Genomic DNA, 72089 nt, shown 5'->3' on the forward strand with positions numbered 1-72089 from the left:
TTTGCAATTTATTTAGAATTTTTTTCCAGGCTTGAATGAGCAGTCTTCTTCTACTCACTTGACTCTTTTATGTGTGTCTTGGCATGAAAAACGCCACTGGCGATTTTTGTGATGGTACGTGAATCTGGGTCGAAGGTCACCATTTTTTTTTATTTTAAGGGTGGTGCTAGAGAGCCACTTTTTTTTAAAGTCAAGTTTGTTACACCTAAACATTTTTATTTTTTTTGCCAGATTGGACGTGCTTGCAAAAAATAGTGATTTACCATCCACGTTAAGGCACTCAAAAATCTGACGGACTTGGGAAAATAGCCAGCATTTGGAATTCTGGAAGGAATTGAATGTGGATGCCCTATGTGCGTGAGTTGCCCAATCGCCGACTAGTGTGAGTGGAACTGAAATGTTTGGATGTCCAGAGTGAGTGGAGTGTGTGGATGTTGGAACACTTCAAATGGGAGGAGAAATTTGGGATGTGCAGTAGGTTGTATATTTCCTATTCATTGTCAATGGGGAGAAAATTATTGGAAATTCCAGGAAACCCGGGAATTTTGGGAAAGAGACGATATGTTTTGAAAGGTTGAAATCGGGTAAAAAAATGGCGCACAATTTTGCGAATTTTGGGCATTGTATAACTTTTAGTATGTCCATTAATTTCAATGGGAATTAATAGAAATTTGGGAATGTCGGTAATACAGGAATTGTCCGGGATGTACGAAAAAAAAAAAGATTGTTTTGTTGTCCCAATTAAGAACAATGTTTTGAAGGTGGAATGGTCAAAATCGGTTGAAAAATGTGCACTGTGAAATCTTTCAATGAAAAGGTGAAAAATAGGGCTTTTGGAAATTCTGGAAATTCCTGGATTTTTTTTTAACTTGTCCAAGGTGAGTGGACTGTGTGGACGGTGCAACGCTTGAATCCGGTGAGAAATGTGGCAATTATGCAAGTTTGAAAAATGGCCCATTAATCTTCAATGGACAAAATGACCCGGAAAACCGTGAATTCTGGGTAATGTGGGATATTTTTGTATTTTGGGGGGGGTGGGTGGGTAGGAGCTCTTGATTCCTGATCGAGCCAAACGTTTTGTCACTTGAATGGTTCCGATCGGACGAAAACAGATGTTTTATTATTGTGTGAATGCTCAGTCACACAATAATAAACATAGCCATTTTAATATGTCCTTTGTAGAGGCCCTAATAAACTTTAGAGTAGTCTGTGTACAGCTGGTACAGCAGTATAGATTTACTATACACCGCAAAAGTTTTATAAAGCATTTGAGCGCACTGCCTTAAATCTCTCAGACCTGGAATTCTCTAAAACTGCACAAGTAACTATTGGAATCGACGCCTCCTTGATGACATCACTGGTGGACGTTAGACACCTTGCACTCCGCCACCTTCTTTGCATACGCCTCCGCCTTCCTTTAGCAAAACACTGGTCATCTGGTGGGCGTGTTTGGTGTCTTCATGGTGTTGCTCATGCTCGGCAAAGCCCACAGTGCACGTCAGAGTTCATCTTTGCCACTGATGAACCGCAGCTCTCCGGCGCAGGCAGTGCTCATGCAGTGCTCATGCAGTGCTCATGCAGTGCTCATGCAGTGCTCATGCAGTGCTCATGCAGTGCTCATGCAGCCCTAAAGACAGCCGACGTAGCGGCAGGCAGAAAAGCGAGCATGAACATTGCTGACCATGCCCACTTCCTAAACGGGCCAGGTCGTAAAGCTTATGTAATGGCTGATAAAGGATCCTTCCCTTTTTACTTTCTCACCATGAAGAATAGTACTCATGCTCGTTTTACTACATGTGGTCGTATGAAGCAGGGGGGTACAAACCTTTTTGAAAAGTCATAACATGCGGGTGCCATTTTGATTTTCTTCAGAATGTCTAAAGGAGGTGGACTTTGTGCTTTTCCTCCTCGCTTCCTTCTTGTTTGTTCTTCTTGTCAGACTGTTTCCCAGGCAGATGCTTTAGGACAGGGATGTCAAAATCATGACCCGCGGGCCAATTCTGAATGATTTTTGGCCCTCGGGATGATATTTGATGAGTATTAGAATCGGCCCGCAGGCCATAGCCACTTGCTGGTGTTTTGCACGCACCAATACTCCATCAGTGTTGGCGCTAGGAATTTTCAAAATGGGGTCCTCCCATCAAGTCATAAAAATGGGGCCCCACAGTAAATATTTGATAAATGATAAATATAATGGTAAATGTATGCAATATCCTGTTATAATTCAAATTCTACATTGTGTTTTGGAAAAAGGTTTTCAGAAACGTTACTTCATTCATTAAAAAAATAATACAAAAGTAAACAATTTTTTATGCATATGTAAATGATTTCAGTTATAAACATTCATTCACTTTCCTTTTTCCTTAATAGATCTAAATTTTACCGCTGCCGCTACTTTTTCTATATTTTTATTGGGATATTTTCAGAATGTGTTTGTCCTATTTTTGGCCAAAGTGAGACAAAAAAAACACAATCTAAAGTTGACTTTATTTTTTTGTTTTAATGCCATGATTTAAATAGTGCATAGAATTTCAAACATGCTAAAATAAGTTTGACGCCTCTGCTTTAGGAGCATGTTCATTGTTTGTTGTGTTGATTACATTCATTACTATTAGGGCTGCATGAGAGCTGCCGGCACCGGAGTGCCGCGGTTCATTGGTGGCAAAGATGAGCTCTGGCGTGCACTGTGGGGCTTCACAATGCCCATGATTTGAGAAACTTTTTTCATGGCTTTAATCCAAATAGCAGGAAATAAGCAGTGCAATAGATGGTGAACAGTGAGTAGCTGCAGTGTTAATAGATGTAATTAAAGTATTTGACACAGTTAATCACAACATTTTAATCAACAAATAATAAGAGTATAGCATCTGAAGCTAGGCGGGAGTTGGGGGGGGGGGGAATCTAGTTTTTGTTTTATTAATGTTTCTGTAGACAAACATGACACAAAACTTCCTAATCGTTAGAACTGACACTGTTTAATATGTCTGTCTTTATGCCTCACTGATGACACTGTTTGGCCAGCGCGGTTTGTCCTATTAATTTTGGCGGCCCTTGAACTCACCATAGTTGGTGTTCATGTACAATTTTCTTTGTCGCTGCCACAAAAAGACTTGTTTTATGCCACTTCTTTGTTTCATTTTGTCTACCAAACCTTTTATGCTGTGCGTGAATGCACAAAGGTGAGCTTTGTTGATTTGCGTGGAGTGCTAATAATCCATGCTAACATGCTATTTAGGCTAGCTGTGTGTACATATTGCATCATAAGGCCTTGTTTGTAGGGATATTTGATATCATTTAATTTCCTTTACTTATATCCTATGTGTATTTAATTTATATTTGGGGACGGCGTGGCAAAGTTGGAAGAGTGGCCGTGATAGCAATCTGAGGGTTGCTGGTTCAATCCCCACTTTCTACCACCCTAGTCACGTTTGTTGTGTCTTTGAGCAAGACACTTCACCCTTGCTTCTGATGGGTCCTGGTTAGCGTCTTGCTTGGCAGCTCCCACAATCAGTGTGTGAATGTGGAAATAGTGTCAAAGCGCTTTGAGTTCCTTAAAAAAAAGGTAGAAAAGCGCTATACAAGTACTACCATTTATTTATTTTATTTATATTTGCATGTTTCATGACACATTATCTGTATGTAATATTGGCTGCAATTTTGTGCCATGTTGTTCCAGATCACAGCAACCGTTACCATGTCGTTCCAGACCCCAGGAAATGTTACCCAGCTTGCAAAGATTGTAATAAATCCATTAGAAGAAGACAACCTGTCTTTTCCTTTAACTTGGACACACACATATATACCTTTGGCAGTTTCAAGCCAGTAATTTCCAAGAGTTATCTCACCCTCTGAAACACTAACTTAATGTGTTGCCTTCATTATAACACTTACATAAGGCTTTTACCTTTTGCGGCTCCAGACAGCTTTATTTTTTGTATTTTTGGTCCAATATGGCCCTTTCAACATGCTGGGTTGCCGACCCATGAGCTAGGCAAACACACGTGTTCAATGCTAAATATATCCTGTGGTGTACCCCAGGAATCAATACTGGGACCAAAATTGTTCGATCTTTGTATAAATGACATTTGTAAAGTTATCTAAAGTTGTTATTATTGTATTACTACTGGGAACACACAGAAGCTAATACAAATAATAACAGAAGAAATAAACAGAAATCGTTGGTGTTATGTTTGGAGGAAACCAGGCACACCTCATCACCAGGCCATTACCATCCCTACAGGGTAGTGGCAGCATCATGCTCTGGAGATGGATGATGCTGTCACCAGCATGCTTCGCTGTAGGGATGATTTATTTATTTTTTTAGTGACAGGAGTTGGTAGACCAATCAGGATAGAGGGAAAGACAAATGCAGCAATGCACAGAGACATTCTGGATGAAAAGTTGAGTGCTCTTCAGCTCAGACTAGGGGGAGGGTTCATCTTTGCAGGACAACGACCATTTGCACACAGCCAAGATATCAAAGGAATGTCTTCAGGACAACTCTGTAAATGTCCTTGAATGATCCCAGCCATAGCCTAGACCTGAATCCGATTGAACATCTGTCAGACTTTCCCCTGACGGTTTGTCTATGTTTTAGTTTTTTCCTCTGCATTTGTCTTTGTTTCCTCTGTTTTTAGTATCTCATGTCTTTAGTTCCTGTCATGTGCTCTTATTTTGTCAGCTTCCTGTCTTGTTCCCTGAGTGCTGTGTTGCTCCTCAGCTGCGGCTGATTGGCACCTGGCCACACCTGTTGCCAATCAGCCCGCTCCTATTTGTACCTGCTTTGTCTTGTGTCAGTTGCTGGATCATTGTATTGTCGTTGCCACATGTCACGCTTGTCATGCTGCCTGTCGTGTTGATGTGATCATTTCAGCTATTACCTGTCATGCTACATTTTTCCTGGTCGTCCTAGCGGTATGTTGTTCTTGTTAGCCATTAGCTATTTCCAGTTTTTCTGTTTGCTATCCACTAGCTTCCATGCTAAAGCTCCTGTTCGTTTTTCTGGTTCCCAGTGCTAGCTCCCTTAGTTTGTTACTCCGCCCACATGCGTGTTTTTTGTTTGTTCTTGTTTAATTTGAATTAAATCATGTTTTCATATCCAATGCCTGCCTCCATCTCTGCATCTTGGGGTTCGACATCAAATAACTCTGACAACATCCCTGTCGGGATCTGAAAATGGTTGTGCACTGACGCTTCCCATCCAACCTGATGGAGCTGGAGAGGTGCTGCAAAGAGAAATGGGCCAAAGTGCCCAAAGACAGGTGTGCCTAGCTTGTGGCATCGTATTCGGAAAAGGAGCATCAACAAAGTATTTGTGAATACCTACGTAAACGTCATTTCTTACTTACATTTTAATTACATTTCAAAAAGCTCTGAAAAAAAACTTCTCACTTTGTTATTACGGGGTATTGTGTGTAAAATTTCGAGGAGAAAAATGAATTTATTACAAGGCTGTAACACGATAACTTGTGAAAAACATGACGCGCTGTGAATACTTTTACATGTACATGTACATTGGCACTGTACATGTATGTGACAATGTACTGTATATTCAGTGACGTGCGGTGAGGTTCATGGCTGGTGAGGCACTGACTTCATCACAGTCAGATTTACAAACATATGAACCCTATAGAGCAGGGGTGGGCATTACGTCGATCGCGATCGACTGGTCGATCTCGGAGGGTGTGTCAGTCGATCTCAAGCCAGGCATTAAAAAATATACATAAAAATGAGCAATCATCAATCATACCAAGACTTCACTTTCGTCAGTTGTTTGACATTCTCGCCACCCGAGGATCTTGTGAGATGACGCTGGCTGCTGCGAGCTCATATTTAAGAAAAAAATCACTAACAGGGCGGACACAGAGAAACACATTTTATTTCTAGAGACTCCGTACCTACTGTCAAAACTCTAAAGACCGACTGCATAGTTCCTGTCTTCACCATAAAAGACCTGTTTCATCCTGCCTGTGCTAACAAAATAAGAGTCTCAGAAAGCTAGCGTGCACAAGCGAGCAAGCTACGGAGTTTGATGCCAATGTATTTCTCCCCCGCCCTCAGCGACCGCTTTCTCACTTGCTTGCCCACCCGCACACTCACTGACGTCACTCACCTGACATTTAAGGGCCACACACATATGCTACTCTCATAACAAAGTGTTTAAAAACGAGTATGCAAGTTGGACAAATGAGATGCCAAATCCAACCACTTTCATGTGGTATTGGACAGAAAGGAGGACTTTTTTTTTCCTCCATTTGAAAATGCGGACGTTATCAGCACCACTGTCTAATTCCAATCAATGCAAGTCATCAGAATCAAATACACCAACTTATATTCTTGTCTTCATGAAAGAAAGGAGTCTGTGTGTGTTAAACATGCTTGTATTATCATTAAACACCATTAACTTGTTAACAAAAATGTCTCTTTCATAAATAAATTAATATAAATTATAAATAGAAATGAGGTAGATCTCCTCGACTTGGTCAATTGAAAAGTAACTCACCTGCAGAAAAGGTGTGAGCGCCCCTGCTATAGAGTATCTTATTCACCATTTGATTGGCAGCAGTTAACGGGTTATGTTTAAAAGCTCCTACCAGCATTCTTCCCTGCTTGGCACTCAGCATCAAGGGTTGGAATTGGGGGTTAAATCACCAAAAATTATTCCCGGCCGCTGCTGCTCACTTCTCCCCTCACCTCCCAGGGGGTGAAGAAGGGGATGGGTCAAATGTAGAAGACAAATTTCACCACACTTAGTGTGTGTGTGACAGTCATTGCTACTTTAACTTAACGTACCTGGTACTTTAGCTAGTATAGTAGAAGTTCTCTATATTTGGGCTAATCAGAAGTCTAGATTACGACTCGGAGAGAGTAGGACAGACACAATTAAATACTTGAAATGATAATGGTGTTATTTAAACATGTACAGTGCAACAACTAGTGGACAGACATTAATAGGAATGGCAATTCAAAACAAAAGAAAAAAACAGAAAGGAATCCCAAAAAACAATGTTGGTTTAGTTCAGGTAATTCAAAAAAAGTAATATCAAAAGTTCTTCAAATTTATAGGAGCCATATGAGACTGATCACAGTCCAGATGTGCTTTCGCAGTTCATACAGCCATACGGGTTGGGGTTGTGGATATGGCAGTTTATGGTGAAAGTTCAGTTTATGGGCAGGTTGTGTATGAGGTAGTGCAAAAGGCCGCAGAGCAATGAAGTGCGAGGCAAGGGGTTCGGCTATAAGCCGCCTACTGGCCCGACCAGAGCAGGTGGAGTTCAGGGGTTGAGGAGGTGGATATCCTTGGGCTCCGGCTCGAAGCCTATCTACAGCTCGCCATCCAACACTTAGGGACCTGGCCTACGTAAACACAGGACCCGGAGTTCAATCAATGTGCGCACATAAATATCCACATTAAGCCATCTATTGCTCGAACTTCAATAAATAAATTACACTTATTATTATCATTATTAGCGATAATACTGCTAACATTAACAATATTAAATAATCACATGTACTGTATGTACAAAATAACAAACACGACAGTAAACAATGTTGTCACTGTGACAGGTGTAACACAGTGTTGTCACTATGACAGGTGTTATCGTGCACCAGCGGCAGGGTACATTCATTGTCTTTACTGTAGCATAAAAAATGCAGATTGCCTTAAAACGCCACAATACTCAGTCACCATATTTAAGTACCAAAAATAAAGACTCGACATAAATATAAATTCAATCAGATCAGAAACATTGGAGTAAACAGGTTTAAAAGCCGATGGTAACCGCCCATAGAAAATACATGGGTACGGCTAGTAGCTACTATTAGCAAACAAATTCACTTACGAACTCTGCTTAATATCTCAACATCGACAAACTCTTTCGTCGCAACTCGGCCCTGATGGTCCGCACCTATAAGTTTACAATTAGTTGTAAAATGTTGGACGGTTGTTTTTACAATATGCAGGAAAACGACAACTTTAAAATATACCAGCTTCAGATGTCCCCAAGCCTAGCCGAGTAGTCCCAAGAATGATCTCTGGGATCACTAGCGTCCTCTACCACCAGGAGGCGAGCCACACACAGTGCGTCTTCGCAGCCGTTTTATGATTGCCCAGCACAAGAAATACGTTACACACATGCAGTTGTTGACAAAATACACTGTACAACATATAACTCAGCTAACTAAGCTATGGAAATGTATAATATAATTCATATAGCAATACGGTCTCACTGCACATTATGGTCTCACTGCACAGCAGCTAGCAGTTAAACAAGTCATTGCGCAATCCATTGCGAGGCTCAACTGGCTGGTGACTCACCGCAAGTCTCTTCTCAGTATTTGAACGGCAAATGTGAAAATTCAGCGATTATGAATAAAAATAATCTAAAACTGGTGAAGTTAAATGGAAAATAACTTTATAGTATAATCACTGAATACATATAACAATTTAATTTTTTTTTTTTCTTTTTACATTTTTTTTCTTTCCATGATGGCACGTGAGGCCCCGCCTCACCTGCGTTCCCTGACTGCACGTCACTGTGTATATACAAAACATATGAATGTTTTGTGCTTGAAAATCATATAACAAAAATGTTTCCCTCAGTAGAAATGTTCTTGAAAAGGTAAAAAAAAACAACTTTAAAAGTACGAATAATGTGCCTTGTTACCCATGTAGTAGATCACACACTGCACCCTTCCAAATCACATACTGTGTCATATACAGTGTGGCCCCGTTCGTCAGTTTATTTACCTGACACATGAAATGTGACCACCATAGCTGTCAGAAGGCAGTAGAGTGCTTAATATCTTCAAATGTGTTTTGTGGCAATTCCAACTTTGACCACAACGTCAGTTGATATGTAGAGTGCCGCTTTCCGTCATTTTTAGCAAACTGCATTGTGAAAAGACAAACACCCCGCGCCCCATGTGTCCTGGGTCCATTTTGCCACACAGTCATTACAAAGCTGAAGGTGTGAGAAAGAGTTTTTATTTGCGTGGACCCAGCGTATTGACAAGTGGGATTGTACTAACTAGTGGATATGTTGGACAGTGAGGAAATGTCCCAAAGTCCTTGTGAAGGTCTTACGAGCAAAGGACAAAGATGGTCTGTGCAGATGCAAATATTCTCACTGGCAGTACATCTACAGCTTTCCATTACCAGAGGTCAAAAGTCTTTCTAGTGTTTTCATTGCTGACGAGATACACCTTACACCAGGGATAGAAACAATGATATCTTAGATAATTACAAGGGCTGTGAATCTTCACAGCACCACATGATTCGATTCTTGGGAGTAACGATTCAATTTAGAATCGATTCTCCATTCAAAACTAATATGTTTATATATACATATATATATATATATATATATATATATATATATATATATATATATATATATATATATATATATATATATACAGTTACAATAAAAAGTGTACATACACTTGTAAAAAACATCATGTCATGCCTGTCTTATTTGTTTGTGATTGAGTGATTGGAGCACATACTTGTTGGTCACAATTTTTTTTTTTTTTTTTTTTTTTTTCATGAAAAAACATTCATGAAGTTTGTTTCTTTTATGAATTTATTATGGGTCTACTAAAAATGTAAGCACATCTGCTGGGTCAAAAGTATACATAAAGCAATGTAAATATTTGCTTGCATGCAATGAGGTGACGACTTGTCCAGGGTGTACGCCACCTTCCGCCCGAATGCAGCTGAGATAGACTCCATCACCCCCGCGACCCCAAAAGGGACAAGCGATAGAACATGGATGGGTGGATGAATGTCCCTTGGCAAGTTTCACTGCAATAAGGTGCTTTTGGTAGCCATCCACAAGCTTCTGCTTAAATATTTGACCACTCCTCTTGACAAAATTTGTGCATGGGTTATTTGCATTTCAGTTTTATTTTCAAACTAAATAGTATATGGTTTAAGAAGGCACAGACAAAGGTAAAAGAAGGGAAAGTGTGATACATGTTACACAGACATTGAGTGGGGTTGTTGGGTATTGCAGTGAGAAGGAGGGGAGACTGTAATGCAGTACCGGATGTTATTTCATGGCAAGTGTGTACAGTATGTGCTGGAAGGGCCAAATAAGCATTGGGTGCAGGAGTAGCAAGGAACTAAAAGTGGAATTTATTAAACTTTACCAACCACAACCAAGGACTCAGACTTTTTTTTTAATCTTCAACAAAGAAGAATGCAAGAGTAGCACAAGAGAAACATTGCCAGCGGTGCCCAAATCATCTTCTTATACTTTGAGTTGTAACTGTTTTTACAGACAAACTGCATTTCGAATAGGGGCTCAAATACACAACGTCATCCTGTAAACCATAAAACACAATTGTCTCATGCAGTAAAAGATGATGTTCGTGTATTACGGAGGCCACAAAGCACACATTGACATTTGGCTTGTTGTGTTTTCCCATAGTTTGCATGAAGAGCACTGTAAATCTCACAGCACATTACGGTCTCACTGCACAGCAGCTAGCAGTTAAACAAGTCATTGCGCAATCCATTGCGAGGCTCAACTGGCTGGTGACTCACCGCAAGTCTCTTCTCAGTATTTGAACGGCAAATGTGAAAATTCAGTGATTATGAATAAAAATAATCTAAAATTGGTGAAGTTAAATGGAAAATAACTTTATAGTATAATCACTGAATATATATAACAATTTAATTTTTTTTTTTCTTTTTACATTTTTTTTCTTTCCATGATGGCACGTGAGGCCCCGCCTCACCTGCGTTCCCTGACTGCACGTCACTGTGTATATACAAAACATATGAATGTTTTGTGCTTGAAAATCATATAACAAAAATGTTTCTCTCAGTAGAAATGTTCTTGAAAAGGTAAAAAAAAACAACTTTAAAAGTTGGAATAATGTGCCTTGTTACCCATGTAGTAGATCAAGTGTGTACAGTATGTGCTGGAAGGGCCAAATAAGCATTGGGTGCAGGAGTAGCAAGGAACTAAAAGTGGAATTTATTAAACTTTACCAACCACAACCAAGGACTCAGACTTTTTTTTTAATCTTCAACAAAAAAGAATGCAAGAGTAGCACAAGAGAAACATTGCCAGCGGTGCCCAAATCATCTTCTTATACGTTGAGTTGTAACTGTTTTTACAGACAAACTGCATTTCGAATAGGGGCTCAAATACACGACGTCATCCTGTAAACCATAAAACACAATTGTCTCATGCAGTAAAAGATGATGTTCGTGTATTACGGAGGCCACAAAGCACACATTGACATTTGGCTTGTTGTGTTTTCCCATAGTTTGCATGAAGAGCACTGTAAATCTTCACACTCAAATAATTTGTGTCAGGTTGTATTTTAAATTTTGTCAAGGAGACTTATAAAAAGTCAGGTAAAGTTGGCATGGAGCTCAAATATTGTTACACCACTAACAAACACATATATACATATATATATATGTATATATGAATATATATATATATGTATATATGAATATATATATATATATATATATATATATATATATATATATATATATATATATATATATATATACATCTATCTATCTATCAATCAATCAATCAATCAATCAATCAATCAATCAATCAATCAATCAATCTATCTATCTATCTATCTATCTATCTATCTATCTATCTATCTATCTATCTATCTATCTATCTATCTATCTATCTATCTATCTATCTATCTATCTATTTATGTGAATATCATTGTGACTTTAACTTTTATATTCACACACACACTAGGTGTGACGAAATTATTCTCTGCATTTGACCCATTATCCTTGTTAATCCCCTGGGAGGTGTGAGTAGTGAGCAGCAGTGGTGGCCGCGCTGGGAATTAATTTTTGGTGATTTAACCCCCAAATCTAACCCATAATGCTGGGTTAGATTTGCAGGGAGGTAACGGCTCCCATTTTTATAGTCTTTGGTATGAGTTGGCCGGGGTTTGAACTCACGACCTACACATCTCAGGGCGGACACTCTAACGCAGAGTGTACTGACTCACAAATTGATGTCCTTGGACATTCCAGGCCAATAATATCTTTGTGAGACGGCCTCTCTGCTACTTGCATGGAACGCAACAAAGATATCATTGGCCTCTTCCTTGTCACAGAGCACCTTGACCTTCACACACTGATGAATGTTTAGCATTGGCCAAATCCCAGGAGCATGTGAATGCATGACAGGTGCCAGAAATAACAATAATCTCCCCAACTTCACTCAATGATGCCTTGAAATATAAAGTTAATGTAATTGAATTGAAATAACTGTACTATTTGAATTGAACCTAAATGAAATTAAAAGAATGTTTGGCACTAAAACGAATCCATGTTAAAAATGTTTTCACTAATTTCAAAAATATATGCATTGCAAAATAATAAATGTAGCATATATTGTGCATTAACTTGCCCACCACACTCGACGCAACATCTGTCTACTCAAATTTGTGTCATCGCTAATAAGCGAATATTCCAACAATGAACAGTCAATATCAAAATGTTAATTGAAAAAACCTAAATAATAGATATAAATCGTTTGAGGTGCGTAATATGAGGTCTGTCATACCCTTGCCTCTCTACTTGGTTGTTATCTACCGCCCCCCCAGGGCCCTATTCGGACTTTATCAGTGAATTCTAAGAGTTCGTTGCTGATCTAGAGACGCACACCGACAATAAAATTATAATGGGGGACTTTAATATCCATTTGAATACTCTATCAGACCCTCTGTGCATGGCGCTCGAGACTATAATTGATTGCTGTGGTCTTACACAAATAATAAATTAACCCACACATGGCAACAGTAATATGATAGTGCTTGTCAGGGGGGTCACCACCTCCAAAGTTATTATACACCCGTATACTAAAGTATTGTCCGATCATTACCTTACAAAATTTGAAGTTCTGACTCATTGACAACAGGCTAAAATAATAACTGCTTTAGCAGCCGCTACATTAATGCTGCCACAACGATGACTCTTGCTGGCCTACTGCCTTCGGTAATGGCACCATTCCGAAATTATGTGGGCTCTATTGATAACCTCTCTTCCAACTTTGTTTTTTTTGTTTTTCATCCTGTCCAGCTTCTCAGGCAAATCATATAGTTGATGTAGATGCCCATATCGGCGGTTCAGATTTACTTTACAAAAGGGAAGTGTAGGATACTTCTCTTGTTGCATAATTTGTATTTGAATTTATTATATGTATTTATATTATCATTTGGTGCAGCTGGGCCGGAGCAGGAGGGGATGGAAAGAGAAAAAAAGGAAGACAGAGGGGGAAATTGTGGGGACAAAGGGGGATTAGATAGAGAGTCAAAAACAACAATAGCAAACACAACAATAACAATGACAACAACAACAACAACAACAATAGAGCAACATCAGCACATAGGATATGTACAAATATGATGGTAAAAGTGATTGCAAAGAAGCCTTTTAGCGAAATAAATAATAATACAGAAATGACACTGACCATTTTTACATTAAAAATACCAATATAAATAGCACTATTGATATTGAATAATAACAGTAATGTTCCTCTATTATCAACAATACAGTTGTTCATGTCATGATCCGCTACCCGGATCATAGACTTTTGGGGATTTTGAGTTTGTTTTTGCACTTCCTGGTTTGTTCTGTCGCCATGGTTGCCTATTAGTTTCACCTGTCCCTTGTTTCAGCCTCACAACTGTTTGTAATTACTGTCTCTTATTTAAGCCTGCCTTTTCCGTTGTTTTGACCTCGCATCCTAGCTTTTGTTTACATGCAACTAGTGGCGACGCTGCTTCTGTATTCTGGTAAAACCTGTTTAGTACTCGCTAGCTTCCACGCTATGCTCCGGTTGTTTCTCTAGCTCACATGCTAGTAGCTCTTTGTTTTGCCTGTTGTGCCTAGTGCAAGTGTTTCTGTTTGTTGCCCTAGCTTCAATGCTAGCGCTTTTGGTTTGCCCTTTCTACCTAGTACCAGTGTTTTTGTTCATAATCTGTTTTTAGTTTAAACATATCATTATTTCTTACCTTTACGCTATGTCCGAGCCCGATCTGCATCTGGAAAGAACGCACCCGAACCACCATGCCCAGCAAACGTCACAGTTTATACATATACAAGATAACTAGAGATAAAAAAGGAATACTGAAAAATGGAGCGGAAGAAAGTGAAGCAACCGATATTAACCTTGTAGATTGTTATAGTAAAAATAGGTTAAGCTTTATCAGTGTGCCTTGTGTTACCCAGTTTACCCTAGGGCAGTGGTTCACAAACTTTTTTTGTCATCCCCCACTTTAGACAAGGGGGAGTTTTCAAGCCCCACCTGCCCCCATGACCCAACAGAACGCTAATGCCAAGCTTAACATTTTCAAATTTATTGAACATCAAGTAACATCAAGTTGTATACATTCAAACTCAATAACATAAAATAACATCAAGTTCATTAATAAATAAAATAACTGTGCAGCTGTGGTATAACTCGCATCAAGTTCAATAATAAATCAAATAACTTGCATCAAGTTCAATAATAAATCAAATAACTTGCAATAAGTTCAATAATAAATCAAATAAAATTGCCACTTTGCAATCTTTGCAAAAAAAAAGGAGGAGTTATGTATTTGGCAAGACAGGGCAAGTGAACATGAGTTTTACAGTACTCCAGCATTAGAGGCTGCAATGAGCCTGTTTTGCACTGCACGGCTATTCAAATCGGGGTTGCAGGCTTGACACTGCCACGCTTAAGTCATGCTCAATGTTCAGCTGAGACCTGTACTTCGTTTTGAGTGAAGCAACAGCTGAAAAGCCTATCACAAACGGATGCCAGATTTTTGTTTCTCTGCAGGCGCTGGCTTTGGCTCGACGACCTTTGAGGTTACGAGTCACAAAATTATCCATTTTGTGTAATTGTGGTCCACACATTAGCCTGCTACCCCTCCGCGCGAAAGTTTGTTCCGCTTAGCCCCGCCTCCATTAGTTACTGTTGCTATGTCTGTCAAACTTTCGCTCCGACCAAGAAATTTAAAGCCTACAGGAAAAACAAGTAATATACATTTATTTATATAGCGGATTCCACAGACAGAATCACAAAGTGATTTACAGTGTATATAGAAAATGAAAGCATAATAAAAAAAATTCTAAGAATATAATTTAAAAAAGAAAAAATTTAAGTGAAATTTCCTCCCGTTCCTCGCGCCCCACCTGTCATGTCTCTATTCCCCACCAGTGGGGCCCGCCCCACACTTTGAGAAACGCTGCCCTAGGGCAACAATGTTAATATATGTTTGATAAAACTTTATTATGTGCATGAGTGTATGTATGTATATGTACTTGTATATGTACAGTATGTGTATATATATGTATGTCTGTACAGTGAATGTATATGTACAGTATGTGTATATGTATGTTTGTACGGTGAATGTATATGTACAGTATGTGTATATGTATTTCTGTACAGTGAATTTATATGTACAGTATGTGTATATGTATGTTTGTACCGTAAATGTGTGTGTGAATGTATGAACTTTGAGTATGTAGATATGTACTGTTTTTATGTATGCATGTGGTAGCGTAGGTACCTATGTATGTATGTATAGTAGTATGAATAACGGTGTGTATGTGAGTATATGTGTATTTGTATGTACAATATATTTGGCTCCCAGTGTGTGTGGATCATTATTCATGCGTTCGTTACGTCTCGTCTCGATTACTGTAACGTATTGTTTCCATGTCTCCTAATGTCTAGCATTAAAAGATTACAGTTGGTACAAAATGCGGCTGATAGACTTTTGACAAGAACAAGAAAGTTTGATCATATAACGCGTATACTGTATATATATATATATATATATATATATATATATATATATATATACATATATATATATATATATATATATATATATATATATATATATATATATATATATACATATATACCTACTGGCTCACCTGCACTGGCTTCCTGTGTACTTAAGTTGTGACTTTAAGGTTTTACTTACGTTTTACTTGGGGTGTTGGAGGGGGGGTTGGGGTCACCCACATCTGCGTTCCTCTCGAAGGTTTCTCATTGTCAACCCACTGGGTTGAGTTTTGCCTTGCCCTTATCTGGGATCTGAACCGAGGATGTCGTTGTGGCTTGTGCAGCCCGTTGAGACACTTGTGATTCAGGGCTGTTTAAATACATTTTGATTGATTGATTGATTGAAATACATTTTTGACAGCAGCAAAGCAGCCATTTGTGTAGATATTTGCTCTAAAAGAGTATTTTAAAAAGTAAACAGTACAGTAAGTACTTGATGTTGATATATGTAATGCTCATAAGAGTATTCTAGTAGAATATGCAGAGATGATAAGTGTCAATATCAAAATATTACTTGAAATACATTTTTGGCAGCCGCAAAGCAGCCAACGGGGAAGATATTTGCTCTAAAAGGTTATTCTAACAAGTAAACAGTACAGTAGGTACTTGATTTTGATATATGTAATGCCCATAAGGGTATTCTAGTAAAATATGCAGAGATGAGATGTGTCAGTATTAAAATATTACTAAAATACATTTTTGGCAGCAGCAAAGTGGTCGTTTTGGTAGATATTTGCTCCAAAAAGGGTATTTCAACAAGTAAACAGTACAGTAGGTACCAGTGACGTGCGGTGAGGTTTATAGCTGGTAAGGCACTGAGGTAATCAGAATCAGATTTACAAATATACAGTATGCGCTCTGCGCAGATTATTTGCCATTTGATTGGCAGCAGTTTACGGGATATGTTTAATTTCTGCATTCTTTACACATACAAACTGTCGCCCACAAAATGTGCATTTCATTAAAAACTAAACAAAAATAATGCTATCACTGTCTCACCTTTACTTATAAATGAAGTCTATCTGGATAAAAAAATCTGTCACTTTCTGGTAAAAGTCCTCCTTCACTTCCTTCAGTTTTAAAAGTCTTGTAAGAGTTCAACATAGTTTCCGCGATTAGCAGAGCTCCTACTCTCATCATTTCCACGAAATGCCAGCTGCTGTTTGGCGAGGAAGCAGGTCGCGTTGATGACATCTTTTAAAATCTCTCGATTCTCTTTTACCTTAACATTGTGGACAGTGATCTTGAGTCGCCACTGTTCATTCAAAGCCAAGTCTATCCTCGTCATCCCAAACCTTTTTAGCGCAATCTAGCTTTGAATATGAGCGGCCGACCGCTCATGTTGGCTGAGGCTTCTTTGCAAATTCTTTAGGTCACAAAATCCCATTTGAGTCCACACAGTTCCACAGGTTTAAAAAAGAAGGCAAGGAAAGCAGAAAAGACGGTTTCTTGCAGAACATCCACAAAGCCAGTCTTTTCACGTTTACCACTTTGTTTGGAAAGAGCGAGTAACTTTCCGTCCTACTGATTGAAACAAACCATTCAGCTTCGGCGTTGATCTTCCTTTAGTAATCATCTCCTGCTTCGCTTGAAAGTCCACTTTAGAAAACTGTTTAAGTACGGAACTGTAGTCATCCATATTGAAAGTCGGGGTGCACGAGACGGAATAAATAAGTCACTGCGGCACTTACTCGCTGAGGCCACCTTATGTCTGGGATCATGAGCGCCCCTATAGTGAGGCACCTGAACTGTTTGCCTCACCTCAGACTTTTTTCTCTGCCGTTCTGATGGCTCAACTAACACGCAAAACATGTTACTCGCTGCGGCACTTGACTCGCTTACGCCACCGTATGTCTCTGATCATGAGCGCCCCTATTGTGAGACACGAGAACTGTTTGCCTCACCTCAGACTTTTTTCCCTGCTATTTTGAATGCTCAGCAACACACCAGACAACAACACGCTCTGACGGCACGGCAGACAGAGAAGTTAACGAGGGATTGCGAAAATTCAGCGATATTGAAGAAGAAATAATCCAAATTGGTGAAGCTAAATGAAAATTAAAAACTAACAATTACAATTATTTTATCATTACATATTTTATTTCTTTGCATGATCACAGGTGAGGCACTGCCTCCCCTGCTTCCCCTGACCGTACGTCACAGGTAGGTACTTGATGTTGATATATGTAAGGCCCGTAAGGGTATTCTAGTAAAATATGCGTGTGTAAATATGCGATGTGTAAATATCAAAATATTACGTTGAATCACTTTTTGTCAGGCAATGTTTCATGTAATGGCAATTTTACTTAAATGAATACATCCAAACACTTTATAAGTATTTATTATGTGCTTCTCTGCGGGAGCACTTAGAGGCTACGCTGACAGCGCGTTTGGACACGCCACTGCTCGCGGTGAGAACAACACGCCCACGCAGCTACCAGCCTGGAGACGATTGGCAATCTACACACCTGGAATTGATGAAGGCGAGCTGCTTAAAGAACCAGTGGACCCAGGGATGCTTGCGGGAACTTAGTTCTCAAATAGTGTACCGTAAGCGACAAGCTGCTTGCTCTATCCTTGTTTCCTCTCTGTGGCTATATTTGTCCCTTGTCTTCTCCCGTGTTTCAGCAGTGTTTTCCATCCGTTGCCCTGGATCTCGACTGCCTCCCTTGTTCCTCGACTCCTCGTTCGCCCCTGGACTGTGATGCCTCTCTCTCGCCCCGGATCACCTGCCTGCCCGATGGACTGCCTCGTTCCTTCGCTCTCGTCAACACTTGGTAACACACATTTCAGCTAACTACACACAGTCTTACACCACACACTCTTATTTTGGTCACACACTCCATTCTATAGTTTAGTAGAATTGTTAGTTATTATTATATATACATTGACTATATATATAACAAATTATTGTACTTTACTGCCCTCTGGTGTCTGAGCCGTCACATCCCCTCTGCAAAACTTAACAATTATGTGCCGAAAGAAATAACAATTGTATGTATCTTCCAAACAAGGAAGAGGTTTTATCACATCAACATCAGACTAATAGACCTTGTAATCTCATCAATACCACAGAAGGTGGTATTGAATGATAAAGTCTTAAATAATGTCAAACACGTAGCGTTACAATAACCAGGAAGATAAAGAGTTTGCAGATTACACCTAGTAATCCGCTGTGGACAGGCCAAGCCAAACATGCAGGTTCAGCAGAAATCAATTTTTGGCAGGCATTCACATTTTGCCACAACACCTGTTGCACGGAGCATGTGCAATCCTGTACAAGTATGACGTGGATTCTGGACTACAATAATATTTGTTGTTTATTACAGGAGTAATTACAAAATTACTCCCGTAATAAATTAAAGAAAATGTATATTTATATTTACATTTTCGAATGTTTCGTTTCATATTCAGGTGCAGTGGCTGTAAAAAAAAATCAGAACACAAGTGGAAAAAAAACACATAATTAAATAAAGAAAACACATTGAAAATATTAAGTTAACTCAGTTATTGTCACTGTCCAACATTATTTGAGTGAGATACAGTCATAATAAATACAAAAATAAAGGTATGAATTTTGACCAAGAAGCACTGTGGTAATGCCAGCCAAAGATCCTCTATACAGCAGAGAGGTCCTCTGTTTTATAATAAATATGGTGTAAATATCCTCTACATGACAGGTGTCAAACCCAAGGTGCAGGCTGTCCACATCATTCTGAATGGCACACAAAATAATCTTCATCACTAAAGTACTTGATGTTTTCTTGCTAAAAGTGTTTGCTCCTTCCATTTTGACAGACACAATACATGTACTGCATACTGTATATATTTTTTACATGTAAATATTATCTAATAATACAACACATATTATCTAATAAAACACATTCCAAAGTGTTATTGATAAAATAAAAATAAATGTATAAGAATATCTCCTTGACTTTTAATTTTAAAGCAAGTTATCCATCAAATTGTACGCCGTAAAAATGACAATATATCCATCCATTTTCTACCGTTTATTCCCTTTTGGGGTCGCGGGGGGCACTAGCGCCTATCTCAGCTACAATCGGGCGGAAGGCGGGGTACACCCTGGACAAGTCGCCACCTCATCGCAGGGCCAACACAGATAGACAGACAACATTCACACTCACATTCACACACTAGGGGCAATTTAGTGTTGCCAATCAACCTATCCCCAGGTGCATGTCTTCGGAAGTGGGAGGAAGCTGGAGTACCCGGAGGGAACCCACGCATTCACGGGGAGAACATGCAAACTCTACACAGAAAGATCCCGAGCCTGGGATTGAACCCAAGACTGCAGGACCTTCGTATTGTGAGGCAGACACACTAACCCCTCTACCACCGTGAAGCAAAAAAAACAATGACAATAGATTTTAGGGCAAAAAAAAAAGGCCACTGAGTTGCCACAATTTTAACGTAAAAAAAACTGTCACCGTTTTTCCATTTTCAGTAATACACCGTAAAAACAACTGCAAATTTCCGATAACAAAAAAAAAAATGTGCCAGAATTTTACTATTAAAAAACAGTGGTATTGTGTTACAGTAATTAATATGATTAAAAAAAAAAAACACCATCATTTTTACATTTAGAATTTTGCCAAATGAGCTGCTAGTTTGTTTTTGTTTACCGTATAATGTACTTTTTTTTTTAAAAAGTCTATATAAAAATAAAATAATGAAATATATAGGCAATCATGTATTTTCTTGAGCTCAGCCATTGTACTTTATATATATATATACATATATATATATATATATATATATATATATATATATATATATATATATATATATATATATATATATATATATATATATATATATATATATATATATATATATATATATATATATAGCGTTTTTTCGGACTATAAGTCGCAGATTTTTCATGGTTTGGCCGGGGGTGCGACATATACTCCGTAACGACTCATGTGTGAATTTATTAACACATTACCGTAAAATATCAAATAATATTATTTATCTCATTCGCGGAAGAGACGAAGAAAATGTCAGCAATCGTCACACACACGTCATCAATCGTCACACACGTCAACCATAAAAAAAAAAAGAAAAAGGTCACTAGGCTTTGCTGCACATCTTAAAAAAAGTGGGACATTTTGAAGTTGCTGTTTTTCATGACATCGTTAAGAGGAAACGTCTTCCTCACAGACATGATAACCCTGCTGACCTTCCAAGCACAAAAAGCAGGCTTCACTACACGTGCTAAAATAACGCCAAGGCCAGGTAACAGTACAGTTAAGAATCGTTACAATAAAGAATCCAGATTAATTCTAAAATCTACTTTTGTCACACCCTTAGTATATGATATTTGCACGATATTGGTGTTGAATCGGTTTTGCCGATACAAGCCTGAATTTGACCCGGTATCAGATCGTTAAATATCCATTGGTATCGCACGTGATGACTATGTTTATTGGTACTTTGCAGATACCTGGGTCCAACACCCTCCCTCCATGCTGCGTTGGGATGAAGCTGCAGCCTGGTTACCATCCATCTAGCTCATCCTCCTCCTCCTCCTCCTCCTTCTTCTCCTCCTCCTCCTCCTCCTCGTCCGGATCCTCCTCCTCCTCGTCTTAAACCTCCGGCTCTTTTCGCCTCTGCAGCCTCCAAGCACTCATGCCTTTGGACACGTTTGTGTGCGGGAGCTGGTTCACGGAAGATGCTGTGAGGTGAGCTTTTTTCTCTTTGACACTTCTATGTGTTTATTCATTGGGACTGATCTGAATCTACAAGCGAATATAATACTCATAGTGTGAGTAATATTGATCTATGAGTGAAGATAATACTCACAGTGTGAGTGATTTGAATCTATGAGTGAATATAATACTCATAGTGTGGTCCCAGACATGGAATGACTGACAGGAAGATCTAATTGGCTCCCTGAGCTCCCGAACCAGAGTTTATTGAGCATTGTACTTGTTTTCAAACTGTTTTTACAGAAACTTTTGATATTTTATTGACCTATCGCATGTTTTGATGTTGTGTCATATATTTTTTACTTATTGCTGTCCTATTTGATCCTACCATAAACGTACATGAATTGATTAACATGGACCCCGACTTAAACAAGTTGAAAAACTTATTTGGGTGTTACCATTTAGTGTGGTCAATTGTACGGAATATGTACTGAACTGTGCAATCTACTAATAAAAGTTTCAATCAATCAATCAAAACATTAATTCCCCATAGGAAACGCTCCTGAATATTGCAGATATCCAGTTTCATATTCATACTATCATATACTGATCGGCAGATAGCCCTAAATCTTCCACAGATATGATGGCATAATTATCCTCGCAAGAAGGAACGATTAGCATTTAACGGCGTGTCTAATCGAAATGATCCCCCAAACAAATGGGACTGATTTGACTCAGTTAGTAAGGCGGAAAGAGCCATCTTTAGACGGGCGAATCTGACTTTCCGCGGTCAGGCATGTTCAGAATCAGAATCAGAATGAGCTTGATCTGCCAAGTATGTTAAATGTAAAAAATAAGAAATACAAAAAAAATAAAATAAAATAATAATAAAATAAACTAATTTAAAATAAATAAATTAATTAATTAATTAATTTAAAAAAAAAACCTGGCCCACCACTTGCTGTTGTTCTCAAACTCTTCACTTTTCTATATATATTCATCCATCCATTTTCTACCGCTTATTCCCTTTCGGGGTCGCGTTGGGCGCTGGCGCCTATCTCAGCTACAATCGGGCAGAAGGCGGGGTACACCCTGGACAAGTCGCCACCTCATCGCAGGGCCAACACAGATAGACAGACAACATTCACACTCACTTTCACACACTAGGGCCAATTTTAGTGTTGCCAATCAATCTATATATATATATATTTATATATATATATATTTTTTTTAGGTGAGTTCCTTCAGGAAAATTAAAACGTCCAGGAGCAGTGTATAGAGTTGAGATCAATTAAACAGTGAAAAGTAAATAATGGGGTTGTAATGAAAACAAAATAGAAACATATTACAATAAGAGTAAAAAGCAACAATGAGAATAAAAATATAACAGTAAAATAAGAATATAAGAAGAGAAACTAGGCAGTAGTGACCATGTTATGAAAATGTATTGCACTGTTATTGTTTTGCATCCCCTGTCATCCTAGTACCCCCCGCCCCCCTCCCCAGAGAGAAGTTGTACAGTCTAATGGCGTGTGGGACAAAGGAGTTTTTGAGTCTATTAGTCCTGCACTTGGGATGAAGCAGTACTGAACAGGCCCCTCAGGCTACTGATATTTGTATGAAGAGGGTGACTGGCATCATCCAGGATGCTCACTAGTTTGTCCACAGTCCTCTTCTCTGCCACCGTCACCAGTGAGTCCAGTTTCATTCTGATCGTAGAACCGGCCCGCCTAATCAGTTTCTCAAGTCTGGAGCTGTCCTTCCTAGATGTACAACGGTGTTGTAGCATTGCCTGAGGGCATCTTCCATTTCAGGGGACCACCTCCTCACAGAGCAAATGTTAACAGGCTGTCTTTGGAGCAGGGGGGTGTATTTTGGCTGCAAATGAACATGATCGTGGTCAGACTTCCCTAGTGGGGGGAGGGGTGTGACCTTGTATGCATCCCTGACATTAACATACAGTAGGTCAATTGTCCTGTTGTTTTTCGTGGGACAATCCTTAGCCTGGTAAAAAGCAGCTAACGTTGAGTCCAAAGTAGCATGATTGAAGTCCCCAGAAATAAAAAAAAAAAACCTCAGGATGTTGTGTATGTAGCCTTGATGTGATGGCATGGATCATCTCACATGCATTGGCTGCATTTGCCCTCGGGGGAAAATAAACACAGAGGGAGATCACGTGGCTGAACTCCCTCGGCAGATAATATGGCCGGAGGCTAACAGCAAGTAGTTCCAGGTTCGGGCAACACAAGACTTTCTTCACGGAGATGTGTCCTGGGTTACACCAGCGGTTGTTAACGTATATGAGGAGCCCCCCACCTTTTCTTTTCCCACATGTTTTAGTGTCTCTGTCAGCTCTCACTGCGGTGAATCCCTGCAGGTTCACGTTAACATCCGATACCAGGTGGTTTAGCCACGTTTTCGTGAAGATAAACAGGCTGTTCTCTCGATACGCACGCTGGCTTCTTAGTCCATGAAGCTCGTCCATCTTGTTCGGCAGCGAGTTCACATTCCCCATGATGATGGAAGGAATGGACGGTTTGTAGCACCATCGATTTTCCTCTCGCTTAGCCTTTAGCTTAGCCCCCGCTTTGCAGCCTCGAGGATTCTTCCTTAGCTCCGCTGGAATGGAGTGTCGAACACCAGTACGCCCCATTGTTTTCAGACTGAGCAGCTCCTCTCTCGAATAAGAAAGAAAGCTGGCTCCTGGTCTTTTAAAACTGCCAAAAGTATCCATTGGATATGTACAGGTATTCACTGTCTAATAATAACAATTAAAGATAAAAGATAAAGGTAAACGATAAGGTTAAAAGATCTACAACTACAGAGCTACTGGAGACGCAGCCGCCTTCCATAGCGCAAGCAGCAAAAAAATATTAAAAAAATTATATATATATATATATAAACAAACTATTGACTAAAAACACAAACAGGTACTTAAACAACTAGTATGTGCAAGGCTGACAAATAATAGCGCAGTGGCGAATAGAGCAAAGCAAAACAGATGATGAAGTGAGCATGAGTAAGTACATTCACAGTGAGAGATTAGTTCCAGAGTTTTCCAAACAATAGAGCACAATACGCCGCACCCACTAAATTCTGGAAGAAAAAAATGTTTTTCCATATATTAGCGGCAGATATATAATAAATTCCAGGATTCCAGGTGAAACGAGTTATTTATACAAAAATATGTTGTAAATATTTAATAATAATTTAATAATACCTTGATTGTTTCCAAAAGACGCCTGTAACACGGCAGTAAAACGGCTGATCAAACAGAACAGAAGTCATCGTCAAAGGACCCACGAGCTGCAGAAGCTAGCTCTACAATCAGCTAAACAGACTCAATAACTCCACGAGGATGTTTTGGTGAATTTACTGAGGAATTTGTAAAACTGAAACAATACGGAAACAATTATATCGTAAGTTAATAACACTAACACAGACACTGGTAATCGTATTAGCATAATAGCTAATACTAACGACGCTTGCTCGATTACATTACGATAGCACGTAATAATATGCATGAAAACACTCCTACAGACATCACACATGGAACGTTTGAGTAAGTAAGAATTGTTTTAGTTATATTGTAAAACTTACAACTGTTGCTTGGAGTGATGAATGAAGAATCCATACGAGTAGAAACACTATGGACGATCAGAAGACAGAACGGCACTTATATCCCGGTTCAAAGCTTTAAACAGCAGGAAATACTGTAAGCATTCACTCATAAGAACCTGCAGTGAGTGAACTTGTCCAAAAGACGGCGCCACAGCACAAACAATAGCACACCATTTCAGTGTCATTAGCTGAGATAGGCGCCAGCGCCCCCCGCGACCCCGAAAGGGAATAAGCGGTAGAAAATGGATGGATGGATACATGTATTTTATGAAAACTATTTTCATTACGGCCTTCAACAGAAAAAAAATCCATAAATTATCTGCATCAATTTACAAGCCGCAGGGTGCAAAGCGTAGAAAAAAAGTAAAAGTAGAATTTACAGTATCCCTCTGTGTTTTTCAGATTAATAACCCGGGGGAAGAAACTGTTTACATGATGGGTTATTTTGGCGAACTGATTTGTGGTTTTGAACAGTTTGTAAACATGTCGAAATTGTTTTTCTCCGCAGTACTAAAAAAGAGGTGATTTGTTCACACCTGCTGATTTTTCTTCACATGGCAAATAGATGGGGACTTGTTTGTTCGCTGAATCTGTGGTTCCAGCAGAACACAAGGCACAGATGTTGGAGCCGGACGAGAGCTCCAAGAAGCAATCAAAGAGATGGCTCAGGAAGGTCTGAAGCAACTTGGCTGTGAGTTTGTCATGGACCCTCCCTCTGCCAGCCATATGGGTGGAGTTTGGGAGAGACAAATCCGTACGATCAGAAGAGTCTTAACCTCCATTCTAGTCCAGTCTGCCCGGATACTAGACACTTCTTCACTAAGGACCCACCTTTACGAAGTAATGGCCATAGTTAACAGTAGATAGTATGATGGCATTATTTTGGCATCGTTGTTAATGAGAAGAAGGCGTGGCTGAAATAAATGTCTGCGTGAGAAAAAAGAACAACTTGAGCCTTGATTATGACCTTGGAGGGAACAACAATGAGGCTGAACAATCAGAGTATTAAAAGTAACTATATGATGCAATTCCTGATGGAATTGCGTGTGGATGCTCAAATGCTGACGTTGAACTGAAATCCTGGAATTTTTTTTAGAATTGTTGAAGTAGAGCACACAAATTACAAAAAGGGCTGATTATTTTGAAGTTGGAACGATTTGAATTAGATTAAAAATGTAGGAGTTGTGGAACTTTGAAGAATGTCCCATTGATTTCAATGAGAATTTCCCCAAAATTTGGGAATTTCGAGAAAAGCAGGAATTTTTTTGAAAATGAAAACTTGAATGGTTTGAATGAGTTGAAATGGTTGGTGTTGAAATCTTTCCAATCGGTTGAGATATGTTGAAGCAGTAACATTTTTAATTGAGAAATGGTAGTTGGGGAATTTTTGTAGTTCGAAAAACAACTTAGTTTTTTTGTCCTGATTAAGAGGAATGTTTGAACGGTAGGATGGTTGAAGTGGAAAATGTGAAAGGAATAAGTCACCAGAAAATAGGGTCAAAAAAGGGTTTGAAAACGGGAATTCTGTGAATTCCTCAATTTTTTTTTTAACTTGTGTGAATAGTTTGTCTAGGATGAGTGGAATATGTTGAAGGTGGACTGGTTTTAATCGGTTGAAAAATTTAGGAATTTTGGAAGTTCGAAAAATGGCAAATTCATTTTGAATGGGAAAAATGTTCTGAAAAACCTGGAATTCTGTGAAATCTGGGATTTTTTTTGAATTTGTCAAGGGAAAGCCCATGATTCCCCAATAGGCTAAACAGTTTGAAGTTGAAACGGTTTGAATCGGGTGAAAAATATGGAAGGTGGAGCGCGCCATAATCTGGAGTAGAAGAAGAAGAATAAGTTGAAGAAGTTTAATAAATAGATTCATTTTGGTGTAGAAAACCATATGTGGAACAGAAGTGCTTGCATGTCCTGATGGAGTGGAGTGTGTGGATGGTGGAACGGTTCGAATCGGTTGAGAAATGTGGGATATGGAGAGTTTTGTACAACATTTCCCATTTATTGTCAATAGGGGAATTCCTGGTAATTCACGGTAATCAGATAATTTTGTGAAAGGGAAACCATGTGTTGCGTTTGATATATTGGAAGAGTAGTATGGGTAAATGGTTGAAGGCTCCGAATCGGGTAACAAAATATATCAACATTTTAGACATTGTAGAAATATGAATACGTCCATTCATTTAATTGGGAATTTCCTGGACATTTGGGAATTTCGGGAAAACTGAGAATTTTTAGAAAAAAACTGATACTCACACAATTGTCCTAGAAGATATGAATGGGTTGGTGTTGGAATTTTTGGAATCAGTTGAAAAATTATGACGTAGTTACAGTTTGAATTCAGAAGTGGTATTTTTGTAATTCCTGGAATTTCAAGAAAAAAATGAATATTTTTAAATAGTAATACTTGTACAATTGTCACAGATGATATGAATGGGCTGGTGCTGGAATTTTTAAAATCGGTTGGAAAATGTTGATGTAGTTAGAGTTTGAAATGAGAAGTGGTATTTTGGAAATCCTGAAATTTCGGGAAAACCGGAAATTTGTAAGAAAAAAAAATAGTAGCACTTGTTGTCCCAACTAAGAAGAATGTTTCGATGGTGCAATGGATGGACTTGGCTGAAAGATGTGGACTGTTGGGACACGATGTGAAAAAAAGATTTTGGAAAACTGAAAATTCGGGAAATTTATGGAATGTGTTTTAACTTGAAAAAAGGTAGTTTGATTGTCTAAGGTTGAAAGTGTAACAGTTCGAATTGGTCGGTAAATGTGGGATATTGAGAGTTTTGTATAGTGTAGCTGAGATAGGCGCCAGCGCCCCCCGCGACCCCGAAAGGGAATAAGCGGTAGAAAATGGATGGATGGATGGATGTATAGTGCCCATTCATTGTCAATGGTGCAGAATTCCTGGTAATTCAGGGTAATCAGGGAATTTTGCAAAAGGAAAATCATGTATTGTGTTCAATATATCGGAAGAGTAGTTTGAGTAAATGGTTGAAAACCCCTAAATCGCAATTTTTTTTTTTGACATTGTAGAACTATGAATACGTTATTTCATTTGAATGGGAATTTTCTGGAGATTTGGGAATTTTTGAACATCCTGGAATGGACGTCACCCTGCGGAGGTGATGATGGATGAATTGTGTGATGGATGATTTGTGTAAAGATGGATTATTTGTGTAATGATGGATGATTTGTGTACTGGTGGATTATTTGTGGGATGACGAATGATTTGTGTGAGGATGGATGATTTGTGTAATGGTGCATTATTTGTGTGATGATGGATGATTTGTGTAATGGTGGATTATTTGTGTAATGATGGATGATTTGTGTAACGGTGGATTATTTGTGTGATGATGGATGATTTGTGTGATGATGGATGATTCGTGTAATGGTGGATTATTTATGTGATGATGGATGATTTGTGTGATGACGGATGATTTGTGTGATGATGGATGGTTTGTGTGATGGTGGATGATTTGTGTGGTGAAGGATGATTTGTGTGTCCACAGGAGCTTCACTGATGGCAACATGGAGCTCTCCTGCCAAGGCTGGTCATCAAGCACACTAGACAACACTAGCGTTTCCCCCAGCAACATTTCGGAGCTGGCCGCACCCACCAATCTGTCCTACATCCTGGGACCCAAACGCTCGCCCTTCTTCCTGCCCGTGGCCAGCGTCTACCTCCTCATCTTGCTGGTGGGACTGAGCGGCAATCTGCTCACCTGCGCGGTGGTGGCCAAGAACAAAAAGATGCGCAACCCCACCAACCTCTACCTGGTCAGCCTGGCTCTGTCCGACCTGCTCATGCTGGCCTTCGGAATGCCGCTGGAGATCTATGACCTGTGGCAGAACTACCCCTTCCCCTTCGGCGAGGGCGGCTGCTACTTTAAGACTTTCCTCTTCGAGACGGTCTGCTTCGCCTCTATTCTCAACGTGACGGCTCTGAGCGTGGAGCGCTACATAGCTGTGATGCACCCGCTCAAGACCCGCTACATCACCACCAAGCGCCACACCAAGCGGGTCATCGGCGCGGTGTGGGCCGCCTCCATGGTGTGCGCCATACCCAACACCTCGCTGCACGGCATCTTCTACTTGCCGGAGCGGCTCCAGGAGTCGGCCATATGCACGGTGATTAAGCCCCTGTGGATCTACAAAATGCTGATGCAGATCACCACCGTCTGTTTCTTCTTTGTGCCCATGATGGTGATCAGCGTGCTCTACCTGGTCATGGGCCTCCACCTGGGCAGGGACAGGCAGCGACGGGGCGGCAACTTAGAGAGGAAGTGGAGCGGCGAGTGCCGTGTCAAGATCAACGAGGAGAGCGGTCGCAGGATGCAAATTGTCAAGATGATCTGTGAGTTGGAAATCTTACATCACCCGTGTTGTCGTCAACGTTTCACTGAGCAACATCTCTACTGGTGTTCTTGGGTACTCCAGGATGGGTGAGGTAGCATTCATCCTCCACTTGGTATCGCCACATTCAAGCTAAACACACTATGCATTTTCAGTGCTGAACCTCAAATGGCCATAAACATTTGAATGTATCAAAACATCCAAATGTCCAGTGTGATGCGTCGTGGTTGTCCTCCCCCTTTCCACTGGACTTCACCGCTTCAAAATAATGACACTTTTTTTTCCGATGTCGGTCCGGGTGTGTCACGGCCACACGTTTTTATATTGTGTATATTTTTATATATATACATGAACAGTGACGTGCGGTGAGGTTTATAGCTGGTGAGGCACTGACGTAATCAGAATCTGATTTACAAATATACAGTATGCACTCTGCTTAGATTATTTGCCATTTGATTGGCAGCAGTTTACAGGTTATGTTTCATTTCTACATTCTTTACACATAGAAACTGTCGTCCACAAAATGTGCCTTTCATTAAAAACTAAACAAAAATCATGTTATCGCTTTACTTATAAATGAAGTCCATGCGCCGGTCCTTCTGGAAAAAAATATCCGGCACTTTCTGGTAAAAGTCCTCCTTCACTTCCTTCCGTTTTAAAAATCTTGTAAGATCAACATATTTTCCGCGATTAGCAGAGCTTTTACTCTCATCATTTCCACGAAAGCTCCTGTTTGGTGAGGAAGCAGGTCGCATTGATGACATCTTTTAAAATCTCTCGAATCTCTTTTACCCTAGCATTGTGGACACTGATGTTGAAGGCCAGGAAAGCAGAATAGGCGGTTTCTTGCAGAACATCCACAAAGCCAGTCTTTTCATGTATACCACTCTGTTTGGAAAGAGCGAGTAACTTTCCGTCCTGCTGATTGAAACAAACCATTCAGTTCCGACGTTGGTGTTCCTTTAGTAATTATCTCCTGCGTCGCTTGAAAGTCCACTTTAGAAAACTGTTTGAGTACGGAAATTTAGTCATCAATGTTTAAAGTCGGGGTGCACAAGACGGGAAAAAAAAGTCGCTGCGGCACTTACCCACTGAGGCCACCGTATGTCCGGGATCATGGGCGCCCCGCCCCTATCGAGAGGCACGAGAACTGTTTGCCTCACCTCTAAATTTTTTCTCTGCCGTTTTGATGGCTCAATCAACACACAAAACATGTTACTTGCTGCGGCACTTGACTCGCTTATGCCAACGTATGTCTCTGACCATGAGAGCCCCTATTGTGAGACACGAGAACCGTTTACCTCAACCCTGACTTTTTTCTTGGCCGTTTGGAACGCTCAGCAACACACCAGACAAGAACGTGCTCTGGCCGTATGGCAGACAGAGATTTTACAAGGGATTGTGAAAATTCAGCGATTTTGAAGAAAAAAATAATCAAAATTGGTGAAGCTGAATGAAAATTACAAACTAACAATTACAATTATTTTATCATTATATATTTTTTTTCTTTGCATGATCACAGGTGAGGCACTGCCTCCCCTGCTTCGCCTGACCGCACTTCACTGTATATGAAGGGCAGCACAGTGGTACAGGGGTTAGTGCATGTGCCTCACAATACGAAGTTCCTGAGTATTCCTGGGTTCAATCCGGGCTCGGGATCTTTCTGTGTGGAGTTTGCATGTTCACTCCGTGACTGCGTGGATTCCCTCCAAGTACACCGGCTTCCTCCCACCTCCAAAGGCATGCACCTGGGGATAGGCCCCTCCCACATCCAAATACATGCACCTGGGGATAGGTTGATTGGCAACACTAAATGGTCCCTAGTGTGTGAATGTGAGTGTGAATGTTGTCTATCTGTGTTGGCCCTGTGATGAGGTAGCGACTTGTCCAGGGTGTACACCGCCTTCCGCCCGAATGCAGCTGAGATAGGCTCCAGCACCCTAATAATTATATATGCGCCATATTGTTAATAATTTTCGTTTTCCTAATGGCATCATCTGCTGGATTAAAAAAATCCCAACATTCGACCTGCATATAAAATGGTTAGTTAGTTGTCATATATATATATATACACATACATATATATATATATATATATACACATACATATATATATATATATATACACATACATATACATATACATATACATATATATATATATATATATATATATATATATATATATATATATATATATATATATATATATATATATATATATATATATATATATATATATATATATATATATATATACACTCATATATGCTACTTGGTGAAAAAATTTTGAGAACCACTGCATCAAAACAATATGTTCTTTAACTGGAGGAACAGCCGACTATACAGTGTTTAAAATATAACGTAATCATATTATATTAAATCATACACACTAAAAATAATGATTCAAATAACCATTTAAAAAAGACAATTTCACCAGGTGCACAACTTTTTTTTTTAATCCTAAAACAAACAAAAAAACGATACACTCAATTCTGTAAGCAAAAATTGTACTTAAATACATATTGAACATTTTAAAGTGCATTTTTTCCCAGTTTAAATTTTTTTTTTATGTCTTTTTGTTTGTTGATCATGGCACTCTTGCTCGTTTATCCCTGTTGAAGGGCTCATATTGCCCGTCTGAGTTGAAGCTGAACACACATCCGGGATATTTAGGACTGAAATGCAGAAACAAAGCATTTTACAGCTCGCCTGTTGGCAGCAGTGCATCTTCTAATCCACGCCACTGTTGCCAAGACATGTTCCACTGATAAAACATGGACAAAGTGTGGCAAGAACCACGTATGGACAGTTGGTATTGGCGAGGGAGTGTTGAGGTAGTCCGTGAAACAAATCCACATCAGTTGTTTTGGTCCAGATGGAGAATAATGACAGTGTACAAGATTCAGACTGTCACACAAAGCATGAAGCAAGATGGGAAATCAAAAACTACTATTTGAATCATCTTCTTATGCAGCGAATACAATAATTATACCGGGCTAATAAAGTTGTCATTACATAATGATTTGCACTTCTAGGTTAGGTAGAGGCATTAAATTGAAGTTTGTGTGAAGCTTGTGCAGCATAGCGATGCTAGATTTGTTCCTCCGTGGATGCGTCGGGCAAAAACACAGCGTGAGGTAAGAAATAAAGATTTATTTAACTCAAAACAGGCTAAGAACAAAAACACTGGTGCCAACAGAAAAGAAAACAAAAGTGCTAGCATGGAAAGCTAGGAAAATGAACGGAAAACACAAACACTTGGCACGAAGGCACAAAAAGGGAAAACAAAATGATTAGCATGAGCACTAGCAATAAACAAAACCGCAGCGCGAGAGCTAGCGAGTATGAACAATGAAAGCAAGTCTTCAACCGTTGCATGTGAGCAAATTAGAGTCCGAGGATGAGTGAATAGAAAGGGCTGGCTTGTATAAGGATGGTGATTACGAGAAACAGGTGTGCGGGAACCGAGAGTAGCAGGTGGAAATAATATGTAACCATGGTGACAAACTAAACAGGAACTAAAGAGTCAAACGACAGAGAGTGATACAGAAAGGAACTAATGCAAACATTGGCAGACAATAATACACAAATGCATCAAAGCAAAAAATATGGTATGATCCGGATAGGATCATACCCCCCAAAAGGACAGATCCCAGATGTCCCCAAACCAAAAATACCTGAAACCCCCCCACAACAAGAAAGTTCACAAGCGAAGGGAGGGCGGAGGGAGGCCATGGTGGAGGGTCGCCAGGTCGTGTGTCCCCGAATCCACCGATGACAAGTCATGTGGCAGCGGCGGATGGAACGCTGCTGCCGCAAAGTCTTGACGGGCGACCCCGAAAAGGTCACATCGGTGGCCGCCGAGAAGATGGGCGTGCGTGGCGCCAAAAGTAGAGCAGCGTTAGCGTTGTTAGAGAGGGCCACCTGCAGGCCCCAGATTGCTGCTTGTAGAGCAGGCCAGCTCGAGGACGCTGAGACGTCGTCATGGAGGAAGCAGGATGTAAAGTTGTCATCGCCGTAGAAGCAGGAGGCGGAGTCGTCGTCGTTGAGGAAGGAAGAGTCGTCGTCGCCAAAGAAGCAGGCGGCGTCGTCGTCGTTGTCGTGCAAGTAGTAGGGGGAGTCGTCGTCATAGAAGAAGCGGGCGGCGGCATCGTCGTTGCCGTGGAAGCAGGAGGCGGAAGCGTCGTCGTAGCTGTGGAAGCAGGCGTAGTAGTCGTTGACATGTAGACAAGCGTAGTCGTCGTAGCAAGAGCTGGTGTGGGCTCCAGCCCCGGAGCAGGCGCTGGTGTTGGTTCCAGCCCCTGAGCAGATGCTGGTGAGAGATCCAGGCAAGGGTCAGGTACTGGAGTGGGCTCCAGCCTAGGAACAGGTGCTGGTGTGAGAATCAGGCGAGGATCAGGTGCTGGTGTGAGAACCAGGCGAGGGTCAAGTGCTGGTGTGAGAACCAGGCGAGGGTCAAGTGCTGGTGTGAGAACCAGGCGAGGGTCAAGTGCTGGTGTGAGGACCAGGCGAGGGTCAAGTGCTGGTGTGAGAACCAGGCGAGGGTCAAGTGCTGGTTTGAGAACCAGGAGAGAGTCAGATGCTGGTGTGAGAACCAGGCTTGAGTCAGATGCTGGTGCGAGAACCAGGTTTGAGTAAGATGCTGATGTGAGAACCAGGCTTGAGCTAGGACTAGCTACAGGTGCTAGCGGTGGTGCAGGTGGAGGCGGCCTAGCGGGCCGCTGTTTGACAGGCCGGAACACAGGTGGAGGAGGTCTAGGAGGAGGTTGTGGTTTAACGGGTCGAAAAAACGGTGGAGGAGGTCTAAGGGGAGGTTGCGGTTTTACGGCCCGAAAGACTTTAAATGTGGCCGCACAGGAGGTTGCGGCTTGGCCGGTCGAAAAACAGGTAAAGGTGGCCTACTAGTAGGTAGCGGTTTGACAGGTTGAAAAACAAGTAAAGGTGGCCTACATGGAGGATGTGGCTTGGTAGGTCGAAAAGCCGGTAAAGGAGGCCTACTTGGAGGTTGCGGCTTGGCTGAGCGCAGCTGTGCTACCTCCATAGCACAGTTACCAGCACTAGCCCCCCCTTCAAGACGCGGATCCCAGACGCGCTCCCTGTGGTGTGAGATTGTCTCTAAGGGTGGGCGGAGGGAGGTCAGGAGGTGGGTAGACTCCTCCCCTCTAGATTGTCCAAAATGTCCTTTAGAAAAAGGAGAATAACCCATAGACTTGGGCGGGGCGTGAGACCTTAGGAGCAGAGTCTAAAATGCAGATGAATGTGGTTGACTAAACCTACACCTAGAAAAATTTTCCTGATAGAATTTAATTTTATTATTAACGTCCAAATCTTTAAAAACTGGCTGAGAGTTAGAATCCTAAAAAAAAAAAAAAAAATCAGTGACGTCACCGGGGGGCGTTACCGAAATGACGTCACTGCTGCTGTCCGTGAGAGGGACAGGCCAGCCAGAGGAAAGTTTGGGAAAAGAAACAAAATGATTACCTAACAACAGGGGAACATTGTGCTTTCTGTTGTTGGCTGTGTTTAGGAGTGGGAAGTCGTGGACTAGGCGCGTCACTGTCGCGAGGCGAAGCCCTATTTTGCGGCTTCCGCTTTTGCTGACCAGTGCGAGCGGCTTGAGAGGGAACATCACTGTACCAGGAAGAATCTAGCGGGGCCAGTAACCCATTTGGTCCCCGCATCATGTCTTCACCTGGCCCGCAGCGGAGTGTCTCCGTCTCCCACGCTCGGAGCAAAGTCCACGTACCTTCGCCGAAGTCCTTGTTGCTGCCTGACGTGGAAAAACCTTTCGATGCTCGGACTCTACTGTGAAGCTTGTGCAGCATAGCGATGCCGGATTTGTTCCTCCGTAGATGCGTTGGGCAAAAACACATCGTGAGGTAAGAAATAAAGATTTATTTAACTCAAAACAGACTAAGAACAAAAACACTTTTGCTAACAGAAAAGCAAACAAAAGCGCTAGCATGGAAAGCTAAGAAAACGAATGGAAAACACAAACACTTGCCACGATGGCATAAAAAGGGAAAACAAAATGATTAGCATGAGAGCTAGCAATAAACAAAACCGCAGCGCGAGAGCTAGCAAGTATGAACAATGAGAGCAAGTCTTCAACTGTTGCATGTGAGCAAATAAGAGTCCAAAGATGAGTGAACAGAAAGGGTTGGCTTATATAAGGATGGTGATTACGAGAAACAGGTGTGCGGGAACCGAGGGTATCAGGTGGAAATAATATGTAACCATGGTGACAGATTAAACAGAAACTAAGGAGTCAAACGACGGAGAGTGATACAGAAAGAAACTATTGCAAACATTGGCAGACAATAATATACAAATGGGGCAAAGCAAGAAATATGGTATGATCCGGATATCAGATCACAACAGTTTGGCATTTATCAAAGTCTTTTTTTCTGAAAATTATATTTAATTATATATAAAACAAATACACAAGAATAAACATTATTCAATAATGTTTTAAAATCAATTCCACAGAACATTTAAAAGTTTAACCTCGATGAATTGTAAAAAAATATTTTATTTAATTGTTGTTATTTGTATTATGAATATTTATTTTTAACTGTGACCCTCTGTGGCATACATCATTTAGTAGTAAGAGCAATGAAGTAGTGCCACGACTCGACAAAGAAAAAGTTGAAAGTAAATTAATTAAATTTTATATGTATTTAAAAGTTACGTATACAGTATATATATACATATATATATATATATATATATATATATATATATATATATATATATATATATATATTTATATATGTAAATTAAACTAAATAAAATACATTATACATGTATACATACACACATATGTATATATATATAAAGAAAAAGAAAAAGTTGAAAGTAAATTAATTACATTTTATATGTATTTAAATGTTACGTATATGTTATATATATATATATATATATATATATATATGTATATATATAAATTAAACTAAATAAATTACATTATATATGTATGCATACGCATATATATATATCAATATATACATATATATATATATATATATATATATATATATATATATATATATATATCAATATATATATATATATATATATACATATATATATATATATATATATATATATATGTATATATATATATATATATATATGTATATATATATATATATTTTTTTTTTTTCCAAGATGGCGCTGCTGTAGTGGCTGCTGTAGGCAGGAGCTCTGTGCTCTTGTGTCATCCTTTTGTGTTTCCCTTTTGTTTTCATGTGTTATTATATTTTTTTGCATTTTGGTCCGGAACCCTTTGGGACTGTGTGACAAGGGGTGGCACTTTCGAGACCTCTGTGGTGCTTTTTTTGTGGACTTTTGGATCTGCCTCCCGGGAGCCTTTTGGCCATGGAGACCAGCTGCTGGGTCTCTGCTACACCGGATTCTGTTTGGAGGGACTGGAGGAGATGCGGATGAGGGGACAGGGCTGCGGAGCTAGCACTGAGCGCTGGGACGGAGAGGCTTCGCGGTGTCTCGACTGGCTGAGCAGGTACCGGACACCTCAGTCACCTTGGACGTATCTTCGCTCATCCATGCGGACTGGACATTGGCCGAGAGTGGAGTCGGCTGTCTTGGTTGCTTTGTTGGGTCCGCTTCTGTCTCTGGCCATGCTCCCTCCTCCCCAGCGGACGATGGCGTGGAACACCGCAGAGGCCACCACAGTGTATATGTTTATTTTACTTTTTATTCATAGCTGTATGTAGAAGTGTCTGGTTGTATCTGCTGCTTTAATGTCTTTAATGTCCTCAGTGTTCTTTGATGTTTGATGTTTCCCTCTTACACACATGTAAGAGGGATGTGTACTATGGCTATGAGTTGTTGGTTTTTTTTTGTTTTTTTTTCCCTTGGCCTCAGTCTGCACCCCCACTACAGGGCCCAGGCTAAGACCGATTTTTTAAATTTTATTTTAATCTTCTATTCTCCCCCCCCCATGTTTACCTGTATGTCTTCTTTTTTGTAAGGGGCGCTGGAAGCTGGCAGACCCGTCAGCGATCCTGTTCTGTCTCCCTGTAATGTTTGTCTGATCTTGAATGGGATTGTGCTGAAAATTGTAATTTTCCTGAAGGAACTCTCCTGACGGAATAAATAAAGTACTATCTAATCTAATCTAATCTAATATATATATATATATATATATACATATATATATATATATATATATATATATATATATATATATATATATATATATATATAAATGTGTATATGTATGATTAGATTAGATTAGATAGTACTTGATTTATTCCTTCAGGAGAGTTCCTTCAGGAAAATTAAAATTTTCAGCACAATCCCATTCAAGATCAGACAAACATTACAGGGAGACAGAACAGGATCGCTGACGGGTCTGACGGTTTCCTGCGCTCCTTACAAAAAAGATGAGATACAGGTAAACAAGGGGGGGAATGGGAGAAAAATATCGGTCTATTTATATATATATATATTTGTGTGTGTTTGTGTATATGTATATGTAGAGTGATTAATCTGATACAAAATAATCACCTGACAGCCCAAATATATATATATATATATATATATATATATATATATATATATATATATAAATATATATCCATCCATCCATTTTCTACCGCATATTCCCTTTTGGGGTCGCGGGGGGCGCTGGCGCCTATCTCATATATATATATACATATATATATATTAAATAAAAATATCTATCCATCCATCCATTTCTACCGCTTGTCCCTTTTGGGGTCGCAGGGGGGGGGGGGGGGGGTGTCGCTGGAGCCTATCTCAGCTGTATTCGGGCGGAAGGCGGTTTACACCCTGGACAAGTCGCCACCTCATCACAGGGCCAACACAGATAGACAGACAACATTCACACTTTACATTCATACACTAGGGCCAAGTTAGTGTTGCCAATCAACTTATCCCCAGGTGCATACCTTTGGAGGTGGGAGGAAGCCAGAGTACCCGGAGGGAACACATGCAGTCACGGGGAGAACATGCAAGCTCCACACCGAAAGATCCCGAGCCCGGGATTGAACTCAGGACTACTCAGGACCTCCGTATTGTGAGGCCGATGCAGTAACTCCTACACCACAGTGCTGCCCAATGAAAATGTAATTAAAATATGAATACCAAAATGTTTTATACAAAAAACCTTAATTCATATTTCTTTCTACTTTTTTGTCATTTGCAGTCCTAAACAAAAATAGTACTTTTTTTTTTAAATCTATTTAATGCTAACCCTTTGACTATCCATTTCATTGAATTCTGTCAGTGTTTTTATTTAAACATATAAATTATAATCCATAAAATAAATGTTAAAGGCGTGTGATGTTCGAATAAAGATTTGGCTTTAAGATAAAAATAAATTCACCAGTTTCTTCTCTTCAGTGTAGTTCTAAAACTCCTTCATTGTGATCTTTGAAAAATAATAACCACATTTTTGGGGTTAAATCTTGATATGGACCAGATGTAACTAAAACAAAGTGTGGATGTCTACCAAGAGATCACCAACAATAGAAAGATGCAGACAAGAAGCAAGAGAGGAATAATGTTTTTAGTCCAGATAAAAGAAGGTCAAGGCTGTGAATAGCTGCTCAGGTCTCTCTCTCTGAATAGCTGCTCAGGTCTCTCTCTCTGGTCACCCTGCAGCCATCGTGGTCGCAGTGTTCGGCTTCTGCTGGGCGCCGTTCCACGTGGACCGTCTGCTGTGGAGTTCCACCCGCCAGTGGACCGACCTGATGCACTACATCTACCAGTACGTGCACATCCTGTCGGGGGTCCTCTTCTACCTCAGCTCCGCCGTCAACCCTGTCATCTACAGCCTGATCTCCACACGCTTCCGGGAGTGTTTCCGTGAGCTGGTGTGCTCCCAGGCGGAGGACAACGGCTCCGGACGAAGCTCTCCACCGCGCCCTACAATCTTAAAGGAGCCCTCGGTTGCCGGCGCTGAGACGGAGGGGCGGAACTCCAACTCTCTCATCCCCTTATTATCGCCTCCTATGGGCTTTGACGCTGTGGACTCGGTCCACCAGACCTCGGTGTTCTGACTTGAGTCTGATTGGAAAGCGGTCCTCTAAGTCATGAAGCCTCTTTCACACGGAAATATCGTAACGGAAGGTTCCGTTTGTTTACGCAGAACCCAGCTTAGGTGAGCTTTTATTGACGTGATGGCTAGCTTTCACACTTGAATCCATACCGTACCGGATCTTAGCACCTGGGAATCGATTCCAATACTTGATTTTGGGTATACTTCTGTGTGTGCTCAAGTATTAGTAATTATCAGTGTGTTTATACAAACCCCAAAAGCACGTTGTGTAAATGGTAAATAAAAAGAGAATATAATGATTTGCAAATCCTTTTCAACTTATATTCAATTGAATAGAAAAAGACAAGATACTTAACAGTCAAACTGGAAAACTTTGCTATTTTTTGCAAATATTAGCTCATTTGGAATTTGATGCCTGCAACATGTTTCAAAAAAGCTAGAAAAAGTGGCAAAAAAGACTGAGAAAGTAGCACTAGCGATATTTGTAATAATTGCAAGGTTGCCATTTCATCAAAAGCGAGTAATGTGCTGAAACGTATGACCACGCAGCATGCAATAACTATGAATGAATGTTTTTCAACCGCTCCGATCCCATCTGGCATAAATGCAACAGGTGCTAGCTCAGGCCGCCTATTAGGTTAGCAAGCATGAAAAGAGACAGATTCTGACCGGCTCCAAGGCTAGCAGTAATCACTCTGCCGCTAAACCAGGGGTCGGCAAACCAAAAGGTTGAAAGAGCCATAATGGACCAAAAATACGAAAAAAAATCTGTCTGGAGCCACAGAAAATTAAAAGCTGTATAAAAGTCTTATAATGAAGACAACACATGACGTAAGCCTACTATCAAAATACATAAATAATGTGTCACAGGCTGAAGCAAATCTTTGTTGACAGAAAGGTTGAAATGTAATATTTATTCTATACAATTTTACAACATTGGAAAACACTAGTATATCAGAGGCTACTCGGAAGGCCACACACTTCTTTTAATAGATTTATTACAATCTATTAAAAGAAGCTAGGTAATGTTTGCTGTGGTCCGGAGCAACATGGCACACAAACAACTAGCAGAAATGCAGCCAATATTACATACAGATAATGTGTCATGAGACATGCAAAAATAAATTAAATAAAGAGGATAAAAGTAAAAGATATTAAATGAGCTCAAATATACAAGTAGCTACAAACGAGGCATAATGATGCAATATGTACATACATCTAGCCTAAATAGCATGTTAGCATTGATTTACTTGCAGTCATGCACTGACCAAATATGCCTGATTAGCACTCCAACAAGTCTATAACACCAACAAAGCACACCGTTGTGCATTCACGCACAGAATAAAACTTTTGGTGGACAAAATGAGACATCGGAGGAGTGGAAGATTTTACATGTAAACATGAACCGTCGAAATGAGTATGTCAGGGGGTGAACAACGGGATGGGTCAAATGCAGAGGACAAATTTCCCCACACCTAATGTGTGTGAGATAGTCATTGGTACTTTAACTTTAAAACAATGTAAACAGTGAACTTTTAACAATTGGGAAAGTTTGTGTCATGTTTGTCCTCAAACAAAAAACGTACTAAAACAAAAAAAATATTTTTCACCCATCTTTTTCCATTTTCCATCCTTTTTTGAAAATCCTCCACAGAGCCACTAGAGCGGCACTCAAGAGCCACATGCAATTCGAGAGCCGCGGGTTGCTGACAACCGCGCTAGACGAGCAGCGACTACATTTGTGGTCAAAAGCTTTCAACCGATTGCCACATTGCTCCTGATTTTCGGTAGGTGAATGTTCAAATGTAGTCAGAGCAAAGTTGCATGCTTTCTTTCCACTACATTGTCACAGTCATTAGAATATGGCGAAAAAGTGGGAAACTAATGTGATATAAAGTCATTACCTGCAAAGTGAGATATGTCAAGCCTGTATTTATTATAATTTTGATGATCCTGGCTTGAATTTTTAATTCAAGGTTTTCATGAACTGTAAACAATGATATTTAAAATGATAATGAATGAAGGCTCCACATATCTCACTTTGCATGTAATGTTAGTTGTAATTTTATTACAAACCCCATTTCCATATGATTTGGGAAATTGTGTTAGATGTAAATATAAACGGAATAATATAAACGGAATACAATGATTTTGCAAATAATTTTGAACCCATATTCAGTTGAATATGCTACGAAGACAACATATTTGATGTTCCAACTGATAAACATCTTCTTTTAATCCTTTTTTTGTGTGTGTGTATTTATGTATGTGAATGTATGTGTGCATATATATATATATATATATATATATATATATATATATATATATATATATATATATATATATTGTGAGAGGCGGGGCGTGGTCACTCGCCGCCTGCCGGCGATGGCATGCACAGGAGCTGGCTGGAAGCAAGATGACAGGTGAGTGGATACCTCAGCTGGAACGAGTTATCTAATCACCTGTCTCTATTTAGCAGCGTTGGTGACTGCAGGGCGGGGCTGAAAAGCCAGAAGGACCCAGGGGGTGCGGAGGACGCCAGAAGGATTGTGGGAGGACTGAGCGAGTTAAAAACTTTGTGAGTGAACGAACTAAGACTGAAAAGACTTGGGGAGTGAACGAAGAAGATGAACTGTTGTGAAAATTTAAAATGAAAAGAAAATCCTTTTGGGAACAAACAAAAGAAGAAATATTGTGTGTAAAAAGATTAAAAATAATTGTCAACTTGAACTCCTGCTGTGATCCTTCGGTCCTGAAGACCCCACGACACAAACCTGTCACATATATATATATATATATATATATATATATATATATATATATATATATATATATATATATATATATATATATATATATATATATACATGTACATATATATATGTATGTCTTGATTGGATTATCCAGAGAATAGTGCTCCATACCGTGGTAGAGCGCAATATATAGGTGTGGGAAAAATCACAACACTACTTCATCTCTATAGAACTGCTTCATGAGGGGTTCCCTCAATCATCAGGAGATTTTAATGTAAGCATTCACATACAATGGTTTATATAGGGGCACAGAGTGGGTGAGTACAGGCAGGCGTAGGGTGTGGTGATTGGCTCATGTGTTACCTAGGAGGTGTTTCCGTCTGTGGCGGCATGTTGAAATGATTTCACTGCGCTTGTTGAGGGATGACAGGTCTGGATGATATATAATAAACAGTTTCTCTTTTAAGCATAGGTTGCATCTTTTATTACCACTGTTGTAAGGTGTGCTGGATGCAAGAATGTGCCATGTTATTGAATATTCAACATTATTGTCTTTGAGGTTCCAAATGTGCTTGCTGAGTTCTGTACAATTCCGCAAAGTCTGGTTTCTAAAGGAGGTCTTGTGATTATTCCAATGGTTTTAAACGCTCCGTCGGTTAATCCTACGTACGTGTCGGATGTGTTAATGTCCTTGCGTGTTACCTTTGCTTGGTAAACGACTAATGTTTGTAAGCACCCCCCGTTGAGAGGGCAATCAGGTTTCTTGTGACAGTTACATTCCTTATTGGTTTCAGAGTCGTTTAGTCTGGGGGTAGGCAGTCCTTTAGCAATTGGTTTGTTCTGGTTTGAAATGATTTGTTGTATGTTATTCATACAGCTGTAGCTCAATTTAATGTTGTTCTTGTTGAATATTTTTCTTAGGGTGTTGCCTTTGGGGAAGTGTTTGTCGATCAGAGTGAGGAACTTGTGGCCGATATTGGTTGAGACGTCTTTGCTGAATGGGGGGTTGTACCAGATGATGTTGTTTCGTTTTCTGCTCTTTTTTGGTTGGTTTCCTGGCGTGGGTTCATAGGTGAGGGTGAAGTTGTATCCGCTTTCATCAAGTGCTTTCTGGTACGGGGGGTTGCTTGGTCGAATTTAAAACCAGATGGAATAATCACAAGGCCTCCTTTAGAAACCAGACTTTGCGGAATTCTACAGAACTCAGCAATATATATATATAATATATATATATATATATATATATATATATATATATATATATATATATATATATCGGCAACCTTTACCACTCAAAGAGCCATTTTGACCCGTTTCACAAATGAAAGAAAACAATGGGAGCCACAAAACTCTTTTGAAATTTAAAATAAAATAACACTGTCTAATCCCCCTCTGATCCCCACAATTTCCCCCTTTGTCTTCCTTTTTTTCTCTTTCTATCCCTTGCTTCTCCAGCCCGGCTGCACAAAATGATAATATAAATACATTTAATAAAGTCAAATTTAAATAAGTAACCAAGAGAAGTATCCTACACTTTTCTTCTGTAAAGTAAATGTGAACAGCCAATGTGGGCATCTACATCAACTATATGATTTGCCTGAGAAGCTGGACAGGACAAATAAAAAAATGTAAAAAAAAAAAATAAAAATAAAAATAAAAAAATGAAATAACACTGCATATAAAGTTTTCTGTTTGATTTTTGCTATGTATAAACAAACTATGATGGGTTACGTTTATGAAATCAAAGAACGACTGCAGAAAAATAAAAAAAAATTTCTGCATGCAACAAAACGTTTTAACTCCGAAAAAGACGTCGGGTTGAAGGGTAAGTAAAATACTTAATTTCTATTTAAGTCCTCCTTTTAGTAATGAAAAAACAAAACGCCAAACTTAAATTATTCACTGGCAGAGAACCAAAAATGCCGTCCTCTCTCTCTGTGCTGTCATCCTTTTACTGGCGCTGTGAAGTCAGCTGCAGCTGCCAACCCATATAATAAAATGTCTATTTCACTGAACAATTAAAAGATGTGAATATATGCAAAATTATAGGAAATTAAAATATTTATCATACGTGGTCAATGTGATTTCTGCTCCTGAACCGCAGAGCACAGCGTCTCCACATCGGGGCTGTATGACGTCACCTTTATCTTCACACAGGATTGTAAACTCTCATCTGTGAGGCGTGTGCCATGTTTGTTTTTAATAAAGTTCATGTTGGAGAACACCTGCTCACATACATATGTGGATCCAAAGATTGACAGGACTCCAAGTGCATACTTTTTCATGTTCACATAAAAGTCGGGGATAGCGTTCCAAGTTTCGAATACAAGTTTGTCTGGTTTGGGGAGGTTTTCAATATCACACTATTTGTGATTCTGAGCAAGAACTGCTTTCTGGCATTAAACATCTTCAAGGTCCGCTGTGAGGCCCTTTAACTTGGACACCCATATGTCTCCGCCCTGGAACAGCTGGCGGCTGCTGCAGGGCGGAGACGCGCGCGGCCGTGGGCGTGTCCCGAGGTTTGACAAGCAGGATGACCAGCTGAGCTGGCCATGACAAGCTGAGCCGCATCAGAGTGATCAAAGAGCTGCATGCGGCTCCGGAGCCGCGGGTTGCCGTCCCCTGTTATATATATATATATATATATATATATATATATATATATATATATATATATATATATATATATATATATATATATGTATATATATATATATATATATATATATATATATATATATATATATATATATATCCTCACCTATGGTCATGAGCCTTGGGTAATGACCGAAAGGATACGATCACGGGTACAAGCGGCCGAAATGAGTTTCCTCCGCCGTGTGGCGGGGCTCTCCCTTAGAGATAGGGTGAGAAGCTCTGTCATCCGGGAGGAACTCAAAGTAAAGCCGCTGCTCCTCCACATCGAGAGGAGCCAGATGAGGTGGTTCGGGCATCTGGTCAGGAGGCCACCCGAACGCCTCCCGAGGGAGGTGTTTAGGGCACGTCCAACCGGTAGGAGGCCACGGGGAAGACCCAGGACACGTTGGGAAGACTATGTCTCCCGGCTGGCATGGGAACGCCTCGGGATCCCCCGGGAAGAGCTAGACGAAGTGGCTGGGGAGAGGGAAGTCTGGGCTTCCCTGCTTAGGCTGCTGCCCCCGCGACCCGACCTCAGATACGCGGAAGAAGATGGATGGATGGATGGATGGATATATATATATATATATATATATATATATATTAGGGCTGCGAATCTTTGGGTGTCCCACGATTCGATTCAATATCGATTCTTGGGGTCACGATTCGATAATATATCAATTTTTTCGATTCAACGCGATTCTTGATTCAAAAGCGATATTTTTCCGATTCAAAACGATTCTGTATTCATTTAATACATAGGATTTCAGCGGGATTTACCCCAATCTGCTGACATGCTAGCAGAGTAGTAGATTTAAAAAAAAACGTTTTATAATTGTAAAGGACAATGTTTTATCAACTGATTGTAATAATGTAAATTTGTTTTAACTCTTAAACAAACCAAAAATATGACTTATTTTATCTTTGTAAAAACATTGGACACAGTGTGTTGTCAAGTTTATGAGATGTGATACAAGTGTAAGCCACTGTATCACTATTGTTCTTTTTTTTAATTTTTTATAAATGTCTAATAATAATGTAAATGAGGGAATTTTTATCACTGTTATGCTGAAATTATTACTAAAATGTATACTGTTGTTGATAACATTCATTTTTCTTTCACTACTTTTGGTTTGTTCTGTGTCGTGATTGTGTCTTCTCAATTGCTCTGTTTATTGCAGTTCTGAGTGTTGCTGGGTCAGGTTTGGTTTTGGAATTTGATTGCATTGTTATGGTATTGCTGTGTAGTGTTTTGTTGGATTGAGAAAAAAACCCAACAACAACTATTTAAAAAAAAATGAGAATCAATTCTGAATCGCACAACGTATTCAAATCGATTTCTCCCACACCTCTAATATATATATATATATATATATATATATATATATATATTTATTTATATATTTTTTTCAAATTTTATTTTATTATTATTTTTTATTTATTTATTTTAATATATTTTATTATTAATACTATTAAGTACTATGTTTAGTTTTTTTTTGTTTTTTTCCCCTCCCTGATAGGGGGAAACTCGACAGAGTTGTTGCTGGTTGTTCCATCTCCATCGTTGGAGTCCCTGCGGGTGGGGTGGGCAGTTCCCGCGGCCCTGGTCCTGTGGCGGTCGACTTGGGTAGGGTGGCCTGGTTCTCTGGGGTTGGGGGGTGGGCTCGTGAGGGCCAGGTTGCTGGTGGGGCGGTGGCGGTGTTCCTGTCCGGTTGCGGGGTGTCTCTGGGCCCCCCGGACGGGGCGTCCCGCCTTTCTGCCCGTGTGGGGGATGGTCTCTCGCTGGCTTGGGGTCTGGCCGTCCGCCGCTTCTCTCGTGCCCTGTCCTCTGTCTGCGGCCTGCTGCCGGCTCTTCCGGGTTCCCGTCGCTGGCTGGCCTGGCTGCGTGGGGCCGGTGGTCTCTGGTTCCCTGGGCGCCACACCTGATGTTTGGGGGAGGCTCTCTGAGTGGCTGGGGCCGTACTCTGGGTCATAAGCACACTGGGAGTCAAATATATTGTACATACAAACACACATATATTCACGAACACACCGTTATTCATACATACATACATACATAAGTACCAAGGCTCCCACATACATACACAAATACAGTACATACCTACATACTCCAAATTCGTCCATCTACACGCACATTCACGGTACAAACATACACATACTGTACATATACACTGACTGTACAAACATACATATACTCATACTGTACATATACATTTACTGTACAAACATTCATATACACATTCTGTACATATACAAGTACATATACATACATACACTCATACACATAATTACGGTTCATCAAACATATATTAACGTTGTTGCCCTAGGGTAAACTGGGCATACTGACAAAGCTTAACACATTGTTACTATTACGATCTACAAGATTAATATAGGTTGCCTCTTTCTCTGCCCCTCCATCTTTTGGTATTCCTTTTTTAAATTTTTTTTTTAATTTTTTATCTGTAGTTATCATTATGTATATGTATTGTTGCATTTGAAAAACTGTATTGTTGATAATTGAGGTAAACTATTGGTATTATTCATGATCAATAGCACTTTTTCTATTGGTATTGGTATTGCTCCAGTTGTAGTGTAAAAATGCTCATTGTCATTTCCATATTATTATTTATTTCGCTAACTGCTTCCTTGCTATCAATTTTACGATCATATTTGTACATATCGTAAGTGCTGGTGTTGTTCTATTGTTGTTGTTGTTTTTGTTGTGTTTGCTGTTGTTGTTTTTGTCTCTCTGTCTAATCCCCCTGTTATCCCCACATTTTCCCCCTCTGTCTTCCTTTTTTTCTCTTTGTATCCCCTCCTGCTGCGGCCCGGCTGCACCAAATATAAAACCCTTTTATAAAGTCAAATTCAAATAAGGCAACTGTTAAGATCCATACTCCGATCTTCCCATAGAATGGTTTATTGTTGCATTTTTATCACTCCGTCGTTCTACCCTCATACTTCCTGTTTAGTCAGTACCATGGTTACTCATCAGTTCACCTGCTGCTCACGGCCCCGCACACCTGCTACAGATAATCACCGTCACTTTATAAGCCGTCCTTTTTTGTTTGTTCAGCCTGGGTTCATGATTTGTTTTTCACGCAACAAGTTACGCCTGCAATACTCTCATCTATGTATATTCTCGCTAAGCTTTTCACGCTAGCCATTGTTAATTCCAGTTCTCATGCTGAAGGTTTTGTTTTCTCTTTTGTACCTGCGGGTCAGTTTAGTTTGTATTTTGTATCACCTAGTTCTCATACTAGCGTCTTTGGTTTCCTTTTGTTAGCCCCAGTGTTTTGTTTCTTAGATCCTTGTTGTAGAATAAATCTGTTAAAACTTACCTTTGCTGTGTTCAATTTTGACGCATCCTCGAGGGAATCGAACCCGGTACCACGATGCCGAACAGGCGTAACAGTATGAACCCAGCAAAAAAGAATTCCCTCGCGTCGAACCAGAGGAAGGAACCCTTCGACTTAGGGCTGTGGTTGGAGCTGATGGCTTGGGGGGAGGGGGGGGGGGGGGGGGGGGGGGGGTCCAGTGGAGAGGTCCCCCGCGCGGCAGTAATGTTCCAGCACCACTTATTCCTCCCCATGGACACAGCAACTGTCATTCCATTCAGGATTCACCTTCCACTGCCGGTAATCCTGCTTGTTTTTTTTTCAATCATTCCTTCGGCCGCCATGACACCATCTCAGAATGTAGTGATGACATGTGGGGAACGCCCACCGGTGACGCAACACCGCCCCCTGTCGTCGATATCTTTGCTGAAGATTTTCATATTGTGGACAGTAAATCTACCTCTCAACAACTTTCTAACAATAACATTTATGATAAAATATAAAATTATCAGGACAATTTTTCCTTTTATTATTCTGGTAATTCACAATCATCTGCTTCTCCTACACCTCCTTTAAAACCTCATTCTCCGGCCAAGTCCAAGGTGTTTCCTCCCTTTTCTAAAGGAAATTCTGGACAAATTAAAGGGGAGGAGTCGGCCCGCCACCAAACCTCCCACCACCCTCCCTTAAGGTCAGTCCCTGACCATAGGGAACGGGTCTGGGATCCCTGTCTGGAGGGAGGGGCTATGGTCTATAGCTGTGCTACGGAGGTAGCACAGATGCTACCCTCTAAACCACATCCACCATGCAGACCACCTTTACCTGTTTTTCCCCAGGCCAAGTCTCAACGGCCTTGCAGACCTCCTCCACCGGTGTTCAGACTCGCGAGGTCATTACCTTCAACATGTCCTCCACCACCGGTGTTCGGCACTTCTCCCATCCTGGTTCTCAAACCAACACATGCCACTAACCTGGTTTTCACGCCAGAATTAGACTCTCGCATGGTTTTCACACCAGAAAATGTTTCCAGCCTGGTTCTCACACCAGTTTCAGACTCTAAGCTGGTTCTCACGCCAGCACCAACTCCAGGGCTGTAGCCCACTCCAGCACCAGTTCGTAAGCTGGAGCCCACTCCGGTACCAGCACCACAACAGGTACCGGTACCAGCTCTGCGCCGCCAAGCACCAGAACCAGCTCCACGCCGCCAAGCACCGGTACCAGCTCCACGCCGCCAAGCACCAGGACCCGCTCCACGCCGCCAAACACCGCCGCCGACGGGGCTGGAGCCCACACCAGCGCCGACGACGGGGCTGGAACCCACATCAGCGCAGACGTTGGGGCTGGAGCCCACGCCAGCACCACCGACGACTACGCCTGCATTCACGTCGACAACGACTCCTGCGGTTTCCACGCCGCCAATGACGACTCCTGCGGTTTTCACGCCGCCAATGACGACTCCTCCGGCTTTCACGCCGCCAATGACGACTATTGCGGCTTCCACGCCGCCAATGACGACTCCTGCGGCTTCCACGCCGCCAATGACGACTCCTGCGGCTTCCACGCCGCAAATGACGACTCCTGCGGCTTCCACGCCGCCAATGACGCCTTCCGCGGTTTCCACGCCGCGAATGACCCCCTTCTTCGGCTGCAGCACCCGCATCATCCTCGCCAGCTGCACTCGGGCCTGCTTTGGCTGCAGTCCCCGCACCGTCGTCTGCTGCTTCCAAGGATGCCATGTCTTCGGTGCTGAAGCGTCATCCTCCACGTCTGCCACGGGTGTGGCCTCTGCGATGTCGTCCGCCTCGCCGTGCACCTCATCCTGCAAGGCGGCCACTGATGTGGCCTTTTCAAGGTCGGCCGCCAAAACTCTTTCGGCAGTGGCGTTCCATCCGCCGCCGCCACATTGCCTGTCCTCGGTGGATTCGGGGACATACGACCTGGCGACCCTCCACCGTGGCCTCCCTCCGCCCTCCCTTCGTTTGTGGACTTTCTGGTTTTGGGGAGGGGGTTCAAGTTTGTATTTATGTTTTTGGGACATCTGGGATCTGTCTTTTTGGGGGGGATACTGTTAAGATCCGTACTCCGATCTTCCCATATTATGGTTTATTGTTGAATTTTTATCACTCCATTGTTCTACCCTTATACTTCCTGTTTAGTCAGTACCCTGGTTACTCATCAGTTCACCTGTTGCTCACGGCCCCGCACACCTGCTACAGATAATCACCGTCACTTTATAAGCCGTCCTTTTTTGTTTGTTCAGCCTGGCTTCATGATTTGCTTTTCACGCAACGAGTTACGCCTGCAATACTCTCATAACAGCAACAAGAGAAATACCCTACACTTCTCTTTTGTAAAGTAAATCTGAACAGCCGATATGGGCATCTACATCAACTATATGACTTGTCTGAGAAGCTGGACAAGACAAAAAAACAAAAAAAAACAAAAACAAAAACAAAATATATATGTATATATATTTTTTGCAAATCATCATTAACTTTAGAATTTGATGCCAGCAACACATGACAAAGAAGTTCGGAAAGGTGGCAATAAATACTGATAAAGTTGAGGAATGCTCATCAAACACTTATTTGGAACATCCCACAGGTGTACAGGCTAATTGGGAACAGGTGGGTGCCATGATTGGGTATAAAAACAGCTTCCCCAAAAATGCTCAGTATTTCACAAGAAAAGATGGGGCGAGGTACACCCCTTTGTCCACAACTGCGTGGGCAAATAGTCAAACAGTTTAAGAACAACGTTTCTCAAAGTGCATTTGCAAGAAATTTAGGGATTTCAACATCAACGGTCCATAATATCATCAAAAGGTTCAGAGAATCTGGAGAAATCACTCCACGTAAGCGGCATGGCTGGAAACCATCGTTGAATGACCATGACTTTCGATCCCTCAGACGGCACTGTATAAAAAACAACATCAATCTCTGAAGGATATCACCACATGGGCTCTGGAACACTTCAGAAAACCACTGTCACTAAATACAGTTCATCCCCACATCTGTAATTGCAAGTTAAAGCTCTACTATGCAAAGCAAAAGCCATTTATCAATAACATCCAGAAACACCGCCGGCTTTTCTGGGCCCGAGATCATCTATGATGGACTGATGTGAAGTGGAAAAGCGTTATGTGGTCTGATGAGTCCACATTTCAAATTGTTTTTGGAAATATTCGACATTGTGTCTTCCGGACCCAAAGGGAAGCGAACCATCCAGACTGTTATCGACGCAAAGTTCAAAAGCCAGCATCTGTGATGGTATGGGGGTCCATTAGTGCCAAAGGCATGGGTAACTTACACATCTGTGAAGGCACCATTAATGCTGTAAGGGTACATACAGGTTTTGGAACAACATATGCTGCGATCTAAGCGCCGTCTTTTTCATGGACGCAGCTTATTTCAGCAAGACAATACCAAGCTACATTCAGCACGTGTTACAACAGCGTGGCTTCGTAAAAAAAGAGTGCGGGTACTTTCCTGGTTCGCCTGCAGTCCAGACCTGTCTCCCATCCAAAATGTGTGGCGCGTTATGAAGAGTAAAATACGACAGCGGCGATCCCAGACTGTTGAACGATTGAAGTTCTACATAAAACAAGAATGGGAAAGAATTCTACTTTCAAAGCTTCAACAATTAGTTTCCTCAGTTCCCAAACGTTTATTGAGTGTTGTTAAAAGGAAAGGTGATGTAACACAGTGGTGAACATGCCCTTTCCCAACTACTTTGGCACGTGTTGCAGCCATCAAATTCCAAGTTAATTATTATTTGCAAAAAAAACCCATAAAGTTTATGAGTTTGAACATCAATTAATTATCTTGTCTTTGTAGTGCATTCAATTGCATATGGGTTGAAAAGGATTTACAAATCATTGTATTCCATTTATATTTATATCTAACACAATTTCCCAACTCATATGGACACGGGGTTTGTATAATTAACAGTAAAATCACAGCTCTGCTGTTACAGTAACTTGCTGTAAAGATATTTCACAGGCTCTATGAATGTGTGAGTGAATGTATAAAGTGCTTTAGGTGTTGTGCAGCTATATTAAAAAGCGACATTTACCCTTCACAGTAATTTACTGAAAATGTTACTGCCAAAGTAATGCGATTTTTTGCCAGTAATTTGCTGTGAATTTACAAAGAGCATGTTTACAGTGTAGCCAGGAAGTAACTTTTGCCATTAAACTGAATGCAAGTTTTTGTTGCACACTGCAAAGTGTTTCTACTTTAAATATTGTACTAATTGCACGCCAGCTGTTTGAATGTAATGGGCATTGTAGTTGTTTGTTTCATTTTAAAATGTTAAGGTGTTGACATCACCATGTAAAGTAGCTAATGCTAGTCAGTAGCATGTATATGACAAAAGCCAATGTAAATTAACATTAAGCTAGTATATTTTGAAAAGTGGAGCTTTACTGTACGTTTGAATGTTTTCTATCAGGCGTTCTTGCTTTGTTGACATAAAAACTGACTTCTGTTTTGTTTGACGAGCCGTTTTACAGGCACCATTTGTAAATAATTATGGTATGTAAATAAAAATTTACAAAATCTTTCTATGTATGTTTCTTGTTTCACAACGTACCAGTATATATCCGTGGCTTATTGTCCGGTGAGGCTAACATATAATCTTCTATAATTTAGTGGGTGCGGCTCATAGTCTGGATAATGCGGCAGAAGAAATGTTGCGATTTATGTTGACGAATCAGATGATCCATGAGTGAGATCAGCCGATAACATTACTGATCATAAGTAATGACTGTAAACATTTTCATGTATTTATGGTGAGTGCCAGTGATAGTTTAACAATAGCTGCAAAATATTTTAAATACTTCCTTATTTTACAAATATGGTGTCATTTTAACTGCAATGCTGGGTTTATTTTTCTTTGCAATAAAATCAGTTAAAATAAAATAAAAGTTCAATCGAAATAAGTTGAATAGAGAAGACATTTATCCAGTTAAATGACTGATATGCTGGTCTAGTACAAAATACATTAAGATTAACATATATGCAACACACTTCTAAACACACCCGCACTTCTAAACAGTTGACAGTTTACAAAAATATTTATGTTTTTAATGCAACACTCTACCGATAGTAGATTCATAGTTTTGGAGTTGGCTAAAGACACCCGCCATTTTAATGATTTGTGACTCCTACAGGCAGACATCGGTATTGCAACCTGTAGTGTTTTCATGCCTTCCGCCATCTTGTTTGTAGTGCAAGTCTGGAATTATTTATTTATCCATCCAGCAATCCATTTTCTACCGCTTGTCCCTTTTTGGGGTCGCGGGGGTTGCTGGAGCCTATCTTAGCTGCATTCGGGCGGAAGGTGGCGTACACCCTGGACAAGTCGCTACCTCAACACAGGGCCAACACAGACAGACAACATGCACACTCACATTCACACACTAGGGCCAATTTAGTGTTGCCAATCAACATGTCTTTGGAAGTGGGAAGGAAGCCGGATTACCCGAGTCACGGGGAGGACATGCAAACTCCACACAGAAAGATCCTGAGCCTGGGATTGAAACCAGTACTACTCAAGACCTTCGTATTGTGAGTAGCATATATATATATATATATATATATATATATATACGTATCCATCCATCCATCCATCTTCTTCCGCTTATCCAAGGTCGGGTCGCGGGGTCAGCAACCTAAGCAGGGAAGCCCAGACTTCCCTCTCCCCAGCCACCTCGTCTAGCTCTTCCCGGGGGATCCTGATGCGTTCCCAGGCCAGCCGGGAGACGTAGTCTTCCCAACATGTCCTGGGTCTTCCCCGTGGCCTCCTACCGGTTGGACGTGCTCTAAACACCTCCCTCGGGAGGCGTTCAGGTGGCATCCTGACCAGATGCCCGAACCACCTCATCTGGCTCATCTCGATGTGGAGGAGCAGCGGCTTTACTTTGAGTTCCTCCCAGATGACAGAGCTTCTCACCCTATCTCTAAGAGAGAGCCCCGCCACCCGGCGGAGGAAAGTCATTTTGGCCGCTTGTACCTGTGATGTTATCCTTTCGGTCATGACCCAAAACTCATGACCATAGGTGAGGATGGAAACGTAGATCGACCGGAAAATTGAGAGCTTTGCCTTCCGGCTCAGCTCCTTCTTCACCACAACGGATCGGTACAACGTCCGCATTACTGAAGACGCCGCACCGATCCGCCTGTCGATCTCACGATCTACTTTTCTCCCACTTTTGAACAAGATTCCTAGGTACTTGAACTCCTCCAGTTGGGGCAGGGTCTCCTCCCCAACCCGCAGATGGCACTCCACTATTTTCCGGGAGAGAACCATGGACTCGGAATTGGAGGTGCTGATTATCATTCCGGTCGCTTCAAACTCGGCTGCGAACTGATCCAGTGAGAGCTGAAGATCCCGGCCAGATGGAGCTATCAGGACCACATCATCTGCAAAAAGCAGAGACCTAATCCCACGGCCACCAAACCGGAACCCCTCAACGCCTTTACTGCGCCTAGAAATTCTGTTCATAAAAGTGATGAACAGAATCGGTGACAAAGGGCAGCCTTGGCGCAGTCCAACCCTTACTGGAAACGTGTCCGACTTACTGCCGGCAATGCGGACCAATCTCTGACACTGATCGTACAGGGAACGGACCGCCACAATAAGACAGTCCGATACCCTATACTCTCTGAGCACTCCCCACAGGACTTCCCGAGGGACACGGTTGAATGCCTTCACCAAGTCCAAAAAGCACATGTAGACTGGTTGGGCAAACTCCCACGCACCCTCAAGAACCCTGCGGAGAGTATAGAACTGGTCCACAGTTCCACGACCAGGACGAAAACCAGACTGTTCCTCCTGAATCCGAGGTTCGACTATCCGGCATAGCCTCCTCTCCAATACACCTGAATAAACCTTACCGAGGAGGCTGAGGAGTGTGATCCCACGATAGTTGGAACACACCCTCCGGCCCCCCTTCTTAAAGAGAGGGACCACCACCCCGGTCTGCCAATCCAGACGTGTGGATATCGGGGGTGGCCCCGATGTCCACGCGATGCTGCAGAGTCTTGTCAACCAAGACAGCCCCACAGCATCCAGAGCCTTAAGGAACTCCGGGCGGATCTCATTCAACCCTGGGGCCTTGCCACCGAGGAGCTTTTTAACTACCTCGGTAACCTCAATCCCAGAGATAGGAGAGTCCACCACAGATTCCCCAGGCACTGCTTCCTCATAGGAAGACGTGTTGGTGGGATTGAGGAGGTCTTCGAAGTATTCCTTCCACCTATCCACAACATCCGCAGTTGAGGTCAGCAGATCACCATCCGCACCATACACGGTGTTGACAGTGTACTGCTTCCCCTTCCTGAGGCAGCGGATGGTGGTCCAGAATCGATTCAAAGCCGTCTGGAAGTCGTTTTCCATGGCTTCTGTTGCTTTTGGACCTGTTCTTCCTTCGGTCAATGCTTTGATGACACATAAGCTGGTTTTAAATCAATCAGAGACAGAGGTTGCTCATTTTTCTATTTTATAACCAAAGAGCCTTGGGAGATCAATCTAGATACAACATTTCAAAGCTCGGTCCAAATTGATCTAATCCTAAAATGGCAGTTTCTCCCTCCTCACTCACTCTCACCCGCCCCTCTTCTTCTCCTCCCTACTTCGGACAGTTGAGATAGGGATTGTTATGTCTTCATTCCATCCATCCATCCATTTTCTGCCGCTTATTCCCTTTCGGGGTGGCGGGGGGGGGGGGGGGGCGCTGGCGCCTATCTCAGCTACAATCGGGCGGAAGGCACGGTACACCCTGGATAAGTCGCCACCTCATCGCAGGGCCAACACAGATAGACAGACAACATTCCCACTCACATTCACACACTAGCACATTCACACACTAGGGCCAATTTAGTGTTGCCAATCAACCTATCCCCAGGTGCATGTCTTTGGAAGTGGGAGGAAGCCGGAGTACCCGGAGGGAACCCACGCATTCACGGGGAGAACATGCAAACTCCACACAGAAAGATCCCGAGCCTGGATTTGAACCCAGGACTGCAGGAACTCTGCCACCGTGAAGCCATGTCTTCATCCCAACATTCCAAATTCAAGGTCTATGTAAAAGGCTCACACTTTAACTGTTCTAAAATCTGACGAGGAAATTCCTAATTAGTCTGCTGATGTATGCAGTCACATACTGTATCCTTCTATTATTTTGTCGAAATTATTAAGGACAAATGGTAGAACATGTATTTTTAATTGTCATAACAGGGGGGTCGCAGCTTGCTGTGAGGTTTGTTCTCCCTGGATGCAAACAGACTATTCTGGACAAGACTTGAAGGTAGGAAAATATTTAATAATGAATTAATCCTACACATCACAAAAGACAGGAACTAAAACAAAAGGAAAGCGTGCCATTCACACGAGAGGCTAAGGAACAAAAAAAACTTAATGCAAGAAACACTGAAGCTAAACACTTAAGATGGACTATGACATGGAACAAACAAGACTTACTGTGGCATGAAACCAGGACGACTGACTGGCAAAGACAGGCTTTAATAATGGACTCTTGATTAGAGCAGGAGCGTGTCCCGAACACCAGAGGCAGGTGAAACCAATAAGTCACCATGGTAACTAAAACAAACAAGGGTGCAGAAAAACAGGAACTAATGGAGTTTAAAACTAACAGAACACAACAAAAACATGATCTGGACCATGGATCGTGACATTAATCTACTTGTTCATTTATATCTGGTTGTTTTCTGTTTTAAAATGTTCTATCTACATTTCTGTTTAAATGTAATAATCACTTAATCTTCTCTTCTTTGATACTTTACATTAGTTTTGGATGATACCACAAATTTGGGTATTAATCCGATGCCAAGTAGTTACAGGATCCTACATTGGTCATATTCATGTTTCCAAATACACAGGGCAAGATGTTAAAATCCAGAGTGCCACCTCTTACCTCCCATTTTGAAGACTTGCTTGGTGGAAAGATGAGTTTCTTATACACGTCCACCAGAATCTGCCAGTCCCGGGCTACCTACAGCTGTCCCAACCTGGGCCTTGATGGTATCTTTCATTGCCTTCGTTCCCCCTCTCTAACAAACGCAACTGGCATATCCAGGTTGGGTGTCCTGACGGAGATAGATATCTACATATATCCATATTCAAAAGATTTCTTTTTAAATCCTAGTCATATTTGAAAACAGGCAAGTGGTGTGCATGCGTAGACCTTGAAACCTGGAATGTGACTAGTAACCATAACACCCTTCTTATCTCAAATGTCCCAGGCTAAGAATAACAAATTAGAGTATCCGTTCCGGTAGGTGGGGGCGGGGGAGATATTGAAGAAGACAGCGCTTCCGTAATGTTTTCAGATCAACTTGGGCGATGCGATTTGAATGTGTTGTTCATAGAGTGGTCTCTCCAAAGCTTTGGAATAGAATTTCAAAATAGCTACTCTGTCTGTAATTCATTTAAAACCAGTTTATGTGTCATCGAAAGAACCTGGGGGTGACCAGTAACTTAAATTCCCAAAAAGAGGAAGATCAGGTCAAAAGGCAACAATTGGGGGCCTTCTCTTGGGATGACACGCTGAGAATTGGACATCACTTACAATCTTCCGGACAGACTCACTTGGCCAACACGTAAATCAAGGTAGTAAGCCTTTTTCTAAAATCTGCATTAGGAGTCTGTCCTGAAGTCTCTAAGTCAAACACTGTTTCGTACCCCAAAGACAGAGTGGTGATTTTGATGGATTGGTTGCATTTTTGCCTTGTCCGCCATTACATAATAGTTGTAAATAGTGGTCAACTCACGTCATTGTGTTCGGACTATAGTATGTTGTGTTATTTTCCGGTCTTTCTGCCGGTCATCTGGCAGAGTTCGTTGGATGACACATAAGATGGTTTTAAATGAATTCCTGAGACAGAGTAGCTTATCTTGATATTTTATTACCAAAGCTTTGGGAGACAAAATCTATGCACGACAAATTCAAATCGCATCGCCTTAGTTGATCTGGCTATAATACGGAAGTTTCGCCTCTTACACCCTCTCACTCGCCCCCCTTCTTCTCCTCTCCCCCTCCCCCTAGCCTGGGACATTTGAGATAAGAAGAGTGTTATGACTTCTCGCTACAATCCAACTTTCAAGGTCTATGCATGTCCCATACTTAGCTGTTCTAAAATATGACTAGGATTTAAAAAGACATCCATCTCCATCAATCCCCCTTCAGATCTTCTACAAAAGATCTCTAACACAATTACAATACTTCTAAAGCACCTGCCCTTCATTAAAGTTTTAGCAAGCTCGCACTAAAATAAAAAAACTAGTTACATGACAGATGGATAGAGGGAGTCCACGTCAAAGTCGTCATGGTCAGCGAGGAAAACTAGCAATTCTCGAAAGTCATCACTTTGCTTGACCACCTTCAGAGACATAGCAAACCCAGAAACAGGGTGGGGTTGAACTTCTACGGCTCTAACTATGATGCGAGTGCATAGAGACCTAGCACAAGGTGCGATAAAGCAACCGCATGAGGCTAGAGTGGTCAAGAAAACTGCAAGGGAGACCAGGACAGACTTAATTAGGTCAGTCCACCTGCCAAAGGTGCCTTGAAGCAATTCTTTGAAGGGTCAGAGACGCCGGACACTTCAGTAAGTTCCTTAAACAGGGGTTGGAGGCCCTCTAAGGCCCTCTGGGCCAAGCCATCGGGGGTGGTATTGTTTGGAATGAAGGTATAGCATTGGTCACCAAACATTGCCCACACACCTTCTTCCTTGGCTAGGATGCGGTCAAGGGCTATGCGGTTCTTAAATTGCCATGAGGGAGGTCGGGCCAAGTTGTTCAGCAAGTCCCTCAACAGCGTCACGAGTCAGGTTGGTCTGTTAAGATCCGTACTGCGATCTTCCCATATTATGGTTTATTGTTGCATTTTTATATCACCCTGTTTGACGTCTTTATTTCCTGTTTAGTCTGTCACCATGGTAGCTCATTAGTTCACCTGCTACAATCACGGTCCCTGCACACCTGACACTGTTGATTACTTCCTTATTTAAGCTCGCATTTTCTGTTCACTCATTCTTGGATCCTAATTTGCCCACGCGCAACAGTGACGACTCTCATCCTTCGTATGTATTTTCTCGCTAGCTCTCACGCTATGCCACTTGTTTATTCCAGTTTTCATCCTGATGATTTGTTTTCTCGTTTGTGCTCTCGTGCCAAGTTTTAGTTTCCTAGTGGTTTATCCTAGCTTTCACGCTAGCGTCTTTTGTTTGCCTTTTTCCTTAGCTCCTGTGTTTTTGTTCCTAGCCTTTTGTTATTTAATAAATACCTTATATGTTACCTTTGCTGTGTTCTGCTTTGACACATCCTTGGGAAAACAACACCGGCATTACCATGCCGAAGAAGAGTCTTGACATGGTCAGTCTCAACAGATTATAAAAACATAGTTAATGCGTTCTACATTTTTAGTAGCAGTCACAGGGAAAATAGCACCAATGATAGGAAGGTTCTCGAAACCTGGACAGGATTCACACCACAATTGATGTTGTCTGGGTAGCCCCCTTGGTTGTCCCCATTGCATCAAAGTAAACACCATCAAGGTTTCTCATCAAATCAAATGATGGCGTCGGCGGGAAGTCAAAGAGGCTGCTGAAACAGGAGTTCCAAGGGGTGTTATTTTGGTACCCACTAAGGTGAGTGGGGTCACCAGTCTAACCATAGCACAAGGCCCAACGGCTGCAGTCAGGATTCTAATGTAAAATCTATGCTCCCCACAATACCAGAATAAGTCAGCCCGTGCCCAAGGGCCTATTTTTGAGCCCTCTATCAGTGTGGTGCACCAAGAAGGATCAATGTCACCCAATTTGTTGGGGGACATAGAGGGTCCTGTGAATGGAAAAAACGTGTAATTCATCTTTTGGGCAACAAAGGGAAGAAGTCGGGTGGAATTTGTCAACAGGAGGGTACACACTAGCCAACAAATCACACCCTGGCGCTGTGGGTTCAGAAAACAAGGAGATAAGACAGTTTGAGCCACATGTGTCAGTCAACTTCAAAGGGGCGGGGTAAGTGTGGGGAAAAGGACGTCCAGCGGAACGAGCAACACAATCACCCATGTTTTGGTTTTTGGCCATCCACCTCAGCCACAGGTTGCCTGCACCCCGCTCCTAGGGTCAAAGCTACCAGGTCTTCAGTGGTGATGTCATTAGTATATATAGATGTGAGTGCCTTTGAAACGTCACCGAGGTGGAGTGGCACTTTAGGTGCTACAGAGGGAGCAGAGGTATTGAACGTCCTCTCAAAGACATTAATTTTAATAATCCCTTTGGGGTCTGTACCAGTCTGGTCAACCCCCAACACAACATAAAACGGACTGGGCCAAATGGGCACGACGCCCAGGTTGGCAATTGTAAGGGTGATGGGGTTCTGGGAACGATCCAAATTCCTCTGGAAGGTCATCCCTTCCCGAATAGCGTTGATGTAATAATAGGGGCTAGTGGGATTCCAATGCCCTGTGTAGTGGGTTACCTGCGTCCACCAGGAGCACCACCCCTTAGAATATGTATTCTGCTTCCGACACCAATAGCTCAGGGTTGAATTGTAACAAAGATAAAGGTAACTACTACAGCAATAGCTATTGTGTCCCTCGCAATCAATCAATCAAAAGTAAGTCTTGCTGTCCCCCTTTATACAGTCTATTTCAAGTCCGCCATATGTTCTAAGACACTTGTCAGTCACTGTCGTTGGGAAGGAAGGACTGAGGCACAAGGACATTAGAACAAGCCTAAGTACCAATCTGTCAGGGAATACTGCTGGGTGTAAAATCCTGTCTTCCGTCTATCAAAATCAGAGTAATTTAGGTAATGAAATGGCGATAAACATAAAACATTTCACTTATTGTAATGACACCAATAGTTATGCTGAAAGCAAGTAAGAGAAGTCGAATAACATCGAGTACATAGGTTGGTCTCAAGTAAGGATATATGATAGCTTTGGATATATGATACAGCAGTTGAGCAGGTCTGGTAGATCTACACGACGGTAGACGACTGCTCAACGGGGTAAGATCTCTCTTGGCGTCTTCTTCTGGGTTGTGAGACTATGTGTGTAAATTACTAAAGCCTCGCTCTTCTATGACCTGGGTGGAGAGGTTACCAGCACATCACCCCTTCAGTGTCTAAAAGTCAGTCTTATGCCTGCTCCCGTTCTCCTTCAGATGACTCAGGCTCAAAAGGCGCTGCTACGGGGTCAAGGGGGGCAGGTGATGTGGCGATGTCGGCAGTGATATCTGCTGGAGATCTGTCAGGTCCTTCAGCAGGAGTGCAAAGGGAGAGGTGGTACCAGATGTCCCCTTTACCAGCCAGTCGAAGGGCGTGGGACATCCGTTCCACGACCTTGAAGGGACCGTTCCACCTGGGCCCCGTCCACTTGCGCTTTATGACCTTGACCTTGACCCACCTAACAGGCGGAAGGGTTCCTGAAAAGGTGGATTGTTGCCCACGAATCTGTGCAGAGAAATTGTTACACAAATTCTGAATTTGCTCAACGTACCATTTTGGTCTTACGCTGATTCCTCCTCCCAGGGGGGCGGCTGGGCCTGGGAAGGGCTGACCTGTGTGCAGTTCAAAGGGTGATAAACCAGTTTTGTTCATGGACATTCGAATGGTCATTAAAGCCAATGGTAACATGTCAACCCACTTCAATTTGGTCTGTGCACAGATTTTAGCCAATTTTGTCTTGATGTTTTGGTTCATTCTCTCGAACTCACCTTGGGACTGAGGATGGTACACTGAACCAAACCTGTGTTCCAGTCCGAGAACCTTTTCGACCAAGGCTAGGTGAGTATTTTTAAAATGGGTGCCCTTGTCTGACTTAATCTTTTTGGGGAAACCATGTTGGGGTAATAGGTCATTCACAAGCCATTTAGTTAACGATTTTGCATCCTCTCTTGAGGTGGGGGTTGCTTCCGGCCAACCGCTGTAATTGTCAACGCAAGTCAGCAAGTACCCTTTCCCTTGCACTGCATTGATCATGTCGGTGTAATTGATCGTCCATTCTTCTCCATTTTGTGCCGGAATGGGGAAGGTTCCCATTTCGGGTTTCAGGGTTGGTCTGGGATTAAAGTCTTGGCAGATATCGCAGTATCTGAAATAGTTGTCCACAATGTTCTCCAAATAGGGGTGCCACCATAGTAAGACGTTTGCTTGTGTCTGCTTTGTCCCCACATGTGGACCGTGGGCCCATCGGAGCATTTTCTGTCTAATTCCTGGGGGCCAGGCCAGGTGGCCATTGGGCCCTCGCCAAAGACCTGTCAGGTCTGGTCTGGCGCCCCTTCTTAGCCACAAAGTTTTCTCTTGTGGTGAGGCCTGCTCCTGATGTTTTCTGATTTCCTCATCAGACAGGGCAGGTAAGAGTTCTGTCTGACAGGGAGTGACAGTCATGATAATTTCAGTTTTGATATAGCCCACAGTCTGTTTAGCTACAGAGTCAGCAAAATTGTTACCATCAGTTACTGTACCTTTTTCCTTACTATGTCCCTTGCACTTGACAATAACTATCCTTTTAGGTAGGAGCAGCGCTGTTTCCAGTGCTTTTATTTCCGTCTTGTATTCAATCGGATGTCCTTCAGCAGTCAGTAAACAATTTCTCTTCCATTTAGGAAGGTCAATGACAGCTGACATGAAGGCAGAAGCCGAGTTCGTAAAGATAGTCACTTTGTGGTCTTTTCCTTGTTTTAGTTCTTCTGTCAAAGCCACACGTTCAGCTCTTTGTGCCGACAGTTGTTCATCAAGTGTCTGGGTGGCCAATATCTCCCATTACCCTGAGCTGGACTGTTGTACCACTGACCATGCTGCCTGCAATCCCTTTTGAGGGTGTCTGAAACAACAGCGGTCAGTGAACAGGCAGTTGGAGCCTGGGATGGGTGTGGTCAACAGGTCCGGTCTTATGTTTTCAGTCAAAGCAACTCTCTCCTCACAGTGATGCAATTCTCCACCAATTATGTTATCAGCCATATTGATTCCTTCGTGTGTAAAAGTTATGTGAGGTTGTTGCAAAATTTTCATGAGTATGTGTTGTTTGAGTGCCGTCATAGTAAACAAGTGTGATGATACATATGCAAAGACAATGTGGTTTGTCAGTACTGTAAGTGGGTGTCCCATTACAATGTGTGCCGTTTTGCCAATCAGTTTTGCCAAAGCATGTTGTGAGCATGTGTGATGTCGTAGTTCAGATAGGTCAAGCAGTATGCTAGCGTATGTTAAAACACAAGGTCCCCCCCATCCCTCCCCCTTCAGGTTTCTGTAAAAGGACAGACAGCGTTAGCAGTTCCTTCACTTTTAGAAACATCTAAGTAGAAGGGTAGTTTGTAGTCTGGTACTGAAAGGGCAGAAGCAGAAGACAAATGTTGCTTAAGGACAATGAAAGCTTGTTCGGCCTCAACCGTCCACTGGAGGGCAGCATTTGAGTTGCGGACTCCAGCAGTGCGGAGGAGGGTACGAAGAGGAGATGTTTTCAAAGAAAAACAAGGAATGTAGGAGCGGCTGATACCGGGCAATCCAAGAAAGGACTGTAATTGTTTGACAGAAGAAGGTTTAGGATGACTGGCGATGGTCAGAGGACAGGGAGACTCCCTTTGAGGATATCTCTCTCCCCATGAAGTACACAAGGGAACGGGCAACCTGCAATTTCTTACGGGAGACCTTGTATCCCGTTAAGGCCAGACGCTGAATAAGAGCTTGTGTGGCTGTCAGGCATGAGGTATCAGAGGGAGCAGCGATGAGTATGTCATCTACATACTGGACAACAAAGATGTCGTCATGAAGCTCCACTGAGGCCAGATCGTCGCGTAATTGCCGGTTGAAAAGGCCAGGTGACAGTTTCCAACCTTTTGGGAGGCGGGAGTACTGCAGCTTTTGACCTTGAAAAGTGAAAGCAAAGACATGTTTAATGCGTTCAGCGATAGGGATGCAAAAGAAAGCATTGGCTAGGTCAATGACAGAGAAATAACAGTGTGCAGTGGTCAGATGGGTGAGTGCCGTGTAGGGGTTAGGAACTGGGATGGGAGGGGTCACTGTGACTTCATTAACGGCCCTAAGACCGTGTACCATGCGGTACACGGAGGTGCCAGGTTTGGGAATAGGCAAAATAAGCGTGTGCCATTCAGAGGTAGAGGGTTCCAATACTCGATATTGCATAAGGCCTGATATGGTATCTGCAATGCCATCAATGGCTTGTTGCTTCTGTGGGTATTGTCTGACGTGTACCAAGCTACTGGTGTCAATTCTCACAGACACTGGGGACGCATTGACTGCAAAACCAACATCTTTAGGACCTTGAGACCAGACGGTCAGTGGAAGGGCGGTTAGCTGCAGGATGGTCTGTTCGTTCTCGCCCATGCTCTCGAGCAACCTGAAGATGTTATAGAATCCTAAGGTCAGCAGTCTGAGAGAAGAAAATATGAAACATAGCAACTGAGTCAGAATGTTGTAATTGTGGTATTTAGGTGTCTACCCAATTAGTGGCAGATACCCCCTGTTTTGTCATTGGACCCAGAGAGCAAGAGAACAATGTGGGACTGCCGTAGCATCCATTTTATACAATTTTTTCTGTTAAGGAGTGAAGCATAAATGAGCAGATACGCCCTGAGCTCCAGTATAGATATGAGAGTAGGCCAAAGGCCACTCTTTTCCTGCTATGGTGTCAAAATCGTTTTGGTAGCTTTCATCAGATTGGCGATCGTAATCAGAATCAGAATCAGAAAAGTTTTTATTGCCATTGTTTGAGAACGGGTTCACAAACTAGGAATTTTACCTGGCGCAATCGTGCAACATAAAATACTTATAACACAGAATGGAATAACATGAGCTGTAACTGAGCTATCAGATTCTGCTATTGTTCACGTGTTTGATGGCCGAGGGGAAAAAACTGTTTGGATGGCGGGAGGTGTGGGTCTGGTTGGACCGTAGTCTCCTGCCTGAGGGAAGAGGGGAGAATATTTTCTGTCCAAGGTGAGAAGAGTCAGCTGTGATCCAACCCACACCTCTCCTGGTCCTGGAGGAGAACAGGTCCTGGAGGGGTGGTAGTTTGCAGCCAATCACCTTCTCAGCAGCACGTACCATGCGTTGCAATCGATGGTTGTCCCGGACTGTGGCGCCGGGGAACCACACCGTGATGGAGGAGGTGAGGATGGCCTCGATGATGGCTGAGTAGAACTGCACCAGCATCTAAGTCGGCACTTTCAGTTTTTCCAGTTGCCGCAGGAAGTACATCCTCTGCTTGGCCTTCTTGATGAGGAAGCTGATGGTCGGCTCCCATTTGAGGTCCTGGGTGATGGTAGTGCCCAGAAAACGGATGGAGTAATAATACAAGGTGACATGTGGCGGGTCAGGTGGTGGTACATACGGACGCAGTTCGGTAAGCCAGGGCTTCCACTGATAGAAGAGTAGGAGTAGTCCTTGTCCTTCACTTGTTTCCGGGAGGAGGCGTGTGCAGTAGATGTCAGCCATTTGTGATACCTCAGGTTGAGGCATGAGCACAAACATGGAGGAGCCTTTATAGTGGTGTCGCAGCTGGGTGGTAGTTCCGTCAGGTAACACCAGGAAGGTTTGTATAGCAGAACATTACCAAGCAGGCAAGGTTTGTGCATATCGACCACAAAGGGGTGCTTCAATGAGTGTCCAGCAATTTGAACCACAAGTGGTTTGGTGACAGGTAACACCCTTGTGACCCCAGCGAAGCCTTCAACCTTTAAAAAGGAAGCAGATAGTTTCTTTGGAACCATTGCATTCAAAAGTGAGTGTGTAGCGCCAGTGTCAATCATGAACTGATAACATTGTCCATTGACAACTATGTCAAGCAGCGGGCCTGTCTGTATTTCCTGCTGGGACTCCTGCTTTGAGCAGCTTCAGAAGAACCCCCCTTCGTCCACTTCGTCGCCAAGGTAGTAGGCGGAGGCACCAGGCGCTAGAGCGGACCTTGGGGCGTAATATTGCTGCTGTCGTGGCTGTTGTCGGGAGGAGCTCTGCTGTGGGCGCCCGCTGCCGCGGACCCGTGTTTGTCTGGCGGCGTGCGGTACCTTTTCTGTTCGGAAATGCTCGGACCGTTTCGAGCCCAGTGACCTGGCTGGTCACACCTGAAACAGTTTGTTCCCCGGACTGACCTTTTTAGCGCCGCGTCCACCACCTGAGCCTGAGAGTCTGGGTTCAAGTTTATTGAGGATTCTTTCCTCCATTTTTTTTTACTTCAAAAGCAAGGTCACCCATAGCTGGATACATTTTAGCAGATATCTGCCTTTTTTGGTCTTTAGATGTTTTTCCTTAATTAATTTGCAAATCAAGTAGTTGTTTCCTTGCTGCTCTGTCATGCCTTATCATCCTCATCCTGCTTAGCCCAATTTAGCATGTGGTGGCTAAGATGCCTCTCCCATGTAGCACTGTCAGCTCCTGGTATATCAGGATTAACATCCATCCTGTGTCTCACCACAGTTGCCATTGCGTCTAGCACAACTGGTCTAAAAAACTGTCGGTGTTCACCTTCTTTACTGGGATGCACACCTGTAGCACGTGACCACTGCTCTTTAGCTTGGTTTATGAATACATAAGGTGACTCACCATCACTCCACAGAAAAGTGGGTGTGGCATTTTGACACGAAAAAGGAAAGAGACTGCGCATAGCAGTAGCTATGTTGTTCATGCATGGTGTTATCGACAAGGTCGGGGGTTCAGCCATTATTCCTACTTGTTGTTCCATATTTTGGCCATCTTGTGTGGAGAGACAAGTCTGCTACGGGGAGATTGTATTGCTGTCAGTTTGTCCAATGTGTTAAGCCAAAGACTCCCTCCTTCAGACACAGGTGGAAGCTTGTCAACAATGGCTTGCACGTCTGCAACAGCAAATGGCTTATATTGGAACCTGCCCCTATTATCAGGAAACAGTGGATATGCATGTCCGTTACCATCCCGCTGCTTTGAGCGTGTACTGTATGCACGTGGGTGTTGGTCAATGTAGCCTTGCAGTAAGCCGCTAGCAGTTACAGGAGCCCCCAAAGTCTGGTTTTGTTGTGTCTGGTTCAAGAATGTCTGATGTGCACGTGTAAGGCTGTCATCTGTTGGAAGAGCACGCCTGGTTTTGACAAGTGTCTCCGCACATAGACAAAAGTGCGCCATAAATTGTCCTCTCGCCAGTTGAAGTGTCAACCTGAACACCATTTTACAGCTCGATCAAATCATGGTTAATCCTCTCAAGTATTTTATCAATACAGGAAAGATCTTTAGATTTTACCATGGCAAGCAGACGAATGGCAGCGAGTCTTTATCTGTATTTAGGGTTGATGTTACCTAAAGTGTAATAAATCAATAACAATTTGTTTTTGTTTGCACGAGAACCAAGAGGATTGCAAAGCTCAATTTCATCTGTATATAAAATTAACTGCAATGCTGTGGGAACTTTCAAAAACAGAGGGTGTGACTTAAAAATGTCCCCATCAATGAAATCATAAAAAAAAAAACATCCTTGCAGGACTCTGGCCCCTCATTGATCATTTCAAGAATTTTAGGATGTGAAAGCAGCTGCTCCAAACTTCTAACTAATGGTATGTAGTAAAAACAACGTTTTTTTATGGCAAGAACTCTGGAATCTCCACGCTTCACATAAGACACTGTTTGTTTTGCAGTAACAATTTCTGGTTCAACTGGATGTAACAGTTCTTTGATGGTCTTGTCCTGCAAATGTGTTGTAGCAATCTGGCTAAAAAGGTCAACAAACTGGTCGAATACCCTCATTGCATGACTCTTTAGTTGATCCAGGTCTCCAGAATGACTCTCAAAGATGCTCATCATTTGATGACTCAGGTGCTTCAATAATGCTGTTTGATATTGCTGGACTTCACTCACCATCTGGTTAAAAGCTCTCTAGGGAGGTGGAAAAAGCATCAAATAAATGATAACAAAAAGTAAACAAACAAAAAATACTACACTACAGACTTCACACAAAAAAAAAATCTGCAGAGCTCAACCCTACATAATGTTTGGCACATGCAATTTTAAGACACAAATGCATACATTACAATACCTGTGTCAGTCTCTGGGTTTCTCTGGCCCGGGGAAGAAATGCAGTTGCATGTTTAGAAAGGTTAGCCTTCATGCAACCCTGGGCAGGTTCTTGCAATTCATGCTGAAACAGATTAACAAGAATCATATTATAAAAGGGAAAATGTTGACCTTGAAAATGTGTAAAAATGATATCCAGTAATTTGATAACTGTATTTGTCCTTGGTTCTATACATGTTTCAATTAAGCGTGGTGACTGAAAAATATATCACAAATTTCTGATTCATATAAAACAAAAATATCTTACCAAAATATTGGCAACTGTAAAATGTGTAAACAGAATAACTATTAGATGCTCATTATTATTCTTATTATTATCCTAGCACAAATAACTATTTGCACAAAAATAAACACTTGTAGCCATGAGTGCTCAGTCTTTGGCTAATGAAAAAATATGGACTTACTGTTCCATGTGTCCCATCAACCTCGACTGCAGGATTATTATCATCAGTCCGGTTGGTTGTGGCTGTCCTCTCCTGTGCCTCTGGTAAACGCTGGCCAGACGATCCGACCTCCTCGCTTTCTTGAACTTGGAGAAGATGGTGCGCGTGCGTTCGCTTTACGTGATAGTAAAAGGAGTTATACACCCGGTACTCACTCGAGCAGCCATCAATCCCACACACTACGCGAAAGTCCGGGCTGCGACTGTGCATGGTATTAATGTGACTCAACAAATGTTTTAGAGTCAGCGCCACAAATATGTAACACAAGAACCAACGCCAAATCATGTTGGACAAAAAGAAGATTCGAAAAGACGATAGGAAGGTAAGGATGCGCTGCTGCGGCAATTCTGACGGCCGTAATCCAGTCGTTGCTATGGTAACTCCCCTCGGCACCACTTTGCAGCAGGTCAACCGAGGTCAACCATGGACTTACGGCTATGTGCGTCTCCTTACCAGCGCGCCATCTACGCTGCATCGACGTCCACAAAGTTGAACCGTTGGAACCAGCAACACTTAATTGGATGAGTGTCTCCTCAAGTAAGTAACGTGTTGTCAATTCGAGTTTACGTCGCCATATGTGTCACCTTTTAACTCTTATGTATGACTATATTTTGTGTTACAGAGAACATCCTGTGCGCAAGTTAAACTTATCCAAGCGAACCAGCTAGCTTAACCATTAGCATGGAGGGACTGGATGATGTCACCGCATCAGTTTTAAGGGGTAATGTATTACTTTTAAACATGGAGTCGTATTTCAAGTCAATATCCTCTGCTAATAACAAGAAAGCTATCAAAACTATATATCTATGCGCCCACTTTAATATATTTGATTCACTTTAATTTAGATTGCTCATGTCCACTGGTGTATCTTACTTTTTTAATTTCTTTTTTTTAAATATCATTATTATTTTTTATTTCTATCTCTTATTTATGTATGTATTTATTTTGTTGTTATATCTATCTGTTATCCAATTGTTATTAATGTGATACTCATCATATGGCTTGTTGCACTTTTACTATTACTGTATTTTGTAAATCAATAGTAAAGTTGAAAAAAAAGTATTACTTTTAAACATATGTCTACAAGCTTTTAAGGTAAAATGCACAGTTAGGATGCTTTAGTATGATTAGTCGACCGATTTAAGATTAAAAAGCATAAGGCAAAATCATGCCGTTTTATTAGATTTTTTTTTTAGATTCAACATATTGTCATATATGTACATATTTCGGGGCACTGATTCATTTTAATATGTGTTTTCCAATGTAGCTGCAAACATCAGCGAGGAAATGCTGAGCACCTTGTCTCGAGAAGACTTGCGGGATCTTTTTCCAGGCCCAGACAACTTTTTTCGGAGAAAAGCAGCGTGGAGTTTGCACAATACGAAGGTCCTGAGTAGTTCTGGGTTCTATCCCGGGCTCGGGATCTTTCTGTGTAGAGTTTGCATGTTCTCCACATGAATGTGTGGGTTCCCTCCGGGTATTCCGGCTTCCTCCCACTTCCAAAGACATGCGCCTGGGGATAGGTTGATTGGCAACACTAAATGGGCCCTAGTGTGAATGTGAGTGTGAATGTTGTCTGTGTTGGCCCTGCGATGAGGTGGCAACTCATCCAGGGTGTACGCCGCTTCCCGCCCGTTTGTAGCTGAGATAGGCACCTGCGCCCCTCGCGACCCCAAAGGGAATAAGCGGTAGGAAATGGATGGATGGATGGATGGATGTTATTCTGAAGTTAAACAATAATAAATAAAATACTTCTTACCATTAATGAACAGGTGCGGAAGAAAACGGATTCATGGATTAAGGTGCATGAGAATGTTTTATATTCTGAACGTTATTTTTAACACTGATTACCAACAGAATTATTCATTATTTATCGTGTTAAGCAATCTCAGCTAAGATTTATCTGAGAGCCAGATGCAGTCATCAAAAAGAGCCGCATCTGGCTCTAGAGCCATAGGTTCCCTACCCCTGCCTTAAAGCCAAGGTTCCAGAGAAGTATAACTATTATCGTGACGGAAGGATGTCTTATGGGTTTTAGGAAAAAGAAGACCCCAATTCCTACTTGAGGAAGCGCCCTCTCACATGCCCGGTCCTGATTGTTAGTTCGTCCAACTGCCTTCTAGCGGTAGGAAATGTGCCGATAACTACCTTTCCCAAGGACAAGGTCACCGAGGGTGCTTTATACCTGATGGCATACCATTACACCCTACATCTTACATACCCAAAGTGTGTCGCAACTCTGATGTCAGTCATACAAACAGAGGTCCTACTGGACAACATTCATGAGAGTGATCTCACATCATCATACAAAAAAAACATGGCTGAGTCGAAGGCTTTTATTGGCCAGTAGGCTTGTGTATGCTAAATAGCACCCACGTCTTCCCTGAGGCTGCTATCCACATACAATGGTGGACAAGTTGGTCATATGTTAAGTTTGTGAGATCTTTTCAATGTTAAGCACTTGGCAAATGTTATGGGCTGAGCAAGTGTTTGTGTGATTTGTATATTTTATGTGTTTTGAAAATATTTTTTGTGATATACTGTTATGCATACAGTGAGCCGTAAAGAGTTCCCCCCACAAAAAGCATGCCAGTGCAAACATTTATTGACGAATACACGTTGAATGCGAGACTAATTCTCATTTACTTGCCTTATTTTGAGCTGGTAATATCTTAAATTGAGAACAATATTGCTAATAATTATGACTCAAAAACCCCTAATTGTAGTCTGTTATGCTAACTTCAAGATACATTGTCTCAAAATGCCTCTTTCTAATCTCACTTCAAGTACATGGCAGTCTTAAATCTAGAACAATTGCTCAAATATCAGACTTAAAATAAGTGAAATACACTTGAAATGAAAAGAATGGTACCAAAATACATGCTGGCTTTCAGGAGAAAAATACCACTTTCAAGCATCACAACCTTATTATGAGACAGACAAATCTTACTATCCAAGTAAAATATAACTAAAAATGAGTTATTAAAACGTATTTTAAGACCGTTTTAGTCATGTCAGTCTTAGAAATGATGTCTTATTTCAAGAAATCTTGTTGAGACAATTTTCCCTTGTTCCATTGGCAGATTTTTTTGCTCAATTCAAGCAAAAATGTCTTGTTTCATTGTTTTTTTTACTCGTTTTTAGATCAGCATTTTTTCCAGTGTGTTAACAAAATGGTCTGGCGTGTGGAGTGAGGGGTCAAAAAATGTCATTGGCACAGGCGTCATCTGTTGTCCAAATATGCCTAACCTACAGATCCCAGTAGGTTAAGCATATCTGG

General features: G+C 41.6%; 1 protein-coding gene across 1 annotated transcript; it reads left to right on the forward strand.

The window, feature by feature from the left end:
- The first annotated feature begins 18217 nt into the window (after nt 1–18217).
- Nucleotides 18218–39831, forward strand: nmur3 (neuromedin U receptor 3). The gene is made up of 5 exons (XM_061874422.1): nt 18218–18395; nt 18474–18622; nt 21312–21553; nt 28657–29501; nt 39155–39831. The coding sequence occupies exons 3-5, from the start codon at nt 21501–21503 to the stop codon at nt 39550–39552; spliced, it is 1296 nt and encodes a 431-aa protein (XP_061730406.1). The 5' UTR covers nt 18218–18395; nt 18474–18622; nt 21312–21500; the 3' UTR covers nt 39553–39831.
- Nucleotides 39832–72089: the final 32258 nt, after the last annotated feature.

This window comes from Nerophis ophidion, linkage group LG02 (assembly GCF_033978795.1).
Source record: "Nerophis ophidion isolate RoL-2023_Sa linkage group LG02, RoL_Noph_v1.0, whole genome shotgun sequence".
Taxonomy (NCBI): domain Eukaryota; kingdom Metazoa; phylum Chordata; class Actinopteri; order Syngnathiformes; family Syngnathidae; genus Nerophis; species Nerophis ophidion.

Bases quoted from the DNA above. Each gene is read 5' to 3' on its own strand.
- nmur3 (XM_061874422.1), top strand. From the start codon at position 21,501: ATGCCTTTGGACACGTTTGTGTGCGGGAGCTGGTTCACGGAAGATGCT. The intron at 21,554-28,656 runs GTGAGCTTTTTT...GTGTGTCCACAG, and splicing joins TTCACGGAAGATGCTGTGAG to GAGCTTCACTGATGGCAACA. The intron at 29,502-39,154 runs GTGAGTTGGAAA...GTCACCCTGCAG, and splicing joins GCAAATTGTCAAGATGATCT to CCATCGTGGTCGCAGTGTTC.